Source organism: Chenopodium album, chromosome 23, assembly GCF_948465745.1.
Source record: "Chenopodium album chromosome 23, dcCheAlbu1.1, whole genome shotgun sequence".
In the NCBI taxonomy this organism is placed as follows: domain Eukaryota; kingdom Viridiplantae; phylum Streptophyta; class Magnoliopsida; order Caryophyllales; family Amaranthaceae; genus Chenopodium; species Chenopodium album.
The window spans coordinates 21,548,016-21,612,411 of record NC_137856.1 but is presented as its reverse complement, the minus strand read 5'-3'; the positions used below and the strand labels follow the sequence as shown (position 1 = coordinate 21,612,411).

Below are 64,396 nucleotides of genomic sequence, written 5' to 3'. Positions count from 1 at the left end.
TGCATTGACAAACATAAGTAAAAAAATATATCAGCTAAAAAAAATGATGGAAGTATATCTTTTGGTAAAAAATAAAAATTTTGGGCGGCCATTTAAATTTTAAATAGCCTACAAAGTAATTAAGCACTTGCCCGAAAGCCATAAAGCAATCACTTGCCCATTTGGATCAGGCCAACCCACATGCCATAGGAGTCACTTCACTAAGGTATAAATATCAAAAAAAAAAAAAAAAAAAAAACACCAAATCAACCATCAATCAATCAATCAATCACTACTATATACTGAAGTAATCATTATCCCCAAAATACACGTATCGGGCTTACATTAAAAAGTTTCCCGCCATAAATCTTTTTTTTTTCTTTTTTTTTCAAAAAAAGATAGCTAATAATAATAAATAAATAAATAGATAAGAGAATATACAACCTAATAAGCAACCTTAAAAAAAGAACAATAATAACAACTTAAATAAATAAACAAATAATTTAATTGTTAAATTATTAAGTGTATTATATATATTCCCTTGAATCTATGTATTGTTCTTTTCTACTTAAAAAAAGGATTTTCACTTAATTTCAAATTCTTAACATGTCAGCAAACTAAAATTAGAAATAAGTACTCTACATTATTGTATTTAATTTTTATTAATTTGATAATATAAATAGATACTTCGTAAAATTTATAAATGACTATAACTGCCTAATTGTTGATTATAAATAACTATAATATTTATTATAAACAACTATAACTGCCTAATTGTTGATTATAAATATTATAAATAGATACTTTGTACAATTTTAATGACTATATAATAAATGTTGTGTTCAATCGACAACTATATCATATGTCTAATTCTAGGAAAATGTTAAAGATCCTTCATCTTTTGTCATTATGTAATTAAATAAATTTATATCTTAGTAAATAAAAAAAAAAATTATTGTCTTTTGCTGAAACATGTGATTAAGATGGTACATTTATTACATTCGACATTATAAAAAAGAGGAAATTTTGCGAACAACTACCATTTAAATGACCACTTTTGAGAACAACTACCATTTAAAATTATTTTCTTTTGAAAAATCTACCACAAAAACACAAAAAGTCTGAGTAGCACTACCACGTTTATTGTTTCCGGCAAGAATCTCTATTTTTGGGGTATATTTTATAAAATTTCCCTCAAAAAACTCAAATTAAATGATAATATTGCACTACATTAACCCTTAATTGGATTATACACTTCAACTGACCCTAATCCCCCAATTTCGTAAAGCTCTTAATTCAATTTTTTGACCATAAACCCTAATTTTAAGATTTAATTGAGAAATTAAATAAACTATAATGCGAAATTAAAGATAATTGACCTATAATTGTGTTTTACTATCGAAATCTCTTGTTTTCTATACCACAATTGATTGAAATTTTATGAACTAGGCTTTCTCAACCGGAAATTCTTCCCGAAAAATAATACATGGTAGTGCTACTCAAAGCTTTTGTGATTTTGTGGTAGTTTTTTTAAAAGAAAATTTTAAATGGTAGTTGTTCTCAAAAGTGGTCATTTAAATGGTAGTTGTTGGCAAAATTTCCAATTAAGATGTATAGTAAATGACACATCAGGCGGCATCGTGACAAGTGACATCTTCTTGGGTATCAAACAAGTGTTGCCTAATTGTTGATTAAAAATGCCTTTTAATGGTCCGACTGTCCGAGTACTATTTATTTCCATTGAAATTAAATTATTTTATTGGATATAAAGGTGATATATTATTTGTAACTTATATCCTCCGTTTTTACATGTATGTTGTGCTAATAATTTTATTGTAGATTTTATTTTGTTGTTTGATTAATATTTTCATGTTTATTAAAAGGCATATATAAATAAGTGTTTAGTCATATAGTCACTAGATTGTACAGTTTTATTGGGAATAATATGCATCAGTAATGTAATATAATGTATACTACTTTTAAAGATTTTCAACACAACTAATCAACAATTAAAAAAAAAATCTCAATTGTAGTTTTTATAATTGTTACGTTATAATTTTATTTTTCTATATGCATTGCCTTTTTTAATCCATATGAGTTCCTCATTTTAATATTATATCACAATTAATTATGGGAAAATAATTATTACTACCGTGCGTGCATCGCACGGGTACTAATCTAGTAAGATATCTATAATCACAATCTCAACTCATTTATTACACTTGCATACATTAGTGGATTGCTCTTATAAATTTAAGCTTATATTATGAATGTGTTCTTAGTATATTATTTTATTAGCTCAGATAAAACTACTAGTTTAAGTCCGTGAATTTAACAATAAGTTTTTAAAAAATAACGACAGTTTTAATTGAAACAAATACTTGAATTTCTTTTCAAAAAAAAAAAAAATTAACTTAAATTTTATATTATATTGATATCAAAAGTTATTGATTATTAAACATGTGAAAAAATGCAAATCTAATGATTATAAGGTTTTATATATAACCCGTGCAATGTACTCATATACCCTATATGTCCTATTTTGTTGGCATGTTTTGACTAACACAGTATTTTATAGCATACTTAATTTGTCTGGCAAAATATTTTATACAAATTTAATTGACTTATATTTTGTGACAATTAATATTTAATAATCAAGGTTTTTTTATTTTATATTTATAACTATTGAATTGTATTGTTATTATTATAAAAAAATCAACAAATATATAATAAAAGCTAAAGTGTACATCCTAGTTGGAGCAAAAAAAACTTTCAAAGAAAAAAATACCATGTAGAATGATACAGAATATGGGAGTAATACATTATTCTAACACATTATCTTATACGTAGTATATGTTTGTTTATTATAGAAAAATACCTCTTATAAAATAAATGAAAGATATGTTACAATGTTTTCATTGAATGCATGTAGAATATACAATGTATATAGTTGTCAAATTAAAATTTAAATATTATAGAATTAAAAATTTATATTCATGAAAATTTGTAATTAAAAAAAAAAGGAAAGTAAAAGTGGCGGAAAACTTTTTTATCAGAAATGACAAGTGTCATGTCAGATTCGCCTTTAGTATCACGTTATTGATAATTAACAAAAATAATCCGAACTATTGACCATCTTCTCATTTTAATCTGAACTACTCTTTAACTCAGAATAAACCAAAGTATAGGGGGTAGTTGCTCATATTAGTTTAGGTAAGTAAGCAACCTGCTAAACAGGTTAAATTATATGTTTAGGACCCACTTTTAATTTTTTTTTTTTTGAAAGAACCCACTTTTAATTTTTTAATTGCATTTACTCTTAATTTCATTTTTTTGATTCCTCTTTCCAAAAAATAAACCAGTTTCAAAAAAAAAAATTTACATACTAGGAAGCAGGGGGAACGAGCAGTAGTTGCTCTGATATTCTATTCTCTTGGGTCATATTCTTTTCTTTAGAAGTTAATATGGTGTAATGCACTTTGATTAGGGGATTGATGCGATGCTGATTTTTTTTTTTTTTTTTTTTTTGGGTATTTAGTTGGTCAGATCAATTTGGGATAAGTATAGGGGGTACTTGTGCCAATTTTGTTGTTTATTCTTTTGTTGGTGGCATAAGTGCAGTAGAAAGAATTACGTTTTTCTTCTGAAATTTTTATAACATTGTATTATGCCTTGATTATTTAATCATTCCAAAATTTCATGTTCCAAATGACATAAAAACTAACCTTACATATCAAAATTCATAATAAAATAAATGTGATCTTACAAAATGATCTAACAATTCTAGTCAAAATGATCACATACAAAGATCAAAATTACATAGCCCAAGTATTATTAATGTAAAGATTGCACACTACCATCAGCATTGAATAATGCTCCAATCCCAGTAGGCATATTAGTTCTTCGGATTATTTTTGTTAATTTTTCCTTATATTTAAATTTATAAACTATACATAGCACGAGACTAATCTAGCGTGACAATAAAAATTGATCAGTCATTTTGAAACAAAGAGCTAGGTTTTTTTTTTTTTTTTTTTTGAGAAAACTAAACAAAGAGCTAGTTAGTAAGAATATATATATATATATATATATATATATATATATATATAGCCTCTCTTTCCTCTCTTCTCTCTCTAAAACCCTAGCCTCCATTGTTGAATTTTGAAGGGATTTCCATCGATTTTTATCGGTGGAAAGCCCCAATTGTTTGTTTTTGTCTGTTTTTTCAATTGTTTTAGGTTTATAATAATTTTTCCTCTTCTAGGAGGAATATTTCTCCCTCGAAAGATAGGGGTTTTTTTTTCTTCTTTAGGAGGATTAAAGACCAGGTTTTTCTTCTCTCTTTTGAGGGAGGATTTGCTTTTTTATTTCATGGATTGCTATAGAGTTGTTTCATGGGTAAAATTTTGTGCGGGATCGAAAAAGAGGTTAATATTTCGATTACAATCTAGCGAATCAGACGAAAATTTTCTGCACGGCTACAACAGAACGATAGACCCCCTCGCCGATGATAGCTGTAAATCACAGCGATATGAAAGAGGGTATGAAGAATGTACGATTTACAACAACGATCGTAGCTTTGCTTACGTTATTTTTTTATTTGATTCAATTATTATGTATTTATTAGATCTAGATCTCTTTGTAGATGTCGTAAGACTTTATTTATGAATCAATTTTATTTCAAAAAAAAAAAGTAACAATTATAACGGGTTGTACATAAATTGTTACTAAACAAAGAGCTAGTTGGTAACAATTTATGTACAGCCCGTTGTAAGGTAAACTCAATTTGGCTCATTTCAAAATTTAAAACGAGCAAAAAAAAAAAAAAAAAAACTCCCTCCGTCCCCTTTTGATAGTCCCTTATGGACATTTTTCACAGGAATTAATGATCACAAATAAGAATAGTAAAAATACATTGAAAAATTAAATTGACATTGGGTATGCAAAAAAATAGAATGAGAAAGTAATAAAAATACATGGGAAAACAAAATTTACATGGGAAATTTAAATTTGCACATATATTGTTGCAAATTGGAGGGAATTTTGGGAAAAAAATTTAATATTAATCGTTGTTGGAAAAAGCAAATGGGTGAACATTTTGAGACTAAAATTTACCCATAAGTGACTATAAAAAAAGGACGGTGGGAGTATATGAGCAAAATAAACTACTTTTAGATACACCTACCTCTATGTATATTTCAATGTATGTACATTAACTTTTTTTTATTTGATATGTGTGAATTCAAAATCCACATGTCCAAAACCCATACAAAAAAAATCTGTTGAGATTTTATCCTACTTAACTATTAATCTCAAACAACCTATAAACATTAACACCCACAAGGTTCACATTTAATAAGGCCTTGTTTAGTTCACCTTATTTTTACTTATTTTAGAATAAATAAGTTCATATTAGATCAGATCAGAACAATAAATTCAGATCAGATCAGATTAGAAAAATAAGTTCAGATTAGATCATCGTTTTATATGCAGTTTTTTATCGCTAAATATCTTTAATTTCGTAATGAAAAAAATTATAAAAATCAGATATTAATAAAATACATATTATTACAAATATAACAAGACCCCACTAGATATTTTTTCTGTATAGATTATCGTATAAGATCAAAGTTGGATCAAATCTGACATTCAGGTCAGATCAGATCAGATCAGATCATACCAAACTAGATTAGATCATATAAGCAAAAATATCTAATGAGATATTCATTTACTGTATTTTTATTGAAAAACAAGAAACATGATATAATAAATTATCTCATTAGATTATTGTTTGTATAATATATATACACCACCTCTCATTAACCAAGAACATTGTACCAATCCATTTCTTCATCTCCTAATCTAAAGTGTAAATCCTAGTTGGAGCAAAAAACAACATTCAAAGAAAAAGAATACCATGTAGAATCAATAATATATACTAAAAGACACACCAGCAATGACACGTGTCATTTTCTGGTGTGTCCTTAGTATTTTATTTTTTCTAAAAAATAAATTAGAATAATTTATTTAAGGAAGTTATTCAAAAAAGGTTCGTATTTGTCAACCATATAAATTATCAATGATATTTACCTTTAATTTCTTATACTGACACACAATTAGCAATAGAAAAATAAGGAAATAAATAATATTTTTTAAGAGGATGTAATTTTGGAAGAATATTTTGTATGAATATAACCTAAATTAAATATCAATAAACATTTTACAAATTTTCCATTTATACATTTTTATTTTTATTTTTTAGAAATCACTATACTATATGAATGGAGATATTTATCAAAAATATAATCCAATAATTTAAATGGACTACACTCTTATTGTTCAAATTGTTTCTTTTTTAAAAGTTTGAGATAGTACTATTTTTTCTCTCTTCATTTTAGTAACCGAATAGTAATGTATGTAATGAATCAATCCGTCTACATCAACTAATTTCGTATGGAATATTTATATAAAGTAGAAATTAATTAAGATTATATATTTTTTTTTTTCTCTTTTTCATATAAAAAACATAATTTAGAGGGATAATTAATCTTATATATATCTTATTATTTGTACAATATCATTATTTGCCTCTTTAATTGAGCGTTTCCAATAGCAAATATAAGCAAATTTTTATTTGTATTATATAAATTATTAATTTTTTTTAAAGAAAATATGGAGTAATTAAAATAACCGTGCATGACACGGGACCTAACCTAGTGATAAGAAATATGGGAGTAATACATTATTCTAACACATTATCTTGTACGTAGTATATATTTGTTTATTATAGAAAAATACCTATGAAAGATATGTTACAATATTTTTATTGAATGCATATAGAATATACAATGAATATAGTTGTCAAATTAAAAGTTAAATATTATAGAATTAGAAATTATATTCATGAAGATTGTAATTTTTTTTTTAAAAAAAAAAAAAAAAAGTTAAAGGGGCTTGAAATTTTTTTATCAGAGCATGACAAGTGTCATGTCAGATTCGCCTTTAGTATTATGTTATTGATAATAATATATTTAATTTTATAAACTATACATAGCACGGGAATAATCTTGTGTGACATTAAAAAATAAAAATGGATAAGTCATTTTGAAACAAAGAGCTAGTTTGTAAACAATTTATGTACAACCCGTTGTAAGGTGCACCTATTTTGACTCATTTCAAAATTTAAAATGAGCAAATATAAATAAATTATATGAGCAAAATAAACCACTTTTAGATTTACCTACCTCTATGTATATTCAGATGTATGTACATAATAATATTTTTTTTGACATGTGTGAATTCAAATCCACAGATCCAAAACCCATATTAATAAAAAAAATGTTGAGATTTTGTCCTACCTAACTATCAATCTCAAACAACTTGTAAACATTAAACACCCACAGTCCACATTTAATAAACTATACATGGAAAAAATAAGTTCATATCAGATTAGATTAGAATATGTTCAGATCAGTTCGTCGTTTTATGTGCAATTTTTTATTGCTAAATATCTTTAATTTCGTAATGAAAAAAATTATGAAAATCACATAATAATAAAAAAACACATTATTACAAATTTAACAAGACCCCTTTTAATAAATTTTTTCTATTTAGATTATCGTATATTTAAGGTCAAAGTTTGGTCAAGTATGACATTAGATCAGACCAGATTAGATCAGACCAAACCAGACCGAATGAGAAGCAAATTTAAGGTGAACCGCCCTAAGTCTAATGAGATATTCGTTTACTGTATTTTTATTGGAAACAAGAAACATGATATAATAAATTATGTCGTTATATTTATTGTTTGTATAATACGGAGTATATATATATATATATATATATATATACACCACCTCTCATAGCCAAGAACATTGTACCAATCCATTTTTTCATCTCCTAATCTCTTATTCTCTGATCTCCTTCCTCTTTAAACGCCACTATATCAAAAAAGATTTCAAGCACAAAAAAGTTCTCCAATTTTTTTTTTTTTTTTTTTTTTTTTTTTTTTTTGGTGCAATATTACCTCATATTTTTTCTTTTTCGTTTCAACCATATGACTTATTCTTTTTTTCTATTCAATAAATAATGATTTCAACTTACATTATTATTATTCGCTTTTATGATTCTTTGACCATTACCATATTTTCTTAATACAACAGCTAACTTTACGCTTCTAGATTTGTCATCATCCATTTCCAAGCTAACATTTGTAACTTGTTTGTTACAAGTATGACTAATTTTTTTGTTCAAAAAGTTTGATAATTTAAGTAAAACTGTAGTTATCAAGCAAGCTATTAATTAAAAATGTGTCAAAGTAATAACTCATTGGTATTATTGTTACTTCTATGGATCATTGTAGCTGCCGGAGTGAGTCCGAAACCGGTGGCGGCTACGGAACGTCGAATATTGGTCGATACAGATGTTGATACGGACGACTTGTTCGCGTTGCTTTACCTCTTGAAGCTCAATAGATCAGAGTTTGACTTAAAGGTTTGTTTTTTATTTATTTTTTTCAAGCTTTGCTCATTGCTTATAATTATAATCATTCTGCTCCTAGTGCTATGTTTTTTGAAAACAATTTGGTTAAAATTAATAAATTTGTAGATGATTGAGGCATCAACGTGTGTTCTGATATGATGCTACCAACCATATATTGAGTTATAATTATGCACATGGTTAAGCCTTTAAATTTATTAATAATTTTTTCTTGAAGATATTTTAAGTATTAATTAATAATACGGTTGTTAATAATTTATTTATTTATTTTTTATTTTTAAAACATAGTTGAAAAAAAAAAATTGAAAAATAGGAAAGAAGTGTAAACTTTTTTTTTTTGAAAGAGAAAAGAAGTGATAACTGATAAAGCGAAAGAAATCCTTTCTCCTTCAATTGTTGCCTAGTGGTAACAAACTAGAATCTTGTTTATAAAAGAGAGATATGTGTAAGTAAGAAAAATAGGTTGATAAGTTGACAGCATATAAAAGAGTGAGCAAATGCTTAAATATCTTTCTAAGGAAAAAAAAAAAGACATGTAAAGTCAAAATGTAACCAATAAAAATTAAATTAAAGGAGTAGTCAAGTATTAAAGTAAGGGGTATTAATGTAATTACATATATGTACGAGAGTGGTATCATCGGATAATCAAATAATACCATTAAACATACGATGATACTATATATGCATATAGTGGTATTATATATGCATTCAGTTGTACTAAAATTATTTATAAATAGTAATACCACTAAATATTCAATGGTATTTTATAAGCTTACGGTGGAACAATCAAGTCTGTGACCCTCCCATCACATGAGACCATTTGACCAAAAAGTAGGTGGGATCCACCTATAGACCTCTTTCTTTGCTTCTCTGTATATATATGTACATATATATACATATATATATATATATGTACACACACATATATATATATATACATACATATATATATATATATATATATACTACTTCCGTTCCATTTTATGATATTATTTGCAACGATTAGACATTTTTCCTCTCTACTTTATGTCAGATCGTTGCAAATAATATGTAACGGAGGTAGTAGAATATTTTAATCATTATTATGTATTTATACATTCATAACATTCCTCCCTTTAAAAGTCGAGAAATTCTAGGACTCTTACTGCTAGAGTCATTTATGACCCTAACAAGGGGTATAATCGTCCATTCAAATTTAACGTACTTGAAAAAAAATAATGTCATAACACATGTTGGTATTTCATTATACTTTAGATATTATCATCATGATACTAACCACCTTATTCAATGATACCAACGAACATAAAATTGTTTTGTTGATATCGATATAATTTGTTGTTGGTATCATGTGAAATACCAACATGTGCTGTTAGAGTCCAAAAATTCCTCTTTAAAGTCCCCCATTAATACGAGCAAGCCCCGGTTTCTCAAAATGAGAAACGAAAAATGTTAATCAAATGGCAATTGCGTAAATATTGAGGCTTGAAATCCGTGAACAATTGTTTAAAAAAGCCCATGTGCAACTAAGCCCAGCTGGCGTTAAATTTTGAAGAGAGATGCGGAGTTACGGTGTTTGAACGGAAAAAAAACTTCCGTTAGCAATGACCGTTAGTTTTTTACCATGAGAGAGAAAGTTAATTGAGCAACTCTGTCAGAAGAGAGAGGAGAGAGGATAATGGAAAAGGAGCTTGAAATTGAACAATGGAGAAAGCAAACGAAATTCAACATTAACAGCTAGATCGATCGAGAAGGCCAGTACAATTCTGCTATTTACTTGAGGTAATTTATGTCGTACATTTGTGCAAGGGGTGTTTTTAGTTGTTAATAGTTGTTGATAATTGCGGGATTTGATTCCGACGAATTAGCTACTGACCAACTAGTAATCTCGCAGAGAGGAAGTCATTTGAAATTATCCATCTTGATTACTTGGTTTTGGCTTTGCAAAATTATCCGCTTGTATTCTGTATTAAGTTAAATGGTGTAATTGATTGTTTTGTTCTGGACATATTAGCTTTAATCGAATTGTTTAATTGAATTGTTCACCCGAATTGTGTAATTGAATTGTTTAATTGAATTGTTTACCCGAATTCTTTAATTGAATTCTTTAATTGAATTGTTTAATTGAATTGTTTACCCGAATTCTTTAATTGAATTCTTTAATTGAATTGTTTAATTGAATTGTTTACCCGAATTCTTTAATTGAATTGTTTAATTTATTTGTTTACCGAATTCATTAATTGAATTGTCCATGATAAATAGCGCGGAATTCAGCAAATTTCAGATTAGCTTGCCTCTATTGTACAATTTGTGATTTCAAATAGGTTACTAGTTGTTATTATGTAAATGTATAATCTCAATGCGGCCTGTGATACAGGTAACTAACTATTAATTATTGACCTTTGTTGATATTATGGATGGTGACTGTGATGCTTTGGACGACGTGGGTGGTGAGGGGTGTTGGTCTGACTATTCAGATGACATGGATGACATTGATCTTATGCCTCCGATGTCCCCCATCCGCGAAGAACAATCTGTTAAAGTCGTTGAATACCGTTCTCCCATTCATACAGTGCAGACTATAGAGACAGTAGTTTCAACTAATAGGAGTCCTGGTCCTGCTGTTGAATCCCCTAAAGTTGGCATGGTTTTTAGAAGATGGGAGGATATAGAGATTTATTACAAAAAGTATGGGGAGCAGGAGGGGTTTGGGGTTACGAGGGTGCAAGGAACGAAATCTAAAGTTACCAATGAGCGTAAGTGCATGACATGGAAGTGTGAGTGTTGGGGTGCCCCTAACATGAGGGCTCAAAGGGAGGCGAAGAAGAGGGCAAAGGCGATGGATGTTGGTGGGTGTGGAGGTAATGTTAATGGAGTCATAGGAGTGCAAGAGCATGCCCAAGGCAAGAGAAAGTCCAAAAAATGTTACTGCCCTGTCAAGATATATGCTGGGGTTAATGAAGATGAGGAGTGGGAGTTAAGGAAGGTTTGTAATGAGCACAATCATGACCAAAAGCCCACTGATGTAGTCTTAGTTAAAGAATATAGGATGAAGAACTACACCTCAAATGTGAAAAAGACTCTGATTAATTTTTATGAAGAGGGTGTATCTGTTTCCAAAATCGTAATGGTATGTCACATACGAAGGAGGACTTTCCTTCTTTGAAAGATATGGAACATGAGGTTTATAAAGCTAGGAGACTGAAAATGGAGGGTGGTGATGCAACAGCCATGATGGCTTATTTTGACCGGATGCAAGCGGACAATCACAATTTTTTCCATTGTCACCGATTAGACAAACATGGTCGGTTGAAGGATGTGTTATGGGTGGATGCCAGGAGTCGGGCTGCATATGAGTATTTTGGGGATGTAGTATGCTTTGATGCTACCTATTTAACTAATCGATATGAACTTCCATTTGCAAATTTTGTGGGTGTGAATCATCATGGGCAGTCCATCCTATTGGGTTGTGCACTAGTTTCACGAGAAGATGCTGAAACATACACATGGGTTTTTCGACAGTGGCTTGCTTCCATGGGCAGACCTCCTTTAGCTATTCTGACTGATCAAGCAGCATCCATGAGGAAGGCTTTGGTAGAAACAATGCCCAGCTCCAGGCATCGCTGGTGTATATGGCATATTGTCAGGAAGTTTGGTGATAAACTAGGAAAGTGCGACAAGTAAGTGATTGCCTGTTTTGCTGTTTGTATATTATTGGTTGTCACCGTGTGATTGTGGTTGTTTTCCGTATTGTAAACTGATGGTGCTTTTATAATGAAATTTTATGTGTCACAATAGGTACAAAGAGTTTAAGAGCCCCTTGAAGGCCATAATATATGAGAGTTTTACTCCGGAAGAGTTTGAAAGAAGGTGGCACGAGTGCATTAAAAAATACAAGTTGGAGAAGAATGAGTGGTTGGATGGCTTGTTTAAGGAGAGACATATGTGGATTCCAGCTTATATGCGGGAGTATTTCTGGGCGGGGATGAAAACCACGCAACGTGTGGAGAGCATAAACAGTTTCTTTGATGGGTTTGTTAATCGGAAAACCAGGTTGTGTGAATTACCTGCACGCTACACAAGGGCAATGAAGAAGAGGGTTTCAGACGAGAATGAAGCCGACGCAAAGGCCACCAAATACATCAGACGCCTTGTGAGTGGGTTCAAACATGAGAAATTATTTCAGAAGTTATACACTGATGCTAAGTTTCAGGAAATACAAAGAGAACTTACCCAAATGATGTACTGTTATGATGGTGAGGTAACTGTCATTGATGAAAGTACGACTCGGTATGTTATTGATGATAGGGTTTGGATTGTACCGGAAGGTGAAAGCGAGGAAGTAATCACTGATCGACGACGTAACTACTCTGTCATCTTCAATCATGTGACAAAGGAGGTTTCATGTGATTGTAGAAGGTTTGAAACTCATGGCATCCTATGCAAGCACTGCATACGTGTGTTGGATAAGAACAAGGTGGTAAAGATTCCCGACAAATACATCGTCGATAGGTGGCGTAAAGATATTGTTCGGAAGCACACTAGAGTGAGGGTTGCGTACCATGATCCCACGCAGACCCCAGAAGTTAAGAAGTTCAACAACATGATGAATGTGTTTGAGCCGTTATGTGATGATGCTGCAGTTGCTGATGATGAAACAGTGGACATAGTGGTGAAAGCATTATCTAAACTCCATATCGAAGTCAAGGAGAGGAGAAAGAAATATATGGAGTTAATGGCTACAACAAACCCACCGTGTATTGAACCTCCACCCCAGTCAGAGATAGGCTCCAACAGTTCTTGTCCACCCCAGTCAGATTTAGGTATCCATAGTTCATGTCAACCATCTTCTTCTAATGTAGAGGCTACAATTTTAGATCCTCTAATTAAGAAACGACCTCGGGGCAGGCCTAAAGGTTCCCGGAATAAATCATATTTTGAGACAGGTTATAAACCACCTAAGACCAGGAAAACCAAGGTAATTTTTGAGTCATTTCATTATGGCTTGTGAAGGTCATGCGGCTATGATGTTTGGTGTGAACTCATTTATCTTGACTTTGTTGAATAGGGGGCGAATCAGAATGATGAGTTGGGAGAGTTGCAGGTATATTGTGTTGTTGTTGCATCAATTTGTTGTTTATTAAGCAGGCCTTAAGTGCTCGTGTCTTCTGTTGTTATGCGAACTCGAATGTGGGTCTATTTAATTATACTAACCAGGACTTGGATCCCAGTGAGGTTGATGTATGCAACTCCCAACATGGTGATAGTGTAAGCCTTGCTGATGATGCTGACTTGGTGATGGACACGAACAGCATGGAATGGACCAAAGGTAGTTCTGAAGCGTTTTGAGGCTATGTAGTTTGTACCAAAGGTAGTACTCCACCCTTCAATTTGAACCTGCTGCAAATGTTGTGTTCTGTAGTTTGTACTGTCAAGTACTGATATGTAGTAGTAATTTAAGTAAAATCTAGTAACTGAGTTGTGATACTTTCAGATTTCGGTGGTGAATTAGGGCCTAAACTTACTTATTGCAACAATTTGTTGGGCCTATACCAATTGGCCGATCAGAATTTGTTGTAAATGTTTTTGAAATTTTGCAGTTGGGCCTACACCAAATGTTTAAGCATGGAGAGTGGTTTTTGAAAATAGATACTGGGGCCCTATTCCAATACAAACACATAATCTAAACTTATTAAATTTGGACTTTATAAAATTTGGCAATCCAGCGTTTGTTGAGATTGGGCAATTGGGCCTATACCAAAACTCTAAACTTTAAGCATGTGGTTTTCCAAAATGGATAATGGGGGCCCTATTCCATTACAAACACATTATCTAAACTTATAAAATTTGGACTTTATAAATTTTGGCAATCAGCGTTTGTTGAGATTGGGCAATTGGACCTATACCAAAACTCTAAACTTTAAGCATGGGGTTTTTGAAGATGGTCCTATTCCATTACAAACATAATAGTTATGGAAACAGATCTACATAGTTGGACTTTGTTAAAATTTGGCAATCAGCATATGTTGTAACTTAGGGAGTTCGGTTGTGGTTAATGGGCCCAATTCCAATTCAAACATATATTGAAAATAAAACGCAGACAACACATTACCACAACAAGTGTAGCCCATAACAATACACAACAACATTAACACATGAATATAGTCCTACAATTCCATACCAAATCCAGTTCAACAATTTAGATATCATCCAACAACTTACTACATGAAACCATTTCAGCCACCAAGTCTAGTCCCTATTATTTAGGTGATATTATACTAGCAACGGCGAACACGGCTCCACCTCCTACCACTTCATGGGAAGGATATACACACGCTTGCGGTTCCTGATACCCGCGCTCTGAACCGTGTGCTGCGGTGTTAAGATCATGTTCTTATGCAACAGAACAATGCGACTAACATCAACCTTGAAAATATCAGCAGCCATGTGGTAGATTTTTTTGATTCTGACATGGAGTTGTGCTTGGACCTTCATCTTCTTGGAAGACCCACTGACATCAGCAAGATAGAACCTCCTCATTGATGTATCCATGTTGGCTTTTGGATCCTTAATCACCAGTTAAGACAAATTTCACAAAGTTAAGCCAAATAAGTTTACCATAACGCTAAGCTAGATTTATCAACTGTACGCCACAAATATTACAAATTAGCAAATTCCATACTAATCTTACAAAATATGCACTTTTCCTGGAGCTAATAATTACTAAATATGTTTGACTTACTAAATAAAATTAAAAAAAAATATTGTACATTTAACAAAACTGAGTTCAAACAATTACAAACAAAATAAATTAGATGGTTGGACCCAAACCAAATTAGATTTATTGGAAAAAAAATATAAATTTAAAACATTCCATCCACAGGATTAAACATAACAAGATAATTACAACAACATAAATACAATTTCAAAATAATAACAAAGATAATTACAACTAACAAAGATAACACAAGCATCATAGTTAAATACAACACAACCACCATCCATCTATTATTTATTTAGTAACATGGGTGAGTAAAAAACTAGAACCAAAGCTACATTAGAACACAAGTACCTTTCCATTTAAAAAAAAATTAAAAATTAAAAATAATAAAATTAAATAAATAAAGAACACCACAAGTACCTTTCCATTAGCGATTAAAATTGATCCATTCCTAATTGAAGCTTGCCGAGCGGTGTCTTTCGCATCAACAGGCACACCATTTGTTTCCTTTGACAGCCAAAAGGATGTGGGCTGGCAACCAAGTTTAGCAGCATAGTCATTGTAGATGTCATCAAAGGTTTGATCTAGGTAAATAGTGTACATCACACCTATGTCTCCAGGTGATAAGCTTCTCACAATCACCCCAAACTCTTCACCAGCATTCGCGTTGCCTGCATTGGAGGACTCTCCCACAGCGGGCTGCACTTCAGATTCATCTTCAGTGCAGCTGGAGGAGTCACTACCGGAGGAGTCATCATTCCCCTGGCCAAAAAAACGCGCTCAGTTGATCTAGCAGCTTGCTTTTCACACATGGATTCAGCACCTCTTTCCTATAGTAAGGATGCACCTCACCCTCACCAAACATTGAGGAAGCTTTCTTCGACTCCATCTTCCTTTTCTTTCGGGCTGACCTTCTAGCCTTTTTGGATGACATTACACCCTTCCCCTTCTTATCTTTGCATATACCTTCTTCAGCCTTTCCCTTACCCTTATCTCTTTTGGTTGGGGATAAGGCAAGTGATTTGCGTTTTCCCTTACCAACAACTGGGGGTAAGGCGTTAGAAGGGGTGAGGGCAACGACCTTTCCCTTGTCTACGCTCTCAGATGGTAAGCTCTTTTTCACTTTGGCCCTATCTTCCTGACTGGGGGAGAGACTAGCTATCTTCTCTCTTTGTTTGCTCGGAGAAGCAGCATCATCACTCATGTTGTCACTAACACCTTGTGAGATCACATCAGCTTTCGAGGAGGAAGGCATTTTGTATGTGGGTTGCTTAGGAGGCTGGTGGTGAGGGAGCCTATACAACACGCCTTTATATAGGAGCATATTTAGAGGGGTAAGGGTTATGCTTCTAAGTCCCACATTATATATTTATTTCAATTTTTGCATATAACCTAATTATACATTGTTAACATCTTTTACTAATAGTTAAATTTAATATCTTTACTAATACGTTACCCAACTCAGCTAGTCATTAAGAACTACATACAACTTACATTTTTACTTTTTTAAAAAATCGGTTTTGGAACCATCGTTACATTTATACATTTTATTTTAAAAAATCATCACTCATCGTTACCTCCAATTTCGAGTACCTTTCATTTTAAACTAAATGTGTCAACACAAACGTAGGAATACAGAATATTGTTTACAATAGTTGTAATTAATTATAAACAAACCCAAAAACCCGAAAAAATAAAAATATATATATTAAAACATTGGAAAATGTTATTTTTAGTTGGTTAAGATGTTTAATATAACAACATATATGTACAACAAACATTTGTTAATAACCCGGGACTTCGTCGGGACTCTAATAAAATGACCCTCCCTATTTAAAAATAATCTAATTCAACGGGGATTCGCCGGGTTTTAAACTCATAACCCGTAGCATCGACGGGTTAATTATAAACTAATACCTATTGGCATCGACGGGGCTCTAATAACATATTTACCTAAGTTCATGTTATCCCCAAAATATCTATAAGTCCATGTCAATCGGTTATGCGGATTGGTATTAGTGATTCCAATAGATCATACGGAGTATTAATTAGTTGTTTAGGTTGGCCTGTTTTCATTGACTGAACTCAACTGGAACTGAACTGAACTGAACTGAACTCAGCTGAACTGAACTGAACTGAAATGAACTGAAATGATTATTTTATAAGAGATGGAAATTAAGAGCTGAACTGAACTGAACTGAACTGAATTGAGCTGAACTGAGCTGATCTGAACTGAACTGAACTGAATTGAACTCAGCTGAACTGAAATGAACTGAACTGAACGGAATTTCAACGTAAGAGAACAGGCCCTTAGTCCTTTTTTTGTATAAAGATTTTCAAGGCGAAATAATAATAACAAATCTAGAGTTAAAAAATCTGTAGTTAGCTTTTCATACTTTTTTTTTTAAAAAATACAATATTAGAACCGGGTCGGGTAGGTTTACCGTTTTAAAAACACAAGTCCATAGCGGTTCGGTTCCTTTTCATAACACATTGAACCGGATCGGATTCACCAGTTAATTTCAAACCTCTAGATAGGGATGGCAATTTATTCCGAGTTCGATTCGAATCCAATCCGATCTGAAGGGAAAAGTCCGATCCAAATCCATTTAAAATTGAGACCAAATCCGAATCCGATAAAATAGATCCGACACCGAATAGGAGGCGAATCGGACTTGGACCCTAGGCAAAGTCGGATGGAGTCCGAATCCGAGAGTATGAGCATATGCTTTATAACTTGGGACAATTGTTTGCTTGTGTTTGCATCAAAATTTTGTTATGTAACTAAGTTCATATTTTAAATATGTTATGTTTATACTTTACTTGGTATGAAAATACAAACAACTATAGGTATATGACATTACAAATAAAAAATTTTTAAAAAATTATTCGGATCATTTCGGAGGTCCGTATAATCAGACCGGATTCGGATCCGAAAAATACGAGTCGGATCGTATTCGGACTCGGATTCGGATCGAGTCCAGGGTACGTTTACTAAACGGAACGGATTCGGATTACGCTACATCCGACCCGAATCCGATCCGTGGCCATTTCTACCTCTAGTAAAGCCACTAGGGAAAAAAATTGTCTAATTTTACAGTCATAATTACCGTACTGAAAAATTATATTTTTAATGGGGTTCTACTTCAAGGACGTACTTTATCACATGGGTTTGTCACTGTTCATCGTCAGGGGTTTCATTTTCCACGACCCAAGACGTTTTTGACTATACTCTAGTTACTCTTACAAGATTGCTAAAAGATCTTATACTTTCTTCCTTCCATATGCTTTATCTGTTTTCCTCCAACTAGTACAACTTTTCCTCATTTAATTATTAAAACTAGTACCCTACTAATGTATGACAAGACAAATGCTTTAACCCTATTAAACTACTAGTTTTGAATTGTCTTGTCAACCATCACTTTCCCCCATTTTACTATCCCTCTTTTCATGCGTTTATGCATTTTAACTGTACTCCTTTTTTTTTTTGCAGTACTCTACTCCTACCGTCATATGAAGCCCAAGACAAAAGGCCCTTTTTCCAAGTTTATTTTTTTTTAAAACAAAAATGGTGGGTCTAGTCCCCAATAAAGCCAAATCGGCACGGGACCACCTTTCAGCCCAAAACCCTAACCATTCTAACTCTTCCTAAACAATAAAGTCCAAACCACCCTAAAACCTAAACTCCATACCCTATTTAACCCTTAACCGTAGACCGTACAATCCAAACCCTAATAAACCCTAACACTAAACCCTAATTCCAAACCCTAGTAAACCCTTAATCCGTAATTCCAAACCGTTAGTAAACCCTATACCCTAAACCCTAAAGTTCAAACCCTACTTAAACCTTCAGTGTAGACCGTACAATCTAAACCCTAACAAACCCTTATTAGCCCTAATTCCTAACGATTCCATACTCCTGTAACCCCTCTAAACCTTTCATTCCTAAAACAGTACAACTGTAAACCTGTTGAGCCTATGAGCAAACCCGCATGTGAGTGAAATAAAAAGCGTTAACCCACGTACATTGATAGAGAAATATTCAGATGTGTATTCCACACTTATACGGATGAGGGGCTACTCACCTCATTGCCATTTGTTTTTTACGTGGTGACGGGTGAGGCCTTAGCCCTTTTATCAAAACCCTATTGATTTCATGCCATTGTTATCCTTTAAACTCTTATATTGAAAGACCGTACAACTGCAAATCCTATCTTGTAGCCCTTCAAAACTCTTAAACCTTAAATCCCTACAACTATAAACCCCAAGTTAAACCGCATGGGAAAAAAGTAAATGGGACGTAATTGTACCGTTGCAGTTACTTTATCAAGGTAACTATAGGTAATAATCGTAACTACATTATTTAAAGGTAATAATAGGAAATTTCTTAAATCTTTGGGTTAACTTGTACAAATGGTTGAGCTGTAAGGTGTATGGCATTATTATACGTGTTCAAGCATCACAACTCATATGAGGTGAAACAAAATTGTATCCATTAAAGAATTATAAACACCATATTGGAAAGGGAATTATTTTTTCGCAGGGATTTATGTACAATATAGAACTCTTAATTTAAAAACAAAGGGTGTAACAATAATAATAGTAATGTCCTTACTAAATTTTAGTATTTTACTATATTAAATTTTTTTTGGCTTTAAAATTAAAATATTATTAGAAGCAATTATATTTATTTATTTATAATTAAACCCTAAATTATACTGTATTTGATACGTAAACCCAAACTTGAAAAAAACATAATAAAGAATTCGAAGTGTTTGCTTGGATTTGATTCGTTCCCACGTGTACGGCTACAATATAACACTGCGCTTCACTTCAATCACACTGTTTGCCTCTTCATCTTCTAAAGTGTGAATTCACAGTGTCCATTAAACCAAAATTATACAACATTCTGCAAACAAAGTGTGTGCAACCATGCCTCCCCCCTTTTCCTTCGAAATTCGCCGAAATCCCATCATTTGTTTTTTCAGACCTCCCGGCGGTGGGGATGTTGACTATGAGCTGGACATAAACAAAACCACTTACCTACACTCCGGTGCCGCAGGAAATAGCCGGCAACCCACTGTTTCCAAAGAAATCATTTCCAGTTTTATCCTTATGCCTCAAAATTCCTCATACCCATTGCGAAACTTGAAGATGAAAACATGCGGCGAGGATAGTCCTGTACAACCTGCACACCTCCCAAGCATCCGTGATTGCCACCCCCTTCCCACCAGTTTCCAAAATGTGATTAAATGGTACCTCCAGAATTATCACGCCATTCCTCCCCACCTTCTTAAATTACTTGACCCAAAACCGCAGCCCAATTTCGGGACACCAAGGTTTAAGCTGATGTACGAAAAGCTTTATCTATGTATGGCAACCTACTCTGATGCTCTACAGGTTGTCGATGCACCGCTTCACTACTCTGTAATAGGCTTGAAGGTGTCACACCATGGAAATAATTTCCCCTATTATAGAGCTCCTTTCCACACGGTGATCATGGATCCACTAGTTTGTCAACCATTTCAGCCGGGATATACTCCCCTTAGCCCTCAGACACGCATAGCTTGTTGGAATGTTTGTGGAATTACGAGACCTTCCTTTGTAGCGAACTTCAACATCCTATGCGAGGTCCACAACCCAACGGTAGTCGTTTTGTTGGAGATCAGGCACGCGGGGGAGAACGTGGCTGACATGATCAATCAGGTAAGGGGGAGGTACCATCACTTGGCTACACCGGTGAATTCATTCGATGGAGGTGTGGCTATCCTATGGGTTCCGGGTGCAGTAATGATTGAGCTTCGTCCAACGATCTTCCCTGATTCAGTGCTCAATGTGTTTATGCAGGGTAATTATAATACTAATTGCCTTATAATGAATCAAGTTTAGTCTTTAATTTAATTAACAAAATGTACTGTAATTGGATGCTAATTATTTTTTCAAAATTTGTTTCACATGTCAGGGGTTCCAAGCACTGGAGGCACAGATCTTCTCAACTAAATCAGACTCATTGCCCTGGATTAATTTTTAGTACTTTTTAAATTCTGATTTGGTCAATGTATGGACTGTAGTTTATTGTATTACCGTATGCTATTTTAATTTTCATCCATGCTAAAACAAATTAATTGGTAATGAACGTCTATGTATGTTTTAATAGCCATTTTAAAATGACTCGGCTTCTTAAATATTACTTGTATATGTTTGATTAATCCGTTACTGTGTTTTTTATAATACTTGTTAATGTATTTTTAATAATACTTATTAATGTGTTTTTTATAATCCGTTACACGGTGGTTGAGTTGGGAGACGGATTGTGTTGGTTACGGAGGGATGATGGTACATCCAACCCATAACCCGATCTATCACCCGACCCATCCATCCATTGTAGTGTTAGGAATATACTCCCCTTAAATAATTTTATGTCTTAACGCAGTGTTAGGAATTCACATTAGTTTTATATTTAGTAAAGAGGAACAAGTGTTTGAGGGATGTTTAAAATTTTAGATAATTATTTTTTTAAAATGTCAATTTAAAGTAAATTATTAAAGTGCAAAGTCAAATTTTTATATATATATCACGAGAATTATCACCCGATGTACCCAATTCATCACCCGACTCACATACATTGCAATCTATAAGCTAATCAATTGCAACCATTTGATTATCCAAACGAAAATCTATTCACCTATCTCTTACTTTGAGGTTTCACTCTTTCAAAGTGAACTTGAACATTTGTTTTGACATCGTATTCATATTCACCTAAATGATTTGGCATTTTCAAAACTAAACAGCCCCAATAAAATATTTATAAGTTAATTAGGTAACCACATGATATTAGGTGAATAAATACATGAACAAAGTCAAACGCGATACACAAAAACCATAGGGAAATATTTTCAAACATCCCAAAATATGACCAGACACATTTCACTTTGAAATTATATATAAACTAAATACTTGCTGTTCTGAACATTGCCATTAGTGGATTGACACCTTGAAGGCAAGTGGATTCTTCCGAAGCAACTGCACCACGAGCTTCTGGCCAGGCATAATCCTCACACCATGCATCATTTGCTTCACCCCTTCTCTGATGTTGCACAGAACGATTTTCCTCTTTGAATCTCGCTTCACAAACAGTTTTGCATTCCATTTTTTATTGTTATTGTCCCAGATTTCAGCAGGGTTCTCGTATGCAAAGAACCTGAAGTGGTGCCTTGTAAACTTCAGGGGCACATTCTGCATCAGTATGACACCAACATAATTAGTAAAAACTTAGAAGAGTATCAAATAGTTTGAAATGCAATTATGTAAAATAAGTTAAACCACAACATACCAGCCTCCCCATTGAACTGTAACCACTAGTATAACTGACTTCAAAGTCAGGTATCCAGTCCCACCTACAATCTGGCAAGAAGAGTGTATCCTCCCCTGAACTAGCATCATTGTGGCTAGCCTCAACCAAAAATGGATCGCTGTGGCTAGCCCCCTCTATCTCAGCATCATTGTCCTATATTTCAGCATTGTTGTGGCTTGGCCCTTCCATTTCAGCACCATTTTCACCTAGATCCATGTTGTTCGATGAATCAGAAGATATCTCAATTAACTCAGGGATGTATCTGTCACCTCGCCAGAGACTTACTTTGAATGCCCCATCCCCCATGTACATCAAATCAAGGATATCACCATACTCTATGCCGCTGCCCTTCACAAAATCAGACCACCCCTCCTTGAAATATATCTCTACTCCTAATTCAGTTCGAACCTTCACCCACTTAACATCATAAACCCTTGAGTTAATGCCTCTATAGACCCTAACAACACGATTCTTTTTCCCCCAAATGAGCTTGCTAATTCGATGTGGAACAAACTGGGATAAGATATTAAAAAGCACATTTTACAAAATTACAATTATTAAAATAAACTCATGTACTTTGAAGTTAGGATACAATTGCTCAGCAATTCAGACATCTTCTCGTCGTTTATCAGCACGGTGAACCAAGTACGGCTGCCTTCTGACATAGCTACAAACAAAATACACACGAATAAGACTACACATTGTAATTGCTAATAAAGGTAATTTGAGAACACCATTTAACACGTGCGAGATCATAAAATTTGAGGATTTAAAATGGGAAACTCACTCAAAATTGACATCATACACAGCAAAGCAAACAAATTTGTATTGGTGAAAGTGACCAAAACTAGATTTTGGCATATATTTGAGGAAAAAAAACATAAATATTTATTGTAAAATATTTGATTTCGAACATATGCACATGTAATTATTTAAATCCTCAAAAGCACAGGAGGGGGCATCACAAAATTATATTAAAATTGTAAAATATTTCAAGATAATAATGCGAAACAAGACAAGGCATTAACATATAAGAATTATTGCACCGATTCACAAGCACCAATCTAGGATCAACCAAATTTAGCAACACATAAAAAATAGAGATACGGCCCTACAATCTCGAGTTTGAACATGCATGACCAAATCTCAAAGCAATTTTAATCATAGCGAACTATATATGAGAATGAAACATTGTAGTTTTATAATTATCGAATACAAAAACCCTGTGAATTTCATTACATGTAGATCCGGCCAATTAGAGGCGTAAAATTGAAAAATTTGAAGTTAATATAGGGGTGAGATTTACCGTATTTTTTGACTTTATTCAAGACACTGACGGTGGTGATGTTGACTCCGGCTTCGATCGGAGATGACAGTTGAAGGGTCGAAAATAAACGCACCGGAGCTATTAAATGGAAAGGAAAGTGAAATTGATATTGTAAATGAAAAGGACAGTTTAATATTTAATTTTTTTAAAAAAAAATTTCCTTTGCATGGGGTTTAGAAGTCAAAGAGACAAGGGCAGTTTAGGGGTAAAGCTAGGGAGTCACATCATACTCCGTAAGTTATTGGACATAAAATAATTTGTAACATAAAATTTTAACAACTAAATCAGATTAATTAATACTAAATCAAATAAAGCCAAACAATTCAGTTAAATAATTTGTTACTACTAAATATTACAATGGATTACAATTAAGTTAAATAATTTGTTACTACTAAATATTACACATAAAGCAAAAATCAATATTACACATAAAGCAAAAATCTCAACCACACAACAAATATGATTTTGACAAGTTGTTAGAATTAGCAACAAGTTTGTACTCCCGGCGATGGCGGCCGATGACCCAAATGAGAACCCAACCGATAAAAAACCGATTTTTTAAAACCGAAAACCGATCCGAACCGTATTTTAGTAAACACGAAACCGAATCGACCCGAATAATGTAAAACTGTATAAGAACTGAACCCGTTAACAAACCGAACCAAATATAAATTGAACTTAAAGAACACCGAACCGAACCGTATCTAACCCGAAACCGGTTCGAAACCCGAAACCGTTTAAACTGCCCAAAAAACCGCTTACACCAAACCGTTAGCAAACTGCTACCCGTTTGCACTGAACTATTTAAAAACCAAACTAATTGTAAACCGAGCTGGTTATAAACCGAACCGTTTATGAACCAAACCGCTTCTAAATCAAATCATTTACAAACTTTTTTATATAATTAAATGTATTTTTTTTTAACGGGAATATAACTAAATGGATAAAATATTTGAAATCTTATAATATTTTTTTTTTAAATTACCAAGGCAAATCATTCATTAAGGATAATCAGTGTTTACAAACAAGAGCAAAACAAGCAGGCTCAGGCCCTGTCTCAAACTATTAGCAACACTACTGCCTCTAGTCATGTATACATTTTGAGGTGATGAAACCAAATGGACAAAAAGCTTGTAATATTAAGCATATGATTACATTGATCAGTCTTAATTATTAGTCATGTTGACTAATCAAGTATCGAATTACCAGATTGCAAATTTCCATTTCACAAGAACTCATCAAATCATGATTATGATACTATGCGTAGTATATATAAATGATTAAATAAGAAGCATATAATAACCTAATTGTAAAACAATAATACATTAATACACGAACTCTTAGGGCCTGTTCTCTTACGTTGAAATTCAGTTTAGCTAAGTTCAGTTAAGTTAAGTTAAGTTCAGTTCAGTTCAGTTCAGCTCAATTCAGTTCAGTTAAGTTCAGTTAAGTTCAGTTCAGTTAAGTTCAGCTCAATTCAGTTCAGTTTAGTTCAGCTCAGTTTAGTTCAGTTCAAGAAGCCTGATTTTAAACAATACTAATAATTTTGGCTCAGTCCTTAATTAATTATATTGTAGATCAAATTGTTGACCTTAAAATAGAAGTTGCATGAGTAGTGAACATAAACTATATATATCAACATGATATCAGAGATTAGTAAAAACATAAGTGAGCTAAACGAACAAGGGCTTGTTCGTATTTACTGAACTGGAGCTGAACTGAACTGAACTGATTGAAGCTAAACCGAACTGAACTGAACTGATTGGAACTGAACTAGACTGAACTGAATTGAGCTGAAATGAATATTTTATGTGAGAGGGAAATTAAGAGCTGAACTGAACTGAAATGAACAGAAATGAACTGATTCGAACTAAACTGAACTGAACTGAACTGATTGGAGCTGAACTGAACTGAATTGAACTGAAATTAAGTAAATGTGAACAGGCCCCAAGTTAAACAAGTACAACTTGCTTTAACAAACGAGGTTAAACATCCGTTTCCAATAAGGATAAGGTAATTCCTTATAAATCAGGCAATTTTAATGTGTAGTTTGTTGAGTAAAATGGGAAGTTAGGAAGGAGTAATAGGCGAGTGATGAAACAAGTTTAATTACGTTAGGCAATTTATCTTGTCATTCGTAATCCACTCGTAAATATAGGGATCCATATTAGAACTATGTGTTTAATAATAGCGGAACCTATTATATGGTTACTTTACCAATTGTAGCAATTCATGACAAGAAAGATTTACTATTTTTATAAATGAGTTAGTTTACATAGTTCAATAATACTTACTTACGAGGTAATTTTTTTTAGACAGGAGGGTGGGTCGATTATCATGTTTTTTTATCGGATTAAATCAAATTCGGGTGACGGATCTTAATTCGGATCGGATTGGTTCTAAATTGGGATATATGGTCCTGGGTCGGGTCAATATCTTAATCTGTGACAATAATCCGCAATCCGAATTATTGCATCGTACGACGTGTGTTTTACCTTCGAAACAGTACGACTCTTCAAATTCTTCAACTCCTTGATGATCTTCAATTAAAGCAGCATGAATTCCCAAAAGAAGACGCTCTGCTCAAAGTAACACATCCCCCCAAGTAATATTTTTTTTTTCATTTCCTTTTCCTTAAAAAAAAGTTCAAAAGCCTTTCACTATCCCATTCACTATCTCCCATTCACAGTCCTAATTCTGAAAAAAAAAACAAAAAATGGCGAACAACGACGAGAACGCTTCATGGAATGATGACTGGTACTGGAAATTTCTCCAGAGACAGAGGCATGAGGCATGGGGTAAGTTTATGGCGAACGCCGAGGTCCCTCTGGAAGCAACCAAAAAATTAGACGCACTTCAGATGGAAATGGAAGACCTTGACAAACAAATAGCAAAGTGCCAAGCGTATGCAAAGGCCAACAAAGAATACGAGGAAAAGAAGATGAGGAACAACAAGACCAAGGTTGAAGAATGCACGCCTGGAAGCAACATCCACACTCCAATTGAAGTTGGTAGTGATAGTGATGGCGAACCGGTGAGGATGAGAAGGAATGCGGTCTGCGAGGGGGAGTCATCTAAAGGTAGGGGGTCTAATTAGTGCTTTTGAGGGGGATACGGGTGTTGGGGTTGTGGGCGGGGAGGATGGGGTTGAGGGTGGGGAGGCTGACATGGACATCAGCGACGACGACGGTCAGGGTCAAATGAAACCGGTGATTGATTTAAATGTAGTTGTCCAGGATGAACAAGTACAACAAGTACAAGTACATGATGCTTCTGCGATAGGGGTAGATGATGCGGCGCAACAGGGCCAGCAAGAGGACCAGTTGAATCCGGGGGGTGAGCAATCGGATGTAGAAGAGGAAGCTCAACAGTAGGAGCATACGAGTGACGACAATTCAGAGGAGGATGGTGGGTACCCCTACCATTTACATTCCCCTGAAGTCTCTCAAACTGATGACAGCGCTTACGGATTCAATTCAGATTAGATAATCAAGGTATGTTATGGTTTTGTGTAATTGTCTTGGGTTTTTGTTGGTGTGGTTGAACATTTGCAACTTTTTGATTTGGAATATTGGGTGTTTTGTTGTAAATAGTAAATACTCTTTTAATTTTTAGCCTATCTGGATTGTGATTATACTGTTATGTTAAGACCTTTGATCAATCAGATTAATTACTATATCTGGTTTGTGAATTTGTGACTTAATCGGTGGTATAGTTGGATTTAATTTCAGTGTTACAATTTTTATCCTGACTAATTAATTAATTATTGTCTGTTGAACTTGAATGATTTTGCTTAACGATGTAGATTTCGTGTTTTATATGAATCCTTTGGCCTACAACAACAGCATAAGGCATGGATATAATTCTGAAGCTTAAACAATAATAGCATACGTATGATATTTTGATATGTGTGATATACGAACAATTTTATATGTGTAATGTGTAGGAGATGGAATAATGAATACTTAAGCCACGTTTGAGACTAATGAAGCGAATACTTAAAGGAAATAATGTCCGAGTTGAGACCTTTAGTCTTTGAAAGGGCACTAGAATTAGGGGTGTCCATAGTCTGGATAACCACACCGAATCGTCAATTCGGTTTGGGTCCAAACTTTAAATCGGACCTGATGCTACACAATTTTTGTTAACTAGTTTATTAAAAGTGATCTATCAACGTAGTTGCATTTGGAATTCTTAATCGGATCCAACATAACCGAATTTTAATACAGATTCAATCGGATTCGATTGTAAGAGTAATTCGGATGGGATCGGATAAAAAACTAAAAATGAAATATAATTCGGATCAGATTGGCCCAACTAGAACAATGAAATTAGCTCATTTATTTTTGTAAATAACACACCCATTTGCCAAATTACACGCAAGTTAGACTTATTTTAACACCCACAAGTAACAGCTACTAGTCTAGACCTAAGGCTACACATTGAGTTGTCCCATCAGCTATAAAGTGGTACTTCCAGGGAAAGAGTAGAGAGCTGTTGGGACACGAGCTTCAATAATGAGTTTAACATAAATTGTAAAATAATCAAGAGTGATATTTGCAATAATCCAACGGCTAACGCAGTACCTCGAAAACACTTGATAGAGTAAATGATATAGAGATAACGTCTGACCATAAATCACCCAAAAAACTCCAAACTAAACATGTTTAACTCCAAGAGTAAATCCATAGTTTCTCACCTTTCTACATCTGAGATCACGGCCAGGAGCAGGGGAATTAGATTCCATCCCAAAAATCCTGTTATGTATTTCAACCATTTCAATCCATCTACCAAACCCGAAATCGATGTGAATGGCACCGATTACTACCATAACCAATATGATTATAGTGATTTCAATAAGATCCATGTACGAACCCTCAAGGAGGAGTTGCGGATAAACGACCATAACGACACACCGTACGGTAGTCCATTCCGGATGATGAAGTTTGAGGGGAATTACAGGCCTGCTTACATTCCCCTGCTATCTGACTTAGACGGATACTTACATAAAGGGGTTAGACACTTTATTAAATGGTTGAGCCTTCAACAAAGTCCCCTTGAACCGGAACTCATTCCAGAACAAGTGATCCCAATATTCGATCTGCGATTTGATGTAAACCCGGATCATATCGTCGACTACGCCCTCCCCACCGCACCTCGTGAGATCTTTATGGGGGCTTATCATGCTGGTGTTCACGTTATGGTGGTGACTCAGTTAATATCCCAAGTTAGCTTCAAAATCCGGTGTCGTAAAACTAATCGTAGGGGGCATAGGTACTTCAGAACAACAATAGAATCAGAAACGACCAATAAGTTTTCATGCCAATCTACATTTAGTAAGGGAAGTAGAATTGTGATTTGGAATGCTAGGGATGTTCACAGGCCCTCTTTTGCAGAAAACTTTGGAATCATTCACGACTCATATTCAAACCTCCTCCTTATTGTCACTGAGGCAAGGGCATGGAAGCCAATGCTGAAATTCGTACAAAGTGAGTTGAAGGGAAACTACAGGGTTGAGGTAGTTGGCCCAAATTGTGGGTTAGGAGGTGTAATGTGTTTCTGGGCAAAAGGAGCTTCTCCATACTTCTCTTGCAGGAAGAATACCCTTTACGGAGAGGTTTTGTCAGCAAACATCATAGTAAGTATCCCTCCAAATAATTGGTTAATTAAAGTAAATTTAAGTCAATTAAGCAATTTTTCATTTGACTCGCAGCCAAGCAAGCGATTGAATGACATTGGAAGGGAAGACCTACTGCAGGGGGGTTTGTGAGTAATAATCCTTAATTTATGTATTAACACTTTTAATATCCGTTCTGTGTTTTAATCTCCGTTCATTCGTGTTGTATTCACACTTTTGTTTAAGGAGCGCACCCTGGTTGCTCGTTTTTAAGGTCCATTATAGTTGCAGTAATTACAAAATTTAATCAAGTCTGTCCACGGCCATCTTGTTGTAGGCCCATTATATTGTGCTTAAACTAAATACTAAATAAAAATTAATGTCGCCTAATTCCAACCACACGGCCATCTTGTTCTAGGCCCCATTATTTTGTGATTCTTTGGGCCTACCTTAAAAATGTCGCCTAATTCCAATTCTAACCACTGTGGCCCAATCGCTTCAATTTTTGGTTAAAAGGCCCAGAATATTCAGATGAAAGCCATAGAACAGTATGCTCAATTGTTGGGCCAAGTAAATAGCGTAAGGCATGCTTCGACCATTGTTTATTGAGGCCCAATTCTATCATTTGGTTAAGGTCTGGCCCACCATGTTCGTGGCTTGGTAACATTTGGGCGCGTAAAATTGCACCAGTTTACAAATGGGCCAAATTTTGAGCGCGAAAAATTTGCGCCATTTTAGTAAAATACACTACATTTTCCACTGTTCATTCCCGCTTTTGATGAATGAAATATATACAACCACTAGTAAATTCCAAATAACGCATCACTGCAAACCGACCTACCCCAAAAATTATATTCACACTACAATCCAATGGTTACTCCAGTCGAAATACCTGTAGATGAAACTAATAGCCTCCAAATATGCGCTAGGGACTTGAAGAGAAGGCAAGGGAAAGGTTTTTGGATCAACCATGGTTGTAAACATAAATTTGTTGTGTACAAGAACAGGTTGGTTCCAGAGACTGTTGTAGAAACCACTTCGCTTGCCGTCAAATTCAGGCCTCCTCGACCTGTAGGTGGATACCTACAAATGGGTAAAGGGATATTGGCTGTTGTACAGTCCATATCAAGCGTTGATTAACAGAAGCTCAACCTGCAATTAGTTACTGCTGCAACCGTTGCTGATTGGATTGCCCATGGACGACGACCCGCTGGTGACATATTGCTTCTTAAAAAGAATTCCATTGTCCCAGCTCACCTTCCAGATCTTTCAGATTTGGCACTATTACTTGTTCCACTAAAAATAGCAATACAAAGGATTATCATCAAATACGGGGGTGCAGATGGAATTGGGGTAGAACATGTTATTCCAAAGTACGTGGAAAATATTGTAGACCCAAGTTCAATACTGCCGAGTGTAATGGAATCGTGCTCCCTTAAAGTTGGAAGACATCAGTTGGAGATAAACGGCTACTCCGACGACTTGAAGGTTTTTACAATTAACGGCTCACAAGCTTTTACACAACTGTCATCTAGCTGGAGTTGGTTATCCGGAAATGTGTTGGATGGACGGAAAGTGACTCTACAATTTAGCGTAGATAGTTCCCCTGCTGAAGACGTTGGGACAAGGATCATGGTCTGGAATTGTAGGGATATGGCGAGGAACTCATTTCTCCCTCAATTCAAGCACTTGTATGAGCTACACATGCCCGACTTGGTTGTGTTAACTGAGACCAGATGTTCTGTTCAAATGTCTCGCTTCATTTGTAATAATGTCAACTTCTACCGTTCGGTGGGACGTTCACAGTCGGAAGTGATTGGAGGGGTTTTCCTGATTTTTCGGGATAAGAGACGCAGAATCCAGAGCCGCGAAGAGAACCAGGTGATGAATGTATGGAAAATTATAACAAGCTAAATGTTAAGCTAATGTTATTCATTGTGTTATCTGTTGTTGTTCCATATTACCAATTGATATTTTGCAGTTTTACATACTCAATTAGCATAATCTTATGGTTATTGTATCTTGGCGATTATATATTTTGGCAGATATAATGCAATGCAATTCCTTTTATTAGGTTATGTTATTGTTCATATTCGGCAATAGTAGATGTTTGATCTTTAGCGAATTTTAATATCCTCTGTTGGGTTAAATTAAAACATCCAACTATAACACAAAAAAACCGGTGTTTCGGCCTACTTCAATTAAGCCAGGTCTTGCAGCTGTTGATGTAGTAGATATAAGATAAGGCCCACTACACATAAGGCAGCACATATACAGCCCATTTATGGGTCTTTTAAGGCCCAAAGGGCCACTACAACTAAGGTAAGGTCCACAAATTAGGCTTAAAACACGTAAATTGCAATAGTAGGCTTTTGGGCCGCATCTAATATATTTTCATGGGACTTAAAACATGGGTCAAAGGGTATTAATGCACAATACGTATTGTTCAAAACATTTGGGCCGCATCTAAATATTTTCAATTACGACCCTTCTCATTTTCGGCCCATTTACAGAGTAGTAAGGGTTCCTAAAGAGCTTAACACCCTCAGTGTTTGTTCTTCCCAACCCAGCCTTCCGACTTCTAACTTTGTGGTTACTGTGCTTACGAGTTACGACAATGGTGTCGAACTATGAAACTTACAATCCTGGCACACCCTCCCCACCTGATACACCAACTAGCAGACACAACCCACTGGAGACACCTCCGGACACACCTCCGTATAGTCAGCAGGTCATCCACACAGGGAGGTCTCATGTGTCTCAGTTCGCACCACCAGCGACTGGTATATCAGACCTAAACCCAAACAAAGTACAATTTATGATGGAGACCCAACAAATTGAAGATGTCAACATAGTTCCTCGACACGTACTCCGACGGATAATTTGCAACCCTGGTGAGGTACCAGATGAGTGGAAAGAAATGCAAATTCTGTCGAACGATGGAGATCTACACCCAGCCCACCTCTCTAACATTTCTGATCTGGTTTTCCTCACCGACCCAGTTAAAAGGGTGTTTTTCTAGTTGATGGCTAAACTGAATCAAGAAGATTCAAGGGATGTAATCCCGCCTGAATTCGCCTACATTCTTGATCCTCCTCCCGTACTGCCACGTGTAATTGAAATGATTCATGTACAATATGTTGCAGCGACAATGGATACACGCAGCTGGTCAAACGCGATGTTGTTGTTCAACGCTGTTCAAAGGGAAAGGCAAATTCAATTCAACATACACTGGGATGGAGCTGCGGATGAAGAAAGACATATTCAATTATCCGTAGTTCCACGGCACTACATTTTAATTGATCCTGCTACTGGACAGGAAACTGAAATCCTACCGGGTGTTACTCATGAAGATGATGTGCATGCATATCCGTACTCACCAACAATTCCTAACACTATCATTCTGTACTGGAATTCAAGAGGGATTGCAAGGGCCTCTTTCGGAAGGCATATAAATGCCTTGATCAACCAACACCATCCACACATGGTGGTTATTTCAGAACACCGAGTTTGCAGGGCAGACACTGAAAAGATAGTGCGTGCACTCCCATATAATGGGTGGTTGATGGTGAACCCCGACGGCATCTCTGGTGGAATTGTCATACTCTGGATGTCAAGGTACTTGTCCTTCTTACCAATCAGAACAACAACCAAGGGTGTCTTGGGTCTCATTCAGGTAAAAGCCCAAAAAACTATTCGCTATTGTTAATTAGACACTAGTATGCATAACCATTTGCAATAACCGCGTATGTGTGCACTTGTTGTAGGGGCCAGGGATGTAAAGCATGATGATGAATGGACGTGATTTCGTAAATAAGGGGCGGCCAACTAGTAGATATTGCGGCATGGAGTACTAGGTTGTTGCAATGGATGTGTATCAACAATGTTTTGTAGCCCAGGGTTTATATGTTCTAACAACTAAGTTATGTTCTTTGCTTGTATTGTTGTGATGTACAACTTATCAATTATGAAAACATATTATTGGCTATTATTGTGCTAACTAACAAACAACAATCATGGCATTAATAGTATTATTACATTGTGTATCTTGTAATTGTTTATTCCCGTGTAAAGTTACAATGATACAATCTAAATGCTATTAGTACATAACAAAGAATTAACTCACTTAACAAACAACAAATCATATGCCTTGCTCTTTTGTCGATCGTATCCTTGTTGTACCAAAAACTACATTGACACAATCGCCTTGCTGCTGTTGTTGTTGAACATTGCATATCATTTCACCAACCTGTGGCGCAACACGAAATATAATATGAGCACCAAACACCAAAAAACTCATACAACCACATGAATCCTTAGAACTATTACACATGCTAACCTCCATGTACAGAACAGATTCATCAGGTACCGGATTCCGGACAAAACAAGGATTTGTCGCACATCTAATCCTCCTTGCCTTAGGAGGTTTGAGTATGTAAGGAATTACCTCATCGTTAGGCTGTACATTCCAGAACGATAGCATTTATTAACAAGTATTCCTCACTACTCTTAGCTTCTGATTCAATTATAACAGTGTTGTTTAACAAACCTGAATCAAACTTGGTCCGTTGCTATCCCTAGCCTCCTTAGGATGACTCTCTCCATATGCAACGTCAATCAACTGAAATACGTACATAATAAGCATAATTACATAAGAGCATAAAAACCCTTTAAAAACACCAAACAACATGGTCCATTGCTACACTCACCCCCATTTTACCAAAGTCACCATCAATTGAGTGACGATCAAGCCTTGCAACTGACCCAATTTCCTACATATTCCAGACTTTGATCCTGGGAAATACACCCCATCTTAGCGGCACCCTATTCAGCCTGTCCAAGTACATAATCTGTTCAAATCTTAAAACAATTAATACACAATACAAATCAAGCTTCATATGACAAATTATGCTAATAACTAACCAGAAGGAATATCTTACCACAATGAATAACAAGCAGCCTCCAGATCCTCCAGCATAACCATTAGCATAAAAATTACGCGCAAAGGATGATACACTGCCTAGTAACTTCGACACCACCAAACCACACCAGTCATAATCCATGCAATCATGTGCACATGTCAACGTAGGAACAAGATCGGCTGAAAGTCTAGGAGACTGGGTTGGACATAATACCATGTGGAGGGACAACAATAGGAATAGAGTCTTGAATTCAACTTCCTCCCCCTCCATCCAATCACCCTCCAGTCTTTCCATCAGCCTAGGATTCACAGATATACCCTTACTAGTATAAACCTTACCCTCATAACCATTACACCTTGTTTCCCACGACTGCCCATACTTATTCAGTATTGCTTCAACCTTATCTTTTAACTCTGATGTCATATTCTTCTTTGTAGGGACAGCCTTCCCACCATTAGGAATTCCCAAAACCCAATACACTTGATTAGGAGACAGACTAAATTCCTTACCATCTGGAGATATAAAAATTTTACTAACTGGATCAACACGAGTCAACAGCCAATATGCCAATTGCCTGGGTAATTGCATGCCTGACAAGGCAAGATGCAGTAAACCACCAAATCCCATCTCTGTTACCCACCTCCAACGTCTTCCGTCAAACTTTTGACAAATTCTACCAAATGACTCTATACGGCATGTCAAGTTGGGTGCCTGTGCATCATCAAACGGGTGATCTAACCAGAAGAAGCTATGGCACATACATATGATGCATTAATTAACAAAGTAGCAAGCAAACCTTAGAGCTACCACGAGCAAATTGTTTCAAAACTTCCCCCTTACCTTTTAATGCCCCTCCAACAGTATGGAAGTTATCCTATGAACAAGTAGAAGGTCACCATTAATTAAATACGTACACAAATCTGCAAATAAACAACCGTATAAATCTGAGATTACCTTAAACATCTCTGGATGCAATTGTCCAATCTTCCCACACCCAACACTGCCAGCCTTTTTCACACACAATTTCATTTTAAGTAAACTGTTATTCCCAACTATGCATAGTTACTCGGTGAACATACAACATACCTGATCAAAATCAAGATGCCTTTTCCTTTTGGTAAAACGACCAAGTTCCTACAGCCAGACAAGTAATCTTTCACAGTTATGTCAATTAAATGATTAATCTAACTAATTTAGATTCAAAAAAAGTCACAATATATACCAACTCAAGATCAACACAGGAACAATCTTCTCTTATATGTGCAATATCCATTGCTATAAAATGTGATGGAACAACACATATACCTGCACAATTATAAACATAACACCTTTACACACCTCTAATAACACCAAATACTTCAGGGAATACAAGAACATTACTACAACAACTATTGATTCGCAAGACGTAACTCAGATGAAATAAACACAATAACGAGTTTTGATTATTGATTCAATAACTACAACAACTATCAGCGACAAAAATAACATTAATTGATTCAAGCTAATGCAATGTTAACATTATTGCAAAGAATTTGTCCAAATAAATTCGTAACAAATGATTCGGATAACATAAAAACTTGAATTCGGAAACCCTAAGTAGAAGCAAATAATTGCAAAGAATTGATTCAATCAAAAAATAAAATTGAATCTAAAACCCTAACTGTAAATAACAAACTTAGAATTGGAAACCATACCAGCAATAGCTCCAATTGGGGATTATCCAGGTTGAAGTTCTTGCGGCTACAAAAATCAACTCAAGACCATATCAGCAATACGCTCCAATTGGGGATTATCCAGGATCAAGTTTCTACCAGCTCCAATTTCACGACTCAAATCCAACTTCTTACAAGAAGAAGGTGATAATCCTTAGGAGGGAGAGACCCAAATTTACTGAGGAGAGAGAATTGTTACTGATGAGAGAGAAAGTAAACATAGTAACAGCGTTAGGGGGTCAACAAAATTTGGGTTAACGGTCAACGCAAATAAGAGCTAACGTCTGTCTTCAACGATTATGATCAAATGTCCGAATTGCCCTTACTTTCCAACGCGAAATGACGACGCCACCCCTTGATAAACAACATTTGTTTCTCATTCTGATAAACTTGAATAAGCTCCATTAATACTATACCCAAACTCATTGAGTACAAGTGTCATATCTTGTGCAGTTGTGTCCAGTACAAATAGATATTTCTCTTAAAAATTCCTCTATCTTCCTATCTCTCTCCTCTTTTATACTCTCTACCATGTGTTTTTAGAATATTTTTATCACTAGATTATCCCCATATGTCATATGATGCACGGGTTTAACAAAAAAATTTATAGTGTAGAACTCGTATATACAATGAATCTTTCCAGTTTTGTCATAAATTCAATGGAAGGAGATTTTTTGAAAGGAATACAATTTGAATATTTTAGAAAATTTCTAGCAGACGTTTAAATATTATTGTTAGAGGAGAGGGAATGAGAGATCTTTAAATTAAAATAACGGAATACAATTGCTATTCAATTTACATACTACACTCCGATTTTCTGGATTAAAGTTCTTGAAAGAATTTACTTAGCTTGTTTACGAAAAAAAAAAACTTTTTTTTTTAAAAAAAAACAGCAATGTTTTGTTTAAGTAATAGTTAATAAATATTAAAATAAAATGTCAATCACTTTGAATATTTATTGCTTTTTTTTTTTTATTGTTTTTAATTTACACTTATCATCACAATAATTAAGAGGGAATTTAGGATAATTAGTGTTTTTTTTATTATTTTTTTACACTTATAATTCACTTTGGCATTACGGTCAAAAGTCAGTCACTTTTCATCGTTGATAGTTTCCATATTTATAACATTGTTATGCAATTTGATAGTTTAAAAAAAAAAAAGAATTGATGACATCATATAACAAAATGGTGGGAAAATTTATAATGTGGAAGTGACACGTAGGATAGGAGGGGAGGGGGTGTATGATGTCAGTAAGTTTATGTTTTAGTAATAGTTAATAGATAGATTATTATGTATTTACTAATACATAACATTCCTCCCTTTACAATTCTTCGGAGGGAGTATATACTTTTCGTTTCAATGTGACTTGAAAAAACCTGATTCAATTTATTATTTTTTTGAAAGAAAAACCTGATTCAAATTTTGATCATCTGTATAAGTATAACACAATAATTTAGCAAAACTTTATTACAAAATAGTCACGACTCGATCCGATCTCACCAAACTCGACTCAAGATCCGAATTAACACTGAAAGCTTACTTTAGTGATTGGTATTGACGAGAAAATTTGGAATAAAATGTAGGCAGTGACAATCAATACAAACTCATGGACGAATTCTGGTCATGCTGTAAATCAAATATACGACTTATTATTTATGATGGGTCGTGACGATATTCCTGTTGGAGTTGGAGGTGAGGGTGGAATTTTAGAACGTGGTACAATTTTCCCTGATGTTGGTGGATACCTTCCTATCATCGAACAGGTGATCATTATTACTCACTTGATATACGCACGACTTTATTATAGAGTACAAGTATTTGTTTTACAATATTATATGCACTTTTTTGCTAAAAGGCTAGGGGTACACTAAGTGTACAAGATTTCTTTTGTACACCACCAATAAAAAAACGCCAACTCATTAATGTAATAATGGAAACTAAAAAAAGAGGAGGGAAAGATGAGTGCCAAAATTTTCAGCCTAGGCGCCATTGTGAGGAAGGTGAGAGGCAAAATTTTCAGTGGGCGGCAATAATTAATGGATAATACACCATTAATTTCCCAATAAAGCATCAAAATTTCCCATCTTCTCCCCCAAAATTTCATCTTTTCCCCCAAAATTTCTTGGCGAAGAACACATCCAATTTGAATAAGGGAAGAATTGTGAAGAAATTATTCAAGTGTGGATATTAATTTCGTCAATCAGTTATAAATATTCGCTGGTAATCTTGTTAGTTGCTGAATTATTTCGTTTAAAATCCCTAGTTTGATGATTTTGATAATTTAGGGTTTTCATTGTTTGATTTTGAAATAGATGATTTTTGGGTAAAAATTAGGTTTTTATAAAGATTGAATTGAAAGGGTAAATCGTTTAGATTAATAGATTGATTTGTATGTTGTCTTTGGTTTTGTTTCTTGTGGGATGTTATTTAATTGAAGGAGTTTTCTGGGTTCCATTTTAATGGAAGCAATTGTTAAATGGAATCGAGGTTTATTTGCTGTCAATAATTTTATAGCATCTGTTTTTTATACGTAGGATCATTTTGTCAATATTAAATTAAACTATAATTTTATAGTATCTTTTTTTATTTTGTTGAATCTGAAATAAATAACAGTAGTGTGTTTGACATTGTGGCAGTGAAATGGAATGCAAAAACATGTCCCCTCGTTTGAACATTAATCTTAATGAAGTGATAAACGATGTGATTAGCTCAATCGGAGATGCAAATCGAATCAAACGATGTAACAGAAGAAGAAGCAACAATGCATGCCATTCGATTATTAATGAAGAGATTAATAATGAAGAGATTAAGGTCGAGGTTAATAACAATATAAATGAACATGATTCTCATAATCGGTCAAACGGAGATGAACAAGTCAATCGTACTCCGGCTGTTGGTATGTATCTTGCAAGCGGTGAAGAATTTACAAGGTTTTGCCATATGTATGTCTTTGAGAAAATGTTTGTATTTGTATGAATTAGATATGAATCAGTAAGCCAATATTTAAATTGATCTTGTTAATACCATTTTGATGCTGTTTAAATTCGGAAAGATGTTGTTTTATGGAATTTGATGCTCAGAAATGCGGAAAGGTTTTGGGTTTGTAGTGGGAGTTTCATAATTTCAGAAATGCGGAACGACATATGCATCCCATAAGAATCCTAAAAATTGAAATGTTAAGTTAAATCAAATATTTTATTTACATTTTATTCATTGTTCTTCATTAGTTATTTACACAGATACATTAGAGGGGAAACATTAGGAGAGAGAAAAAAAAATTAGGAGAGAGAAAAAAATGAGGTCAAAAAATCTGATTTTTTTTTGGGATTATATACAACATTAATTTAAGTTGGTGAAAGGATAGATAAATTTGAAATTCAAAAGTTGAATTTTAAAAAACAAGTTTGAAATTCAAATGAAAATGAAGGTGGCCCACAAAAAAGGAATATTCCCAAACAACCAATAGGAAACTTGTGTACAAGATTCCTTTTGTACACTAAGTGTACCTTAAATTGCTCTCACTTTTTTGAATTTTAATCTTTACTAACGAGACAATTTTGTTCATAAATAAAATTGATTTTGCGTGTTGAACAATAAAATAAAAGTTAATGATTTGAAAATATATGAAATTAATTTAAGTGGTAGAATAAAAGCAGTACTAACATTTATTGATTTTACATATACTTCGTATTAGGAATGGTCAAATCCTTCATAAAAGTGTCAAATTTAAATAAGTATTGCATGTGAATAAGTTAAAAAGTGAAAATGATAAATGTTTAGTGAAATAATAATAATAATAAAAAATTCGGTGATATGTGTACTTCAGTTCAGTAAAAATAAGTTCAGTTCTGTCAAATTAATTTCAGTTTAGTAAAAATAATTTCAGTTCAGTAAAATTCAGTTTTCTTCAAGAAGAATTTTAATAGAAAATCAGTAAAAATAATTTCAGTTAAGTAAAATTAATTTAAGTTCAGTAAAACTAATTTAAGTTCAGCAAATATAATTTTGTTTTAATAAAAATAATTTCAGTTTAGCCAAAATAAGATGAAAGTGAACGGGGCTTAATAGATATTAGTAAGGGCATGTTCTCTTCACTTATTTTCAATTCAGTTCAGCTCGAATAAATTAATTTAAGTTAAGTTAAGTTCTTAATTTCCTTCTCTCATAAAATATTCAGTTTAGTTTAGTTCAGCTCTAATAAGTTCAGTTCAGTTAATCATCACCTTATTTTTGATGAATTGAAATTATTTTTACTGAAACAAAATTATATTTGTTGAACTTAAATTATTTTTACTGAACTTAAATTAATTTTTACTGAATTGAAATTATTTTTGCTGAACTGAAATTATTTTTACCGTTTTTCTATTATAATTCTTCTTTAAGAAAACAGGATCTTGATTAACTGAACATATTTTTACAGAATTAAAATTATTTTTACTAAACTGAAATTAATTTTACTAAACTAAACTTACTTTTACTATATTGAAATTATTAATATTATTTTTTTAAGGTGAAATCAACAGGGCCTAAGTCTGAAATTGGAATCTAACGTAGCAAATATTTTTAAGTTTTCCAAATTCTTGCCTAAATGGCTAAATCTCTTGATTAACATGCAGGGCATGACAACATCAGGATATCAATAACTATATACTAAAATACACACCGGCCATGACATGTGTCATCTCCTGGTGTGTCCATAGTATATTTTTTTTTTTTAAAAAAAAATGAAAATTTATTTAAAGAAACAAATAATATGACAAAGATACAATAATGACAAAGATATGAATATATATTCCCACCGTCAATATAATTATCTCACAGAATTAAGGAAACAATAATAGTCACCAAGAAAATATTTACTAAATATACCATGATTATCCTAACATATATACAGTGATATATAATTATGCAATTTTTCCCTTAAAAAAAATCTTTGATTTAACAAAAGGAAAATTCAATTTTAAATACCCTTCAATAAAAGACTTAACAAAGATTTAAAAAATAATAATAATAATAATATAATGAGCAATGACCCATATCAATTTCTGGTGTGTACTTAATATATTATTTTTTAATAATTAATTATTACGAAGTATAGTTTATTTAAGGAAATTATTTTTAATTAAAAAGATGTTTATTTTTGTCAACTATATAAAATGAGCAACAATATTTACCATTTTTATTCAATTTTGTTCAAGATATTTTAAATAATTTTTATATTTTATGCTATAAATAAATTAATTTGTCAAAAGAAAATACGGGTTAATTAAAATAACCGTGCATGGCACGGGAACTAACCTAGTTGTCGATATAGGCAAGCTAATCCTATTGGTCAAGGTGGACGATTGGACATTGACACAAATTTTGGTCTTCGTAAATCATTTCTTCCCCAGGTAAATACATTAAAATAAATTACTCATTTCTTTTCTTTTTTTTAAATTTTTTTTTAATTTTACAAATATTACACTTTAACCACCATATAATTTTATGTGAATTTTATTTTAATATAAAAAAGAGTAAGACTTTGTTCACTTTATCTTATTTTTGCTGAAGCGAAATTATTTTTACTGAACCGAAATTATTTTTGCTGAACGTAAATTATTTTAACTGAACTTAAATATTTTATTGAACTGAAATTATTTTTTATTACAATGAAATTATTTTTACTACAATGAAATTATTTTCACTGATTTTCTATTATTTTTTCTTTAAATTTACTGATTTTTACTAAACTAAATTTTTTTTTGCTGAGTTGAACTTATTTTTACTGATTCGAAATTAATTTTACTAATCTGATTTTTTTTTTTGAATATTACTCCCCCCCCCCCCCCGCGTCCCAAATAATTCGCAACGGATTGGCTTTTTACACTATTCACACATCTCTTTTTAACAATCTTTTTTAACTATTATATGAAAGACAATGTAATCATGTAAGATGTTGATGGGTCTATTTTAAGTATAGTTTCTTAATATAATAAAATATATCAACGGTCAAACATGTGTATCGGCAAGCGTGTCCAGTCAAAATGTTGCAAGTAAAGTGGGACAGATGGAGTATTTATTTTTAGTTGAAGTGAATAGGGCCTAAGTAGAATATTTGGGGTAAAAAGCAATTATAAAAAAGGAGTGATGTTAATATCCTATTGATAAGGGATGTAAGAAGAAAAAAAATAATACACAGTACTTGTTTTGAGTGGTGACCATGGAAAGAGAGATATGGGGTATATATACTTCCTCTGCCCACTACTTTCTCTGCCCACTATTATGTGCAACAGAGAGTTATTATTTGTGATATATAAAATATTCATTTATTGCACATAATAGAGGGCGAAGGGAGTATAATATTAAAATAGGAAAGTTTCTCAAAAATAGAAGTGTAATACTTTAAAAAAAACCGTCTCATTTGCTATTTACTCCGTATAAGGTCCTTTTTGCTTCACCTTAAAAAATATAATATTAAGTAAAAATAATTTCAGTTCATTAAAAATAAGTTCAATTCAGTAAAAATAATTTCTTTTCAGTGAAAATAATTTACGTTCATTAAAAATAAGTCCAATTCAGTAAAAATAAGACCCTATTCACTTCACCTTTAGAAAATAATATTAAGTAAAATAAGTTAAGTTCAGTAAAAATAAGTTCAGTTCAGTAGAATAATTCGGGTTCAGTAAAAACAATTTCAGTTCAGTAAAAATAAGTTTAGTTCAGTAAAATTCTGTTATCTTAAAGAAGAATTATATAGAAAATTAGTAAAAATAACTCCAATTCAGCAAAAATAATTTTAGTTCAGTAAAATTAATCTAAGTTAAGTAAAAATAATTTAAGTTCAGCAAATATATTCTTGTTTCAGTAGAAATAATTTCAGTTCATCAACAATAAGGTGAAGTGAACGGGGCTTAAGTGCATTTCACTGAAAATAATTTTAGTTCAATAAAAAAATAAGTTAAGTTCAGTAAAATTCAGTAACTATTAAAAAGAAATATAATAAAAAATCAGTAAATATAATTTTAATTTAGTAAAAATAATTTCAATTCACTAAAGTTAATTTCTGTTCAGTAAAAACAAGTTTTGTAAAAATAATTTTAGTTCAGCAAAAATAATTAAGTTTTCAATATGGTATTAGGGAAAATCAAGGAAAAAGTATTATTTTCATTAATTGAAATAAATAATTAAAATAAACCAATCTTATCATGATACGTGTCATGATTTAATCCTTAAACACTAACAAAGTTAACGGCCTTTAGTTTTATTAATGGCATTTGGCGAATTTTTTATAAGCTCGATGGCATTTGGTGAATTTTGAAAAACCTTGATTACATTTGGTAAATATTGTAAGTACTAAGTGAAATTTGGTGAAATAGCCGAAAAACTAATACCACGTATGCCATTTAATTTAGAATAGAGGAAGTATTACTTCAATTCCTGTGTCGTGGAAAGTTCAACTTATTTGGCATTTATAAGGTCGACTCTAACTAATGTAGTTCCTCTTTGATCGTGTACATCTTCACATACGCACAAGTAAAAATTATTTTTCAAGGATTTTAGCTAATGAAATTAAGTTTTCAATATGGAATTAGGGAAGAAGAAGATATTTGCCTCTTCATCAACCTACATCACAAGAAGTGATGATCGATGTCATATCAAAAGGTCCAACTACTGTATTTCTTATTGGGGTACACACAAATTTTGCCCTTTTTCTTATGAGTAATCCCCTGCTAAAGAAGAATGTTGAACACATATATATAATGGGTGGAGGTGTGAGATCAAAGAATCCAACAGGTTGTTGCCCCAAAAATGCTACCGCCTCGTGTAAGCCCGAGCAGTGTGGTGATCATGGTAACATGTACACTGATTATACGAGTAACCCTTATGCAGAGTTTAACATGTTTGGAGATCCATTCGCCGCGTACCAGGTTGATTTGATCAATCTTTGACAATCTAATATTGAGACATTGGCAAAGGTATATTATTCATGTGCTAAGACATGTATACATTGGTTTGTTTTTATTTTTTTATAATAGGTGGTTCACTCAGGAATTCCGATTACACTTGTGCCATTAGATGCTACAAACACAATTCCCATAACAAAACAATTCTTTGAAGCATTCGAGTCGAATCAGAAGACCTATGAGGCTCAATATTGCTTCAAGTCTTTGAAGTTTCAACGCGATACCTGGTTTAATGACCAATTTTACTCGGTATGTTCCCACAACTATTGGTGAGATTTCTTGTATGTTAGATGGATTCTATGATGTATGCTAAGGTAGTATACGACTGTTTTAATTTGCAGAGCTATTTTATGTGGGACTCTTTCATGGCCGGTGTAGCAGTCTCGATCATGAGTACTCCAAATAACCCAAATATGTGAAAGCAATCCCTCATGGGAGTGGTGGATTTTTGGACTCTGACACCCTATATGGACTTGCAAGAGATCTACCGCGCAGTCCAAGAAGGTTAAATTCATTCTATGCCTTATCCTTTGCATAAATGTAGATTTGTTATATGAATTATATATACATGATCCCTCTATAGATTGTCAAAAGTTACACTAACATTGTTGGTTTCAGGTACACTGCAGAAAACTCTGTAAAATTTAGAGCTCCACGTGATACCGATCATCCTGAACTGCGGCAACCTCTAGGACTAGACATACGGGAGAATGTTACAAATACAATCAGTCAAAGGAGAAAGATTACAGATTTCAAAAATGTAATTAAAAAAATTAAAAAAGATGACATCATCATTGCATTTAGACGGGAAATTTTTTATTGAGAGAGCGACACTTGTGCAATGATGACGCCAGCAACTTCTGTTTTAGTAATAGTTAATAGTTGTGCAATGATGACGCCAGCAACTTCTGTTTTAGTAATAGTTAATATATTAGAAATTTATATTCATGAAGATTGTAATTTTTTTTTTTATCAGAGAATGACAAATGTCATGTCAGATTCGCCTTTAGTATTATGTTATTGATTGATACTAATATATTTAATTTTATAAACTATACATAGCACGGGACTAATCTTGTGTGACATTAAAAATGGATCAGTCATTTTGAAACAAAGAGCTAGTTTGTAAACAATTTATGTACAACCCGTTGTAAGGTGCACCCATTTTGGCTCATTTCAAAATTTAAGATGAGCAAAAATAAATAAATTATATGAGCAAAATAAACCACTTTTAGATACACCTACCTCTATGTATATTCGGATGTACATACATAATAATTTTTTTTTGACATGTGTGAATTCAAAATCCACAGATCCAAAACCCATATAAAAAAAAATATGTTGAGATTTTGTCCTACCTAACTATCAATCTCAAACAACCTGTAAACATTAAACACCCACAAAGTCCACATTTAATAAACTATACATGGAAAAAATAAGTTCTGATCAGATTAGATCAGAATAAGTTCAGATCAGATCAGATTAAATAAGTTTAGATCAGATCGTTATTTTATGTGGAGTTTTTTATCGCTAAATATCTTTAATTTCGTAATGAAAAAAATTATGAATATCACATAATAATAAAATACACATTATTACAAATTTAACAAGACCCCTTTTGATATATTTTTTCTGTATAGATTATCGTATATTTAAGGTTAAAGTTTGGTCAAGTATGACATTAGATCAGACCAGATCAGATCAGACCAAATCAGACCGAATGAGATTAGATTAGCAAAAATAAGGTGAACCGCCATAAGTCTAATGAGATATTCATTTACTGTATTTTTATTTTATTTTTTTTATTTTTTTTTTTGACAAAGGATACACTGTACTGTATTTTTATTGGAAAACATGAAACATGATATAATAAATTATGTCGTTATATTTATTGTTTGTATAATATATATATATACACCACCTCTCATTAACCAAAAACATTGTACCAATCCATTTCTTCATCTCCTAATCTCTTATTCTCTGATCTCCTTCCTCTTTAAACGCCACTATCAAAAAAGATTTCAAGCACAAGAAAATTCTCTAATATTACCTCATTTTTTTTTTTAATTTCAACCATTTGAATTATTCTTTTTTTCTATTCAATAAATAATGATTTCAACTTATATTATTATTATTCGCTTTTATGATTCTTTGACCATTACCATATTTTCTTAATAAAACAGCTAACTTTACGCTTCTAGATTTGTCATCATCCATTTCCAAGCTAACATTTGTAACTTGTTTGTTACAAGTATGACTAATGTTTTTTGTTCAAAAAGTTTGATAATTTAAGTAAAACAGTAGTTATCAAGCAAGCTATTAATTAAAAATGTGTCAAAGTAATAACTCATTGGTATTATTGTTACTTCTATGGATCATTGTAGCTGCCGGAGTGAGTCCGAAACCGGTGGCGGCTACGGAACGTCGAATATTGGTCGATACAGATGTTGATACGGACGACTTGTTCGCGTTGCTTTACCTCTTGAAGCTCAATAGATCAGAGTTTGACTTAAAGGTTTGTTTTTTATTTATTTTTTTCAAGCTTTGCTCATTGCTTATAAGTTATAATCATCATCATTCTGCTCTTTTGCTATGTTTTTTGAAAATAATTTGATAAAACTAATAAATTTGTAGATGATTGAGGCATCAACGTGTGTTCTGATGCTACCAACCATATATTGAGTTATAACTATGCACATGGTTTAGCCTTTAAAGTTATTAATTATTTTTTCTTGAAGATATTTAAAGTATTAATTAATCATACGGTTGTTAATAATGTTTATTCTTATTTTGTAATTTTAAAAACATAGTTGAAAAAAAAATTGAAAAATAGGAAAGAAGTGATAACTGATAAAGCGAAAGAAATCCTTTCTCCTTCAATTGTTGCCTAGTGGTAGCAAACTAGAATCTTGTTTATAAGATACTTCGTATAAAAGAGTGAGCAAATGCTTAAATATCTCTCAATTTTTTTTTTTTTTTTTTTTTTTTGAGGGATTAAATATCTCTCAATTAAATGAAAGATATTAATAATTAAACAAGTGAATTGATAGACATGTAAAGTCAAAATGTAACCGATAAATATTTAATCAAATGAGAAGCCGCATATTAATACAGGAAAGTAATAATGGAAATGCATAACGGTTATTTATGTAATTACATATATGTACGAGAGTGGTATCATTGGATAATCTAATAATATCACTGGACATACGATAATACTATATATGCATATACTCAATAGTAGTAATGGAGCAGTGGTATTATATATGCATTCAATTGTACTAAATTTATGTATAAATAGTACCACTAAATATTCAATGGTATTATATAAGCTTACAGTGGAACAATTAGCATGTGACCCCCATCACGTGAGACAGTTTGACCAAAAAATAGATGGCGTCCACCTATAAACCTCTTTCTACGTATCTCTCTCTTTACCATATGTATATACTATGTAGAATAATTTAATCATTGTTACGTACGTAACATTCCTCCCCTTAAACGAAATGATCATTAGTAACATTTATTTTGAGTAATTTATTTTAATGTATTCACCTAATTCTGATCATTAGTATAACTATAACACAATAATTTAGCATAACTTTATTACAAAATAAGGATGACTCGATCAAACTCGACTCAAGATCCGAATTAACACTGAAAGCTGACTTAGTGAATGGTATTGACGAGGAAATTTGTAATAAAATGTAGGCAGTCACAATCAATACAAACTCATGGACGAATGCTGGTCATGCTGTAAATCAAATATACGACTTATTATTTATGATGGGTCGTGACGACATTCCTGTTGGAGTTGGAGGTGAGGGTGGAATTTCAGAACATGGTACAATTTTCCCTGATGTTGGTGGATACCTTCCTATCATCGAACAGGTGATCATTATTTTTCACTTGATATATGCACGACTTTATTATAGAGTACAAGTATTTGTTTTACAATATTATATACACTTTTTTGAATTTTAATCTTTATTAACGAGACAATTTTGTTCATAAATAAAATTGATTTTGCGTGTTGAACAAAAAAAATAAAAGTTAACGATTTGAAAATATATGAAATTAATTCAAGTGGTAGAATAATAGCAGTGCTAACATTTATTGATTTTTATATATACTTCGTATTAGTAATGGTCAAATCCTTTATAAAAGTGTCAAATTTAAATAAGTATTGCATGTGAACAAGGTAAAAAGTGAAAATGATAAATGATGGTGAAATTAAAAAAAAAAATTTGGTGACAGGCAAATGTGTATTTCACTTTAGTAAAAATAAGTTTAATTTAGTAAATTAATTTCAGTTCAGTAAAAATAATTTCAATTCAGTAAAATAAGTCCAGTTCAGTAAAATTCAGTTTTGTTAAAGAAGAATTTTAATAGAAAATCAGTAAAAATAATTTCATTTCAGCAAAAATAATTTCAGTTCAGTAAAATTAATTTAAGTTCAGTAAAAATAATTTAAGTTTAGCAAATATAATTTTGTTTTGATAAAAATAATTTCAGTTCAGCAAAAATAAGGTGAAGTGAACGAGGCCTTAATAGATATTAGTAAGGGCCTGTTTTCTTCAGATTATTTTCAGTTCAATTCAGCTCTAATAAATTAAGGGTTCGTTTGGCATCACTGTGGTTTTCTGTTTTTTGGTTTTTTGTTTTTAAAATCATATGATATATGTCACATAATGAATCAAAAATTAGTCAAAGTATTAAAACCATGATAAAAATGAAAACTGACAACAGAAAAGTGGATACACCTTTTTCTTGTTTCCTATTTTTGGTTTTTTATTTTCAAAAAAAAAACTGGAAACTGAAAACAAAAAACAATGTTCTTAATTTCCTTCTCTTATAAAATATTTAGTTTAGTTTAGTTCAATTCAGATTCAATAAATTCAGTTTAGGGCCTGTTCACATTTACTTAATTTCAGTTCAGTTCAGTTCAGTTCAGCTCCAATCAGTTCAGTTCAGTTCAGTTCAGTGCCAATTAGTTCAATTCAGTTCAGTTCAGTTCAGCTCTTAATTTCCCTCTCACATAAAATATTCATTTCAGCTCAATTCAGTTCCAATCAGTTCAGTTCAGCTCAGTTCCAATCAGTTCAGTTCAGTTCAGTTCAGTTCAGTTCAGCTCAATTCAGTAAATATGAACAGGCCCTTAGTTCAGTTAATCAGAACAGACCTTAAGTCTGAAATTGGAATATAACGTAGCAAATTTTTGTAAGATTTCCAAATTCTTGCCTAAATCTCTTGATAAACATGCAGGGCATGACAACAGCAGGATATTGTCGATATAGGCAAGCCATTCCTATTGGTCAAGGTGGACGATTGGACATTGACACAAATTTTGGTCTTCGTAAATCATTTCTTCCCCAGGTGAATACATTAAAATAAATTACTTATTTTTTTATTTTTTTTTATATATTTTTTTTTAACTAAGTTCTTGTATTACACTTTAACAACCACATAATTTGATGTGAATTTTACTTTAATATAAAAAGAGTAAGATATCGTTCACTTTACCTTATTTTTGCTGAACTTAAATTATTTTTACTGAACTAAAATTATTTATGCTTAACGTAAATTATTTTAACTGCAAGTAAATTAATTTTAATGAACCGAAATTATTTTTACTGAACTGAAATTATTTTAACTGATTTTCTATTATTTCTTCTTTAAGTTTACTGATTTTTGCTGAACTAAAATTATTTTTGCTGAGTTGAACTTATATTTACTGTTTACAAATTAATTTTACTGATCTAAAATTATTTTTATTGAATATAATTTATTTTTAGTTCAGTGGAATAGTTAGGGTAAAAACAAATTATAAAAAAAGGAAGTGATGTTAATATTTTATTAAAAATTGAGGGATGTAAGAAGAAAAAAATAACACACAGTACTTGTTTTGAGTGGTGACCATGGAAAGAGAGATACGGGGTATATATACTTCCTCCGCCCACTAATATGTGCTATAGAGGGTTTTTATTTGTGATATATAAAATAATCATTTATTGCATGATAGTGGGCGGAGGGAGTATGCTTTTAAAATAGCAAAGTTTCTCAAAAATAGAAGTGTAACATTTTAAAAAACAGTCGCATTTGCTAATTACTATGTATAAGGCCCTGTTTACTTCACCTCAAAAAATATGATATTAAGTAAAAATAATTTCAGTTCATTAAAGTTAAGGTCAATTCCGTAAAAATAAATGCAGTTCAGTGAAAATAATTTTAGTTCAGTAAAAATAAGTTAAGTTTAGTAAAATTCAGTAACTATTAAAAAGAAAAATAATACAAAATCTGTAAATATAATTTCAATTCACTAAAGCTAATTTCTGTTCAGTAAAAACAATATAAGTTCTGCAAAAATAATTTCAGTTTAGTAAAAATAATTTTAGTTCAATAAAAACAAGGGGAAGTGAACGGAGCCTATTATTTTAAAAAATGGAGGAAATTTATAAACATGTTCTTTTTCAATAATGTGTATTTGAATAATTAAATTTTAGTTTTTGCACATGTGATTGCATTTTAGTACAATGAACTTTTGTGATTGCACATGTGATAAATAAAAAAATAACGGCTATTTCACCAAATGTCACTGAGTACTTACAAAATTCACCAAATGCCATCAAGGCTTTCAAAATTCACCAAATGTCACTGACAAACAATACAATGACACATCGTGCCACTAATAGCATATGAACGTTAGTTTTCCGTTAATGCAATTCTTATTTCACCAAATGCCATTACTTTGTTATTTCACCAAATGCCATTACTTTTTAAAATTAATACACAATAATTATATATTTTAATGAATAAAAATAACACTTTTTATTTTTATTTTCGTGACGAATATTGTTTGGGTAAGGTTTTGGGGTCTTTTGACCCTTTATGGGTACAAATTAAACTCGAAATAGGCAACAAAATAACTTATATACCCCGTTTCGCATCGCATTTTTTCCCGAAAAAAATTACGATCTTGACATACAAAACGGGGTATATGTGTTATTTTTTGTCAATTCCGAGCTTAAATTGAACCCATAAAGGGTCTACAATGACCCCCTAAATCTTACCCAATCAATTTTCGTGGTTAAAAAATAATGACACGCTAATCGAAATATTTTTGGACATGTAAAACAGAGCATTTACGTTTTTTTGCCAATTTTTGAGCTTAATTTGTACCTATAAAGAGCCAAAATGACCCCCAAAACCTTACCCAATCAATTTTGATGGTTAAAAATAACACGCTAATCGAAATATTTTTCAAAACACAAAACGGAGCATTTACGTTATTTTTTTGTCAATTCCGAGCTTAATTTGTAGTCATAAAGGGTCAAAATGAGCAAATCCATATTGATATATATCGGTCAAAATGACCCCCCAAAACTATAGCCGATCAATTTTTGCCATGAAAATCAAGGAAAAAGTATTATTTTCATTAATTGAAATAAATAATTAAAATAAACCAATCTTATCATGACACGTGTCATGATTTAATCCTTAAACACTAACAAAGTTAACGGCCTTTAGTTATTATTAATGGCATTTGGCGAATTTTTTATAAGCTCGATGACATTTGGTGAATTTTGAAAAACCTTGATTACATTTGGTAAATTTTGTAAGTACTAAGTGAAATTTGGTGAAATAGCCGAAAAACTAATACCACGTATGCCATTTAATTTAGAATAGAGGAAGTATTACTTCAATTCCTGTGTCGTGGAAAGTTCAACTTATTTGGCATTTATAAGGCCGACTCTAACTAATGTAGTTCCTCTTTGATCGTGTACATCTTCACATACGCACAAGTAAAAATTATTTTTCAAGGATTTTAGCTAATGAAATTAAGTTTTCAATATGGAATTAGGGAAGAAGAAGATATTTGCCTCTTCATCAACCTACATCACAAGAAGTGATGATCGATGTCATATCAAAAGGTCCAACTACTGTATTTCTTATTGGGGTACACACAAATTTTGCCCTTTTTCTTATGAGTAATCCCCTGCTAAAGAAGAATGTTGAACACATATATATAATGGGTGGAGGTGTGAGATCAAAGAATCCAACAGGTTGTTGCCCCAAAAATGCTACCGCCTCGTGTAAGCCCGAGCAGTGTGGTGATCATGGTAACATGTACACTGATTATACGAGTAACCCTTATGCAGAGTTTAACATGTTTGGAGATCCATTCGCCGCGTACCAGGTTGATTTGATCAATCTTTGACAATCTAATAATGAGACATTGGCAAAAGTATATTATTCATGTGCTAAGACATGTATATACATTGGTTTGTTTTTATTTTTTATAATAGGTGGTTCACTCAGGAATTCCGATTACACTTGTGCCATTAGATGCTACAAACACAATTCCCATAACAAAACAATTCTTTGAAGCATTCGAGTTGAATCAGAAGACCTATGAGGCTCAATATTGCTTTAAGTCTTTGAAATTTCAACGCGATACCTGGTTTAATGACCAATTTTACTCAGTATGTTCCCACATTTATTGGTGAGATTTCTTGTATGTTAGATGGATTCTATGATGTATGCTAAGGTAGTATACGACTGTTTTAATTTGCAGAGCTATTTTATGTGGGACTCTTTCATGGCCGGTGTAGCAGTCTCGATCATGAGTACTCCAAATAACCCAAATGGTGAAAATGAATACGCCGAAATGGAGTACATGAACATAACTGTCCGTACTTCAAACAAGCCTTATGGGGTATTAGATGGATCAAATCCATTTTTTGATGGACGTAAGACGCCAAAGTTTCACCTAGAGAAACATGGGGTGCATAGCGGTCATGTACAAAAGTCACTCCGAGATCCTTTTTGTATAGTTGAGAATAATAAAGGAAGATGCAAGGTGAATTTCAAAACATCTATGTTCATGCTTCAAGTTTTAGTTTTCATGATGCTTATTTATTTGCATAGGATTTTTCATATTATTTTTATACGAATGTATGATCATCCTAAAAAATGTGTATTTTGTAGGATGGCTATACTGAGGAGGTAGAGCATGGCGGTGTACGAGTTCTTGTTGCCACAAGAGCTAAACAAAATAAGGATCCTAGTAGTCCTCTTGACAGAGAGTTCTTCATAAACTTCTTGGATGTGAGTATCTACTTAGGGAATGTTATTATTCAAATTTGTTAAATGAAAAAAACAAGTCAATTAAATTATTATGCATTCTTATATGCAGGTTTTGAATCGACCTAAACAATCTGGAAGATTCAACCTTACAACACAATTTCCTCATTACAAGGAAGTGTTTTATACACCAGACTTCAGAGCTAAAAAGCTCGGAAAGCCTGTCATTTTTGACATGGATATGAGTCCAGGAGACTTCCTTGCTCTTTTCTACCTACTTAAAGTGCCAGTTGAAGTACTCGATCTCCGAGTACGTTAGATCTCTTTGATTTTGTAGAGTTTAATTTTCTAAGAATGAATTTAATTTTCCTCAATTGCCATCTGATGCAAATTTTTCGGAACCAGGCAATATTTGTAACTCCAACAGGGTGGGCAAATGCTGCAACCATAGATGTTGTATACGACGTATTGCATATGATGGGCCGAGATGACATTAAGGTAGGTCTAGGAGATTCTTTTGCAAGAAACCAGTCAGATACTGTGAACTCTGCCGTTGGAGACTGCAAATATGTGAAAGCAATCCCTCATGGGAGTGGTGGATTTTTGGACTCTGACACCCTATATGGACTTGCAAGAGATTTACCGCGCAGTCCAAGAAGGTTAAATTCATTCTATGCCTTATCCTTTGCATAAATGTAGATTTGTTATATGAATTATATATACATGATACCTCTATAGATTGTCAAAAGTTACACTAACATTGTTGGTTTCAGGTACAGTGCAGAAAACTCTGTAAAATTTGGAGCTCCACGTGATACCGATCATCCTGAACTGCGGCAACCTCTAGCACTAGAGATATGGGAGAATGTTACAAATACAATCAGTCAAAGGAGAAAGATAACAGTATTAACAAATGGACCGTTGACAACCTTATCAAAAATACTCTCTTCAGATAAAAATGCAGTGTCTAAAATTCAGGTTGGTAAATAGAATTTTTTCTTCTTCCATTATACCTTGTTTAACATGCACTGATAATACGTTTACATCTCAGGATGTGTTTGTTTTAGGAGGACACATAAATATTAATGGTACTTCGGGCAAAGGGAACCTGTTTACCATGCCATCAAACAAATATGCTGAATTCAATATGTTTCTTGACCCTTTGTCGGCAAACATGGTGATTGAATCCAAACTTCCTATAACATTGATTCCGTTGGGAGCTCAACGACAGGTTAGCTCGATTCCTTCATTCCTAAATAGGCTTTCTCGGGCAAAGGACACCCCAGAAGCACGGTTTACACACAGGCTTGTGTCGAAGCTGCTTAGCTTACAAAAACAATATCAATATCAACATGTGGTAAGTCAGCTAAAATTGTTAAAATTCTATGAACTTTTGTTACTTTTAATCTTATAAAAACATGAACATTATACCATATGAAAGTGAAAGTAATAATATAAATTAATGCAGGGCATGTTTATGGGGGAGATCCTTGGTGCTGTAATCTTGGCTGATTTTTATCCATTTATAAACTCGAGCTTCCAAGTTAAGCCGATCAAAGTCCTTGCAACAGGCAGTGAAGATACAGATGGACAAATGATAATAGATTCTAAAATCGGAACACAAGTGAGAATATTAGAAAGTTTTAACGAAAAGAAATACTATGATTCATTTGCAAATCGAATTGGTAATAAGAACCAATCTGCTGTGGTGGGAAGTTTTTCGGAACAGAGAAGAATATGGACTACAGTACATTAACATTAAGTAAAGAATTTGTATAATTTATCAAAGAAACACGTATAATTTATACTCATTAGTACTGAAATGCAAAGACTATAATGCAATGAGTACAAGAAAAGCAAATACATCACAAGATAGAAAAGAATATGGTCTTTCATGTTCATTTTCTCAACATAATTTTTTTTTAATAGCTCTTATCTTTTCTTCAGCTTGCAAGCTCATCAACAACCGCTAAAGTGATGGTGGTAATGGTGTTGGTGTGTTGTATATGGTGGCCTGACTAAGGGAAAAGGCAGAGTAAGATACATTGTCGTCTTCTTTTCTTACCTTTTTTTGGAGAAGCAATGTCACGAGCCTCTCATACCTAGAGTTGTCAAAAGCTAACCCAACCCGAATAACGACCCGAACCCGATTATTAACGGACCCCTCTTAACCCGGGAAAATGGTGACCCGAACCCGACCTGAAACCAACCCTAGACCCGAACTCGAACATGAAACGACTTGGAGATGACCCGACCTGAATATAACCCGTAAATTATTGACCTGAACCAAACCCAACCTGAACCGAAATTGACCCCGTTTTAATCTGTCAAAACCTTAATTTAACCCGACCTGTTACTAATCCAACCTAAATTCAACCCGACCTGTTACTAACCCAACTCGAAATTCAACCGATCTATAATAAACTCGACTCGAAATCAACACGACTTGTTATTGACCCGACCCAAATTCAACCCAACTTGTTATTGACCTGACCCGAAATCAATTCGTCTTGTTATTGACTCAACTCGACTTATTATTTTATACATCTTTATTATTATAGATATTGACTAGCTAAATGAAAATATATGCTACATATATATATTCTAATCTACTTGTGAAGCCTTAACTTTGTAAGGCTGAAACTACTCTATGTTAATATTGATTAAAGTAATTTGTCTTGGATGTAGGGAAACCAAGTCAGTCCACTAAAAGATTGTTGGAAGTTCTTGATATAAAACAAGAGAGTTGGGGAAAAACACACACACAGAGAGAGAGAGAGAGAGAGAGAGAGAGAGAGAGAGTCCCACATTGGTTGGGGAATGAGGTTTTTCCTTGTTTATATATTGTAGTGCTTTAACACTACTTAGTTGGGTGAGTGGGAGGTGTGTGTTACTCCACACACGCGCGCGCGCGTCGAGCTGGGTCGGGCCTCGGGGAATGCGATGTGCGGGCGTGGGTCCTTGTTATCTTTTTGGAGAAATTTTATTTCCTTTTTTCTTATTGACAGAATATTCCCGAGTATTCGTTTTTGACTGTTGGGATTTTCTGACTGTTGCGAGAATTAATCAGCCATTAATCCCTTGATTGTAGCTGACTAATTCACTCCCTTGTTTATTGCTCTTGACTGATCAAATTCATCTGGTTAGTTTTTTCGCTAAGATCTTCTCGCGTTTTATGCTACCCGTTTACCCTCTTCTGCCTATAAATACTCGGTGGTTTTCCCAGCCAAAACACACAACATTTACAGTCGTCTCTCTTCTCTAAAATGTTCTAAACACAAGTTCTTTCCGTTTTGTTTTTTAGGCAAACTGAATTCCAGTCGGGTTTGTGAGTACACATAAACTCCGGCGCCGTGCTTATTCTGGAGGGCGACCGCTTCTAGTCTACTGCACCGGGAGGTAGCGCAGAATCGTCTTTTAGGTCAGTGGTTCTCCATGATGAGGCTATTGTCAGTTGGTTCACGCATCAAGAGATAAGTAATTTCTGTTTTATTGCTTATTAGAATTACAAAGATTATAACCCGCAAATTATTGACTTGAATGAAACCCGATTTGAACTCGAGAATGAACCGACTTGATTATAACCCGCAAACTATTGACTTGAACCAAACCCGACTCAAACCTGAGAATGACCTGACCTGATTATAACCCGCAAATTATTGACTGGAACTGAACTCGACTCGAACTTGAGAATGCCTCTAACTCGTTTTAACCCATGAAAACCCGAATTAAACACGACCTATCATTCACCCGACCCGAATGTAACCCTACATGTTATAAACCCGACCTAAACTTGATCTAAACCCGATAAGATGTGTGACCCGACGCAAGCATGACCTAACCTAAACCCAACCCGCATAGGTTACGACATAACCCAAATGGACCCGACCCGAGTTGACTCGACCTATACTTACCCAACCTAAACCCGATCTGTCTACTTGAATTGACAGCTCTACTCGTACCTAGGCAGAGCGCGGACCTCCTTTAGCAACGCTCTACGACAAATTCTTTTCCCTTTAACTTTTAAAAATATTGTATTGCTGCTAATCTTATTCAACGTAACCATTTGATTATTATAATAATCATAAATAATCATAAATGTATAATATATATATGAGAAAATTTTATCAAGAGCTACCAATTAAAGTGCGTGTTTTGGAAACAACTATCTATTAATTTTTTTTTTACATTTTTATTTTATTTTATTTATTTTTTTTAAAAAAGAACTACCACAAAGTTGTCATAAGTTTAAGTAGCACTACCACTCTAATAATTCCAACTAGAATACTCGGCATGTAGGTTCCACAATTTAATGTAGTTATAACATAATTCTAATTTAATGTAGTCTTATGACTTTTAACTACCACAATTTTTAAAATGGACGACTGAGATTATTTGTTTTTTGATTTATTTTTAATTACTAATATTAATTAAAATAAATTTTAAATATATTTTTATCTTCTGGAAATTAGTTTTTGAATATTTTTGAATTTCTAGAAATAAAAAATATGTATATTATAATTAAAAAAAATAATTTTTAAGTAAAATTTCTAATTAAAAATAAATAAAAAAAAATCATCTCAACCGTCCATTTTTAAAAATTGTGGTAGTCTAAAGTCATTAAACTACATTAGAATCTTCACATAGTTATATGATTACAAAATTTTATGACACACCTTTGATCACCCTATTGATATTGTTAATAAAAAAATAAAAAAAATAAAAAAAAAACATGAAATCAAGTAATTAAAAAATAACTATTTTTTAGGCCGGAACCCATTCTCTTTAGTTTGTGTATGTTTTTGTAATTGAATTTAATAAAACTATACTTTTTCAAGGCAGTAAATACCCCTATAGTGGGTTTGAATGTAGTATGTACCCATATGATGGGTTTTGTTCTAGTTTTGTTATTTGAGTTTAGTATGGTACAAGTTGTTTCATGGGTAATTGATGGGAGAAGAAACGGTAGGTCGTTGCGCTACCTCCCCACCCAATCAAACAATATTTATAACTCAACAAACCCCTATTGGAGTATAGTAGTAAGTCGAGGTCGAACCCAAAGGAATGGAAATTGAATGTCTATTGTCTAATGTTAAGCTACTCCGAAGTCAAGTGCGGGGTTTATGGTAAGAACTAAAGCTAAAGCTAATCAATGCAAATGAACTTGTATAAAATCAAATGTAATTGATGAGTGACATTTATGGCACTCATTTGATCTCTTTTTGGATGGATTTCATTTCATTTTATAACTCTTTTCTTTAGTTTTCTTTAGTTTTACTCTTGATTTCTTCATTTTGTGCTTTTCATAGTTAGTTTCTTTATTTTGTGCATTTTCTAGTTTATTTGTTGTTTTTCCCTTTTATTTGCTTTTTCTCTTTTATTTGTAGGTTATGATCGATTGTCCAAGGATTTCCGAGCTTCCTTTCAATGGATATCATCGTTTTTGATGCCTTATGCTAGTGCAAAGAGCTCCAAGTCAAGAGGGACCCGAAGAGTAAGCTTCAAGACCTTGTGTGTGCACCTTTCATGACTTGTGTTCACCAAAAATACCAAGAAAAGTTGCTGCCTACTTCGTTCCCCATCACCATCAGCAATGGTGTGTGCACCAGATGAGCTAGGACGAAGAAGGAAGGAAGTTCACCCAAGCAGGTGCGGGCGCACACGAGGGATGTGCGGCCACACAGGTGGCGCGTGCGGGCGCACCTAGCTGGGTACATTTTGTGCGCGCCTTTCTATCTCCACGAGCGGCCGCACCGGCGTGGGTCTATTTTTCGACGTCATAACCGACCTCTCCTTTGTATATATAGTTATTTCCTTCTATTTTTGGCTAAGTTTTAGATTAGATTTCATTTGCTTAGTTTTTGATTAGAATTTTAGAGAGAGAAACTCAAGATTGAAGAGAGAGAAACTCATGGTTTTTGGTTGATTGTTCAAGAACTCTCCATTGTAATTGATTTTTTGATCAAGTTTGTAAGGATCTTTCATCTTTGATTTCAATATAAGTTTGTTTTTAGTTGATCTCATTTGTTTTTCATATGATTGTTGATTGTTTGATGTTTGATTGAAGTTTAATTGAACTTTAATTGATTTTTGATTTGATCTTTTGATTTCTAATATGTTGATGATGAAATTGATGATTAGTGTAGTTTTGATCTTAATTTCAATGGCTAGTGAGTAGTTTACTTGCTAGGGTAATGGTGAAGCATGTATGAGTGATGGATTAGAGTAATTTGGGGATAATTAATGGAGTTGATGATGTGATTAAACTTGGTTGATGATTCATGTGCATGTGTGTAATTGATTGAAGCTTGGCCATCTTTGATTATTGAACTAGATTGCATTGTAAGCTCGCTTTGATACGGACCATTGATTAGTGATTTGCAATTTCTCGATTGAGGTATCTTGTGATGTTTCCTAGTTAGTGTTTAGCGTAGTTGGCGCTAGTTAGACCTCTAGGAGAATAACTTGGTATGATCTTTTGGATGCATATTTGATCTTCCCTCATATCAATTGACTTAGTTAGTTTGACCTCCCCAATTACCCTTCTCTATTGCAATTGCATGTGGATCCATTCCCTAGTGTCTATTACATTTGATTTTATACAAGTTCATTTGCATTGATTAGCTTTAGCCTTAGTTCTTACCATAAACCCCGCTCTTGACTTCGGAGTAGCTTAACATTAGACAATAGACATTCAATTTCCATTCCTTTGGGTTCGACCTCGACTTACTACTATACTCCTATAGGGGTTTGTTGAGTTATAAATATTGTTTGATTGGGTGGGGAGGTGGCCCAACGACCTACCGTTTCTTCTCCCATCAAAATGGCGCTGTTGCCGGGGAATGGTGTCTTGATTGTGTATTGTTGTTGAGTCTATTCCACTTTATTTGCAAAATACAAAAAGATTTTACTCTTTAGGCTACACTTGTAGCTGTGCTACTAATATTTTCTTTGAGTTTTGCATGCATAGATCCCGAGATCGTTCAATTGTTCCCTTTGATTCGGAAATTGAGAGAACTCTCTCAAGAAGGAGAGTAGCTAACAAGTCATTGGATTATAGTTCTTCAAGCGAAGAAGAGATTGAAGAAGAGCAAGTCATGGGAGAAAATCTGAGAGTTGCCTTGAAGGAACTAGGAGTGCCCGGTGCATATAGGTTTGAGAGCGGCATAGCTCCACCTACAACACCGACAAACGACTTTGAAATTCGGCCGACCATGATCACCTTAATTGAGAGGAGACAATATAGTGGGGCTAAGAATCAGAGCCCATTGAACCATCTTAAAGAGTTTGAAAAATATTGCAACACCATCAAAGTCAATGGAGTTTCTCAAGAGTTTATCCGCCTCAAGTTTATCCGGCTCAAGTTGTTCCCCTTCTCTCTCATAGGAAGATCTTGAGAACATGGGATGATGTCACAAAAGCATTCTTTTCCCGTTTCTACCCTCAAAAGAAGACGGCGGAGGCAAGAGCTTTAATTCAAGGGTTCAAGCAAAAGCCAAATGAAAGCCTCTATGAAGCATGGGAAAGATTTAAGGAGTATCAAAGAGAATGTCCTCACCACGGAATCCCAACATACTAAGTGATCCAAATCTTCTATGGTGGTTTGAGTCCCCAAGGCAAGTCATGCCTTGATGGAGGGGCCGGTGGTCCTGTCATGAACAAGACCGAAGAAAAAGTGGTGAACATTATTGAGGATGTGGTGACCTATTATAGAGATTGGCAAGATGGGGAGAGAGACTTTTCAAGCAAGCAATCTTCATTGTATTCGGTGGACCATCTAAATGCGATCAACAATCTTTCCTCTCAAATGACAAACTTGGGAAAGGAGGTGACCGCAATCAAAGCCAAGTTGGAGAGTGTTTCTTCCTCTTCTCAAGCTTTGAATCTTCCCCCCCAATTTAAGGGGAGAGGTACTTCTTCTAACTCTCAACCCCCTCCCACTTCACAAAATATGCCTATGGGTTGTTTGTTTTGTGATGCATGTGGATCATATGATCATGACTCTAGCAATTGTAATAATGAATGTGTTGATGAGTTTGATAACACTAAGTGTGAGCATGTGAATTATGTGTCAAACAATAGTGTTCAAAGGTTTGATAATCAAATAAGAGGTCAATGGAATAGGAATTACCAAAACCAAGGCAATTTTGACAACTATAATCATGGTGGTGGTTATAGAAACCAAGGGAACCAAGGTTCTCGTGGTAGCCATAATAACCAAGGTTTTAGTGGCCATAATCAAAGCCAAAATTATGGTAATCAAAACCAAGGTTATGGAAATCATAACCAAGGTAGTGGTAACCATAATCAAGGTTATGGTAAAAATCAAAATAGGGGTACTTGGAACAATCAAGGAAGGGGCAATTTTCAAAATAATGCTCAAAGAGGTCCCCCACCCGGATTTGTTCCAAAGACTCAAGGTGAAAATTCCTATTCACAACCTTTTTCACCTAGAACTAATTTGGAAGAATTGATTGACAATCAAACTAAGATCATTAACACCTACATGGCGGTTAGTGATAAGAAGTTTAATGAGATGATGACTCACAATAAGATGCTTGAGACTCAAATAACCCAACTAGTAAACACTCTCAAGGATTATGCTAGTCCTTCTTCTTTACCTTCTCAAGGTGTTGAACCGAAGAAACCCGTGTATTCTATTACCAGTAGTTGTGGAAGTGACCTTAGTGGGGGAGTTTCTTGTTAAATGGAGGAAGGAGATGAGAGGAGTGCTTTGGAGAATGAAGTTGAGAGGGTTGAGTCTAAGGAAGTCTATTGTGAGGATGAGGAAAAAGAAGAGAATGTTGTTAGAAAGATTTGTGAGGAGGAGAGATTTCCCGATATACCTTACCCCCAAAAATTCTTAAGGTTTAAAATGGATGAGCAATTTGGGAAGTTCCTTGAAGTTCTTAAGGAAGTTCATGTTTCCACACCCTCTACCGAGCCAATTCCCGAAATGCCTAGGTACTCTAAGTTTCTTAGGGAGATTCTAGAGGAGAAGGAAGAATGTAATGAGGGCAATTCGGTGGAAGGAGGGAAATGTTTTAGTGTTCTTATCCATGGTGAGCTTCCGGAGAAAATGGAGGATCTAGGAAACTTTTCAATTCCTTGCAAGATCAAGAAAATGATGTTTGAGAATGCTCTATGTGATCTAGAAGCTAGTGTGAGTATCATGCCTTATTCGGTTTTCAAAAGACTTGATTTAGGTGAGCTTCTACCATCCAATATGACACTTCAATTGGCCGATCAATCTATCAAGATTCCTAAGGGTAGAGTTGATGATGTCCCGCTTAAGATTGGAGAGTTTGTTTTTCCCGTAGATTTTGTGGTTTTGGAAATTGAGGAAGATGAACATATTCCTATCATCTTAGGGAGACCTTTCTTAGCTACCTCGGGAGCTTTGATAGATGTGAAAGGAGGCCGCATTACTTTGAGATGTGGTAAGCAAGAGGAGAGTTTTAAGTTGAAACCAATGCATGAGTCTCTATCTGTAGGGAATATTTCAAGCATTATGATCCCAAACTTGAACCCCACTGTGATCATACACTAAAGTACGGTGGCGTTCCAAAGGGAAAGAAAAGAGAGCAAAAGAGTCGCCAACAAGTTTTAGGAACTTGTAAACCCAAAAGACAATCCAAAAGGACCATCAACTCCATAAGGTCTTGAACCAAACAGGGTCCGGGGATGAGGGTACGAATCCAATCTACAAAAGAAAGGACCCGCCCTATAAAATAGGCCTTTACTTTGTTCTGCTCGTATTCTTGCGCGCTTTTCGAATAACATACAAACATTATATTGAACCTACCCTGTTTAATCTATGTTGGTTGAATATTAATGCACAAATAAAACTATTATTGGCGATCACTTGAGTTAAAATCACATTAGCCTAAACCAAATTATTAATTATCTTATTAAGCGTGATTTCAAGTACAAATTCCCTTTAACAATCATAAAAGGTGTGATCAAGCAATAACAATAAAATAAATCAAGCAACATAATAATAAACAATAAATAATAATAATCATAATATAATGATAATCATGATAAGGCATAATAAAGCTTAAATATAATAGCAAGATCCTAGGCATGATACTAACAAGATTAATAACAAATCCTAGCATGTCACTAAACAATAAAGATGAAAGCTTTAAACCTAACATGGTACTAACATGATAACATGACATTAGAAAAGAGTAAATGCACCCTAAACATGATACTAGAAAGCATAAAATAACATCATAACATGATACTAGGAAGCAATAAAAACATCCTAACATGATACTAGGAATTAAACATTAATAAACATGCTTTCTACATTGAAAGAGAGTAATAAGATTACGTACTTTGAAGCCTCGTACCTCTTTCTAATAACAAAATACACAAGTTAGTAAACTTCAATGAAAATAATAAGAATTATTAAAGAATTAAATTGAAATCAAATTAAATAAAGTTTTGACTAGTTTTGGACCAAACCCTCAGAACTTATCAAATCTTGCACGTCTAGGGCGAAGGCAACTTCGAACTTGGCTAAGAGATTCTAAATCTTGTGAATGCGGAATTGTGTATTTGAAAGGTTGGTTTAGAAAGAGAGAGAGAGAAAGAATTAAGCTATATTGCTTAGAGAGAGAATAGAGAGAATTGAGGATGAGAGTTGATAGTTAATGATGAGAGTTGATGATTCTGAAAACAGGGATTCGGACTCTATTTATAAGGAAAATAGTCCGGAAAAACATAGAATTTGATAAGGAATAAAACTACACGATGTAGCCAGGAATCGACTCTGTCGCGCGGCGACAGACTTGTCGTTTGGCGACAGCCTGTATTAGCGCGTTTTCTACACGCGGAATCCGATCTTTAATCAACTTGATCTACGGAATCCGTACAGAAGATAAAATACGTATTTTTAAGATAATAAAATAATATTATAATATTTTACTCCAAATAAAAGTCTTTTTTAAACTAATTAATTATTAAATCTAATAATATTAGAATTAAAAAGAATCTTCTAGAAACTTCTAGGAAATTATAATTAATCCTAATAATTTTAGGAATAATAATTAACATTGGGCCCTCCTCTAGATCATTGGGCCGTATTTAAATAATTAACCGGGCCCAGTTTAGTATTTTGGCCATAACTTCCTCAATATTCATCGGAATTGGGCTTATAATATATCGTTGGAAAGGTCTTTTCGAGCCCCATCCAATTACACTATTATTGGACCTTAATTATGGACC

At 33.5% G+C, this 64,396-nt stretch overlaps 1 protein-coding gene, 1 non-coding gene and 1 pseudogene across 2 annotated transcripts; 2 read left to right on the top strand and 1 right to left on the bottom strand.

The window, feature by feature from the left end:
- Positions 1–8,286: 8,286 nt before the first annotated feature.
- On the top strand, positions 8,287–45,101 carry LOC145607122 (nucleoside hydrolase 5-like; annotated as a pseudogene).
- A 1,299-nt stretch (positions 45,102–46,400) lies between these two features.
- Positions 46,401–54,955, top strand: LOC145608681 (nucleoside hydrolase 3-like). The gene is made up of 12 exons (XM_081664286.1): positions 46,401–46,592; positions 47,789–47,968; positions 49,343–49,453; positions 51,939–52,274; positions 52,384–52,560; positions 52,653–52,937; positions 53,066–53,185; positions 53,274–53,471; positions 53,567–53,820; positions 53,935–54,139; positions 54,213–54,518; positions 54,630–54,955. The coding sequence occupies exons 1-12, from the start codon at positions 46,407–46,409 to the stop codon at positions 54,915–54,917; spliced, it is 2,646 nt and encodes an 881-aa protein (XP_081520412.1). The 5' UTR covers positions 46,401–46,406; the 3' UTR covers positions 54,918–54,955.
- Positions 54,956–60,621: 5,666 nt separating this feature from the next.
- On the bottom strand, positions 60,622–60,727 carry LOC145609927 (small nucleolar RNA R71). The gene has a single exon (XR_014106193.1). It is a non-coding gene; the product is annotated as a small nucleolar RNA R71 (small nucleolar RNA).
- Between the last annotated feature and the right edge of the window lie 3,669 nt (positions 60,728–64,396).

Bases quoted from the DNA above. Each gene is read 5' to 3' on its own strand.
- LOC145608681 (XM_081664286.1), top strand. From the start codon at position 46,407: ATGTGTCAAAGTAATAACTCATTGGTATTATTGTTACTTCTATGGATC. The intron at 49,454-51,938 runs GTGAATACATTA...ATATGGAATTAG, and splicing joins GTAAATCATTTCTTCCCCAG to GGAAGAAGAAGATATTTGCC. The intron at 52,561-52,652 runs GTATGTTCCCAC...TTTAATTTGCAG, and splicing joins TTAATGACCAATTTTACTCA to AGCTATTTTATGTGGGACTC.